The 63,267-nt window shown below is 31.3% G+C and overlaps 3 protein-coding genes across 15 annotated transcripts; 1 reads left to right on the top strand and 2 right to left on the bottom strand.

Moving 5' to 3' along the window:
- Positions 1-7,567: 7,567 nt before the first annotated feature.
- On the bottom strand, positions 7,568-11,500 carry LOC112274707 (putative protein phosphatase 2C 59). 2 transcript variants are annotated; one of them, XM_024504405.3, is made up of 8 exons: positions 11,116-11,500; positions 9,925-10,052; positions 9,589-9,687; positions 9,220-9,378; positions 8,861-8,947; positions 8,478-8,569; positions 8,291-8,365; positions 7,568-8,124 (listed from the first exon to the last, which is right to left on the bottom strand). In XM_024504405.3, the coding sequence occupies exons 1-8, from the start codon at positions 11,175-11,177 to the stop codon at positions 7,993-7,995; spliced, it is 834 nt and encodes a 277-aa protein (XP_024360173.1). In that variant the 5' UTR covers positions 11,178-11,500; the 3' UTR covers positions 7,568-7,992. The 2 variants fall into 2 exon arrangements, with proteins under 2 accessions (XP_024360173.1, XP_024360174.1); XM_024504406.3 differs by having other exon boundaries at positions 11,458-11,500.
- Positions 11,501-22,909: 11,409 nt separating this feature from the next.
- LOC112274706 (stomatal closure-related actin-binding protein 1) lies at positions 22,910-29,449 on the top strand. 11 transcript variants are annotated; one of them, XR_016500010.1, is made up of 13 exons: positions 22,992-23,704; positions 24,066-24,178; positions 24,439-24,938; positions 25,636-25,764; positions 26,000-26,092; positions 26,350-26,490; positions 26,879-27,203; positions 27,497-27,616; positions 27,877-27,935; positions 28,078-28,212; positions 28,394-28,543; positions 28,760-28,852; positions 29,202-29,449. XR_016500010.1 is itself a non-coding variant. In XM_090246151.1 (12 exons), the coding sequence occupies exons 3-12, from the start codon at positions 24,714-24,716 to the stop codon at positions 28,784-28,786; spliced, it is 1,404 nt and encodes a 467-aa protein (XP_090102277.1). In that variant the 5' UTR covers positions 22,910-23,704; positions 24,053-24,178; positions 24,439-24,713; the 3' UTR covers positions 28,787-29,449. The 11 variants fall into 11 exon arrangements, 4 of the variants coding, with proteins under 4 accessions (XP_090102277.1, XP_090102278.1, XP_090102276.1 ...); XR_016500009.1 differs by having other exon boundaries at positions 23,240-23,704; positions 24,053-24,178; XM_090246151.1 differs by having other exon boundaries at positions 22,910-23,704; positions 24,053-24,178; positions 28,760-29,449.
- Positions 29,450-37,973: 8,524 nt separating this feature from the next.
- LOC112274705 (uncharacterized) lies at positions 37,974-43,620 on the bottom strand. 2 transcript variants are annotated; one of them, XM_024504391.3, is made up of 5 exons: positions 43,297-43,620; positions 43,128-43,197; positions 42,152-42,532; positions 39,095-41,385; positions 37,974-38,867 (listed from the first exon to the last, which is right to left on the bottom strand). In XM_024504391.3, exons 3-5 carry the CDS (start codon positions 42,420-42,422, stop codon positions 38,031-38,033), a joined length of 3,399 nt encoding a protein of 1,132 aa, XP_024360159.1. In that variant the 5' UTR covers positions 42,423-42,532; positions 43,128-43,197; positions 43,297-43,620; the 3' UTR covers positions 37,974-38,030. The 2 variants fall into 2 exon arrangements, with proteins under 2 accessions (XP_024360159.1, XP_024360160.1); XM_024504392.3 differs by lacking the exon at positions 43,128-43,197 and adding an exon at positions 42,927-43,097 and having other exon boundaries at positions 43,297-43,574.
- Positions 43,621-63,267: the final 19,647 nt, after the last annotated feature.

Raw genomic sequence — 63,267 nt, 5'->3', positions numbered from 1 at the left:
TTGATAGATAGTCAATGGGGTTACAAACTGTTTTTTAGAGTTCTTCCGGAGGATTGTAGGAACCACCATTGCCAAGAAGTTATTGTGTTGGGGTTGATATTTCCATCTCAAGGCTGTCTAGAAGGTAGAGTGGATATGTGTTGTCATACATCCTACTGCTCTTTTGTGGAGCTGGTCCATAATTTCATTCCACGTATTTTGCTTGATGGATTTTCAAACTTACTCTAGTATTTCTCACTAGATTAAGGGCTACCATTTTTTGTAGTGACTTCCAGACCCAATTTCTGGAGATGTACTGTTGAGACTGGATTTGGAGCTATTAAATGGAATGGAATCTAGGATATGTATCATTTGGTTTGGTTGTTTTCTGGATTTAGTATGGTCATTGGTGGGCTTTCTAGTGTGGCTGCAATTTGTGGTATTGTTATCATATAATTGACACCTATTGCAACAAGTGGTGAATCCACTATACAGAAGCATATGTTCTTATTCATTCTTGTCATAGGTGTCCATTCTTGTGATAATAATTGATTTTGATAATATAGCTATATTTTCCATTATGATTCTAAATCTGCCACTTCATACCTTAGAGAAATGTAGCTCATTATTGTTGATCATAAGGACTTCAAAGACTTGTGTGAAAAGTAGTTGTAGAAATGTTTTTGTTTGGAGGGCTTGCAAGAGTCCTATGACTTACATCCATAGAGTATTCTTGAGTTGTTTGTGCATAGCAAATTTTTTTCAATTTGTAGTATGGCATCCATATATAGAAATATTTTTTTTATTATCTATTTTAAAACTATATGTTACCAAAGTATGTTTCATTCCTTTTATTTGGTTGAATTGAATTTCCACATAATTATTTTTTCTCATGATTAAGCATTAGAACAAATGAAGCAATCTTGCCTTAGCATAGATGATCAATTGCTTAATTTTTAGGCTGTATTTTTTCATAAGGCCCAGCATTATGTATTTTCTTAATTGAGTCATCTATTGTTGATATTTGAGTTATATGTCTATAGATGTTGTGAGGTTAATAGGTATTGTGTTGGTTTTTGCAATTAGTTTTGTAATGGTACTATCTACAAGTTATACAAATTTGGTGGTGGATTCATTGGTATCATTGTGCTAGATGTTATAGTTCTAATATAGTATGTAAAAAAGAAGTGAGAAGGTTTAGAAAGACTGGCTTTGGTACTATGGAAATGTCTTTTTTCTTTATTAATTTGTATGTAAAACTTTTGACTTGCAATTTCATACATGTTTTTGTAATAATTAGAATATATCCTATTGAATTTTATACTATTAAGAAATAATTCTATAACTATGCTATTTATTAAAGTAAGTAAATAAAAATAAAAGTAAAATAATTTATATTATAGAAAATATTATCTTAAATAATTTGCTAATAGTTAAAAGATTGATTCTTAGTATGTAAGAAAGTCAAGAGATAAGATAGATGAATGGACAAAAGATCTTAAAAATATATAGAATATGCTAAAGATATATTCTCATAGTAGATAAGATACCATCAATAGTCTTAGTAGAATATTGGATAGATATATTCATCAAAGGATGGAAATTATCTATGAAAGCAACAACCACCACCTATAAGTAACAGATAATGGAAGTGAGAGTAATCTTATTTCATACTCTCTTTGTATACAATCTTATTGATGCTATGTATTATGACTTCAAAATTTTAATTTTGCAATAGGTTATAGACTCGCTTACCTTTAATTCTAAGTTTTGAAGTTCTTTAAAGTTTTTTTTTTTTGTGAAGAATAGATCTTATGATTATTATTGATATTAAGATTTGATAATATCTAATCTCACTTTTCTATCTAATTATTAATTTATTTTTTTCTTACTTGTTATTTAATGCATTCATGGTCTTGAAAGTTATAAGATACCTTAAAATAATATTTTAAAATACTAATATTATGTTTCTTTATTGAATTACATCATTGATACAGTAACATTATGTTTTTATGTGTTAAATTTCTTAAGAGGTCTTCTTATAGTAATAAAAATTTCTTTATGAAATTACAAGTATTATGTGAGATTAGACGTGATTAAATAGTAAAATCACTAATTTACTCATAAAGAAGGTATTTTAAATTTTTAACATAACAACATCTATATCTTGATTTTGAGAGTTCTATTTTTTCTTTTTTTTATTTTTTTTATACACTTTTTTTTTAGATATGACTTCAAAAGAAAGTAAGAACTTAAAAGTGATTGAGAAATTTAGAGGTGACAATTTCTACCATTGGAAGAAAAAAATAAAGCTTTTGTTAGCTTCATTGGACCTTTGGAATATTGTTGATGAAAGAAAAGATCTTCCAAGTGATAATGTTAATGTCAAGATGAAGAAAGAATACAAATGTCATGAAAAGAAGGCTTTTGGGTTGATTACAACAAATCTTGATGATGCTAATTTTTTACATGTAATTGCTTAGAATGGACTAGCATAAGTATAGAAGACTCGTTACAACATCTATAAGAATAAAAACCTTACCAATATTCTATAGACAAGGAAGAAGTTCTTAATTGTAAAGATGGAAGAATGAGATGACCTCATGGTTTATATCAGTAAGATAAAGTACTTGCAAACTAATTAGAAATTGATGATAAAAATATTGTATTGACATTACTTATGAGTCTTTTGGAATCCTATAACTACCTTATTGTAGTATTTGAGTCTATTAATATGAAAGAACTTATCATGAATTATGTCACGTTAAGACTTATTCATAAAGTGATCAAGGAGAAGAAAAAAAGGTCCTTCAAAGTGAAGATTTGGCTCTATTCATAAGACAAGGAATAGATAGCTATTTTTACCAACATTATAATTTTAAAAATAATATAAAAAATTACTATATTTATCAAAAATTATGTCATTTTATAAAAAATTACTAAAAAATTAAGAAAGGATATAGGAAAAATACAAATAATACTCATGATATTTTTTGTGGAAATAATTATACTTTCATGTTAAGTGAAGGAGCCTCTATGGGTGCCATATTCAAGTAGATTATAAATTCAAATACTACTAAGTATATGACATTATACAAGTATTTATTTATACTTATGAAATAATTTCAACAATAAAAGTTTGGTTGGGACACAATAGCATGGTTCAAGCCATCAGATCTAGCTCTATTGTAGTGGACATTGATATGAAGGACCAAATCAAGAAGATCAAATTGAGAAAAATCTTACATGTAACAAAAATAAAAGAGAACCTCTTTTCAATGAATAAACTTATATGATCTAGTTGTAAGATTCAATTTAACATGAATGGATGTTTTATGAAGATATTGGATAGATAAGATGATGCTAAAGGCTTTAGAGATAGCAACTTCTACTTCTTTAATTATAAGAAGGTCAATGGAATTGAAATACCAAAATTTATTGAATTTCTACAAGATCAAGATAAGTTTGGAATATAACATCAATAACTTCATCATTTGAATGCCAAAAGCATGAAGAAGCTCCAATCTATGGTAAGTAGCTTAGATCTTGGTGAATTTAGCCACAATGCCATGACACTTATTTATAAAGGTAATAGCCAAGACAAACAACAAAAGGCTTCATTTCTCAAATGGAGTTGCAACAAGTACTAGCAAATTATTAGAAATTATCTATTTTGATGTTTGTGGACCAATGAAGATACCATGAATTAGACGAATAAGATTTTTTTTCATATTTATTAATAATTTTTCAAAAAACTTATGGATTTACATCATTAAAGCCAAAAATGAGTATTTTTTAAGGTTTAAGGAGTTTAATGTATTAATAAAGAAGAAATATAAATATAAGATCAAAGTATTTTATTCAAGAAATGGAGATAAGTATATGTCAAAGTATTTTGATAGATTCTTAAAAAAATCAAGGCATTGCAAGACAAACTCTATTCCTTATACCCTACAACAAAATGGAGTGTTGAAAGAACAAATCACACTATTGTGGAAATTGCAAGGAGTATTCTTCATGTATAAAATCTTGGACATGAGTATTGAATATGAATATTGGATAAAAGCCATGATAAATACAATGTATACTACTCATTATTATCATCTTTAACATTTTGAATGTGAAGAGACAAGCTTTAAAAAAAAATCATGCAAGAGATCTTATAAAACATGAAGGTGAATCTCTATTAAGTGACATGAGATATTCTATGAGAGAATCACATTTTTTTTCAAATAAATAGATGACTTTTTCTTCTAATCTCATATTACTTATATTTAGTCTTAGTTGTATCCAACTTATTATTTTTAATTTGATTAAAAGAATGTATATATGAGTTTTTATAATTAATTATTTTTTAATTGATTAATATGAAAAATTCTCATTGACAAGGTCTTTATAGTTAGTAGTCCACTTTTAAAGGCTATCCTTCAAAAGCTTTAAATTAATCTTTTACTTAGTAAAGAAATTTTATTTTAAAGCTTTTATAATTCGATATAATATAAAATAAATTAAATACCATAAAAAAATTAAATTATTATTCTATTAGGAGTCTAAATATATCACCTTATAATTTGATTCTAACAGTTATTAGAAGTATAAAATAATTTATTATTATTTTGTATAAAATAATTAAGGCTTTTTTAACATAATTTTTTAAATTACATAATATCTCCTTAAGATGAATTCAATATCTCCTTAAGATGAATTCAGTAGATAATATCTCCTTAAGATGAATTCAATATAAATTCTAGAAAATAATATTATTTATATTATATAAAAAAAAAATTATTCCACCTTTGAAATGATTTTCTTAAATACAATTTTAACTTAATATGCATTCTTTATTTCAACAAATTGTAAGATTTTAAAAAATTATGGCTTCTCATCTTAATTCGTATATATAAAGAATCTTTCAATTAGCTTTATATTTTTAAAGAAGTTCTAAAAGAAAAAAAAAATGAAGTAAAATATAATCTTTAAGATGAATTAAATATTATTATATTTTAAAAATTATTATAGGTTCAACTTAATATATAATGTATAAATTTTTTTATTTATTATTATTATTATTAATATATCTAGGATATAGATCATAAAGAACCAAAAAATCAATATACTCTTGTGTCATTAGAAAAGAGTAGATAATCACTTAAAGATAATACGACTAAAATGGCTATTGCAAAAGACAAGAAGACTAGAGACTCTTGAAATTAAACTAAAAACAAGAAAGTTGTTGACAAGAGTGAAGAAAGTGTCACTTTTACTTCAATATGTACTACCTAACTTGGAGCTATGTAGCAATGTTCTATTAGACCTCTAACATGTATTCAACTTACAAAACACATGTCTAACTTATTAGACATATATCTTATATGTATGCTTTATGGCTAACTTGTACAATAAGTCATCAATGTGTGCAACATGTGGCCAACTTATTGGCTGAGTTTTCAATCTACTAATCACCTATAAACACTTATAAAGTTACATCATTTTTTATAAAAATTCTAAGAAGATTTTCTATAAGATATTATCAAATTTACTTATTTCTACTTACTTCTATTTAACTCTTTTAATTTAAGTATATTTGTATATTCGTGAAAAATTGGAATTAAGATACTAATTGATATTATATATATATATATATATAGATAGATAATTTCATGGCTTGTTATATTTTATACAATCTCTAACTGCAAGACTTTTAAACAAGTCTTATTTTGACCAGAAAAGAGATATTTGTAAGTCTTTTATTCTAAAGGCTTTTAAAATTAACTTGTAGATATAAAGATCAATTAAGATATGCATTAAATACAAAGTAAAAATATAAATATAAAAATTAATTAAATTTAAGAATTTGGAATTTTTTATATAAAAATCTAAAAAGTAAAATTTTTAAAAAAATGATTAAAACTTATATTGTAGAATCAAATCAGCTATCCATACTATCTATTAAATTTTTTATGTTTAAAAATCAAATCTTAAAATTATATATTTACATACTTTTGATACAAGTCAAATAAAAATTTATTTATTTTAATAAAAAAATTATTTAAATGGTAAATGAAAAAATAGTAAAATATTTTTAATATATGATATAATTTTGATTTTTTATTTTTTAAAAATAAATAATTAAATAATTAAATAGATAATATTTTTTAATTATTTTAATTTTTAATTGAAGAAGTTATTTAAATTAGATAAAAATAAAATATCTTTAAATTGAAATTTTATTGGTGTAATTAGATTAAGAATCTAATTAATTTAAGAGAATTAGATATAAGCCTTGGATTATCTTAACATTAATAATTTTTTATAATTAAAACATCTAATTATAATAATTTGTTATATTATAAGAATATTTTTTTGTTATTTTAGTTGATAGAAGCAAGTAGAAGTTGTAAAATTTATTTTACATAGATTATATCTTCTTCAAGAAATATCAAAGAAGCTTCCTAGATGCAAATTAAATACTAAAATTCTTTTAAACAAACCGCATAGATGTTAGAACTTGTTTTGTTAGCTTCCTCATTATAAAACATTGGAATGGAAGCCACCTCCAATTTAAACACTTGGACCACAAGCCTCATGGATTTTAGAAAGTTTCTACAATGCATTCTTGGTAGCTAGAATATATGGAGGCAAGATTGAAGCTATCCTCAATCTTATCATTATATCTCTTGTAGTTCAGCTCAATTGATAGACATTATTATTTTCGTTTTTTTCTATTTGAAATAAGATTGTTCATTGGTAGATGGAATATTATTCTAAATAATGGTGTGGCACCTTTTAAAAAGTATTATTTGTACTTGCATTTGCATAGTAACACTTTCTTTTTGTTTCTTTATTAATTTATTTAGCACAGAAAACCTAGTAGGCATGAAAATTTTCAACAAGATTCAGAAGTGATCATTTCAAAATGGATAACCTACAACCTAAAATCAACCACCTTATTATTAAGGATCTTTTTGCTACTTATTCAATCAATAAATTTAATGTTTAGTAGATTTAATGATTCATAGGTCGAACATGGAAGTACAAATACATTTTTCGTAGAGTAATGTTGTGTTCAATATTTCAAATTCTGCAAAGGAGACGAACGTAGAAGTTCAAGTTGTTTGGTGCAGTTACAAATGTGCAATTCTACAATTGCACGGAGATCTTTGAACGAACACATAAAATCTATTGCTTGCTTGAAATCAATAAATTTATGTAACGAAAATTAAAAAATTATAAACAGTGGTTTTAACAAAAAAAAAAATAATTCAACTTGGGTGGACTTGAATAAAGAAGTACAAATCTCGTACCAATCAAACTATTATCTTCAAAAAAAGGTTTCTGGTTTCTGATAATAAGCGGAAGGAAAGTTAAGTAAATAGGTGTTCAATAACAAAGAAAAAAAAACTTTTGTTTTCAAGATTTTGTTGAGGAGTTTCAAGTCAAAAACTTTTGTTTTCAAACTTTTGTGTTCAAGCTTTTGTTGAGGAGTTTCAAGTCAAAAGAATATTTCAGTTTCAATGTTGACATTTTAGTAGCAGAATAGGAAGACATAGCATCTGCTAATTCAAAAACCAATTCTGCCAGCATCTGCTCGTCCTTAACTAACAAACCTTATTTGGTTTGTATATATATATATATATATAGAGCGAGAGAGAGAGAGATAAAATACACTAGCCAACCCAGCAGGAAAAACTGTTCAAAACCAGTAAAAAGAAAAGCAACTATGTCAAATGAAGGATCTGAGAGAAGACCTGCAATTGTAATAACCCTAGATTGTTCTAACTGAGCACCTGTACATCATGCATTAACTGTGCTGATTAATTTTAATTGGTGAATTATACCATGCTTCAAGCGTGTAAATTATGCTCCACTTTACCAACCAGAGCATATCTTGGTGCTCTACGCCATCATATTCACAGGCTTGGTTAGAACACTTCAAGTTAGTCTCGCCAGGTCTACTGATGCGAAAAACTACTGAATGGCTCGAAGATTAAGGGCACAAATATGGACACAGTCCTAATGAATGTGGTGGAAACGGATTACGACGCAGGTAATATTATCTGCGCTTCCTTTCTTATAGGCTTCCTCTGTCAAGGTCTTGGCGGCTTCTGCAGGATCTGGAATATTCTGTACCATTGTAACAGCATCCTGTCAACAGCCCCACAGAAGCTCGTAAGTGTAGAGGAAAACCTACTTTTTGATTGCTCAACAGGCAGCAGTTCAGAATCGGACTTCCACAGATACAATCATTTTATCCAATCATTCCATATAAAACACAAATGGTGGCAAAACGATTAAAGATCTTGAAATAAACCTGGTTTGATACAACATCCCATAGACCGTCACTTGCGATCACCAAAAACTCAACATCACTGGTTATGGGCTCTTCCTGCACAGGAAACAAAAAAATCAGAAGCAAAGATATCTTCAGCATACATCCACTAATAACTCTGAAATTCAAGTTAATTATTGTGCTAAGAGGGCAGAAACGATGAGCTAACCTGAATTTCTGGTTCGGCAACAACATATTTTTTCAGCAGCCGATCACCAAATGCCCGAGACACAGCAAGAACGCCACCTACACGCCAAGTACCTGCATAATCGAACTTATCACTAAGACAGTGCTCCTCAAACAGATAGATGAAATAAATAAATAAAATAAAATAAAATAAAACGATAGAGAATGATACTTTAGAAAAGGATTGAGCAGCTCACCAAACAGTATAAAAGAGGCGCGGAATCACTCATTATAATAATTGGAAAAAGAACCTTATAGTTTGACACATCAAACATTTGGAAACCATTCGTAATAAATTGATCACATGACGTTGCGACCTCACGAATAGAACACTTGGTGAGAAAGAATACAACATGAGATGCTCACCAGACCACATGACTACTCCTCCAGCCTTTTCAATGCGTTGTCGTTCATCAGATCGATTTGGTTTGTGGTCAATGGAGAGAGCAATCGCTGAAACCCACGCAATCAGAACTAATAGCGTCATTGCATGAGGGAAGCTACTTCATGTTCAGAGAATACCATATACCATTTATTCATTGACGAACTTCGGAAATTGCAGACTGTAACGAGAAATTCACAATTGAAGACGCCTTTGATCTCGAAAAAAATTCAAGAGCACACACAAAAGAAGTCAATATAATCCAAGATTCAAAATGGCTAACTCCTGGATGGTTTGGTGTTAAAGAATAATAGTTCAAGCTACAGAGACACCATCTTATCACCTCGTCCTGCGATGCAAATAACAGCCCTTGAATCGCCTACATTAGCAACGAGCAAACGATCTCCCACCAAAATAGCCGTGGAGGCAGTTGATCCTGCATCCCGGTGTTGGTTGTTGTCAGCCTTGAGATATTCCTGATCGGTTTTCTTAAACGTCTCAGCTGTCAAAACACTTTCGAATGTGAGCAATTCTTATTCCAGTCTAGCACATAAAGAACGACCAAGTTCCTACAAAATAAGACAACCAGTAGTGACACACAATATAGACCAAGCTTCCAGACAGTCATTTGGTAATAATGCACTAAAACTTCTGTACAAAAATACTGTCAAAAATAATAGCAGTGGCTCTCAAGGTGCTAACCATTACATACCAATTGCGAGGTTGGTGTCAGTTACAAATTGAGGATGCCCTAGCAAATTCTTGAAGAGGTTTTGCTTCACGTATACTGCTGCTCGGGAGCCACCATGTCCTACCAAAATACATTAAAGGAATAGCTATAAACATCAGGGACATCATGTAAATAGAATAGCAGGACAATCGAAGTTCAAACTATAGAACATAGGCTATCGACGGAAGTCCATTATCCATGCAATGAAGTCGCAGAAGCCACACGTACAAGCTCGATATTGTAATCAGTGCACAGTAGCGAAATAGCTCAAGCGTTACACGATGAAATCTAGCTGCTCGACAGCTAAGGGCAACTTACCATCAAAAACGCCGAATAATCCAACCATTACACCTTCAACCTTAGATATTAGAGTATCATGGAAATCTTCCATCGAGGCCCTCTTCCCACGTGAGCTTGAATAGCCATAGCTGAACCTGTTGTTTTCACTGCACAGAATGCATACATTCTACTAAATCCATGTGCCATACAGCACAGTTGTACATTACAATCCTGATACTCTCAACTCATACACACGTTGACACCCAGGTTTAAATTGCAGTTCGTAAAAGTTTGGTACAATTTTGAAGCAAATAAAATCCTGCTGATGATCACTAACGGGTTGTTCAAAATCTCTCCTCGAATACTTGCCTGACGTAATGCAAAACTAATTTCCAACGGATAGTACGGCATCCCTCAGATAATGAGATTTGAACTTCAGTGCATAGTATGCACTTAAAATGTGGTGCAACTAGCATGTCCAAAAGGATAACAAGACACAGTTACAATAGAAACGTTTACAAAAGTTGAACCTCGTGAATAAGTCCACTCATAAATGAGAATGATCAGGCAGAAAACTGAGGTAGAAAGTGGTTGGACACAGTAAACTTGTCACTTCTAAGTCAATAGATAAGCCACAAGTGCAGACTGCAGCTGTATATTATATCAAACGTTCTGTGAAGAACTCGAGTTTCGGCACTGTTAGGTAAATCCTCGATAGCGATAACAGCAATGGCGGCACCGACACCAGTAATCAGCACAGAATCGTGAAATAGCTCAAGCGTTACACGTGGATAAACACTACCTTCTTTCACACCATGACAAAGACACATAACTTTTGCAAAAAACTACGCAGCGTGTAAAGCTAGCAAAGTCCTAGCTCAGTCCGGTGCGACGAGGCAACATTGGCAAGTCCATATACAAATAGATCCCATACCTACCGCAATTTAATCAGAGCACCATCGAGAGTAAACCTGCTGCGGATCAACTTTTCAAAACGGATGCTCATACTCTCATTATGTACTTAAATCCTTAACGAAGTGATTTCCTCAATTTCTATGCTAGACCGTGGTCATTCTAACTGAACATCCTTCGTATTGTAAAGAAGCCAGACCGAAAGACACGGGCACAAACCCGATCAAAATCGCCATCACAAAAATAATAAAAATATGCTGATCTCCGCCAACCAACAGCAAACAAAGTCAATAAAAAAAATCAAATAAAAATACACACCTCACCCCACCTCCCCAGGCGGGCACACTCTCCTCCCGATGCGAAGAGTTGATCACACTCATTGTCTCTCTCGACGATCGCTAGCGCGAACTGCACCACTACTTCGCAACCTCCTGTTTCATGCTAGTCACTAAGCCTTGTTTTTGTTTGCCCTTCCCTTCTCGCCCCTCTTAATCCACTCCTCTTTCGTGCTTAACACTCCTCGCACACTCGCATTCTTGTTCCAGCAACGAGCTCACGCGCGTTGTCAAACTATCGCAGAATCAGCCTGAGCGAGGGAAGGGGATCTGCTAGTTGGAAAGCACATCGAAGGCAGCAAATGAACGCAGAATCAACCCAAACCTGGTGCAAATACGCATAACGAGGAGCCTGGAAGTAGAGCAGGTGAGGGTTTCATATCTCAACCAAGGAGGAGGAGGAACCAGGGAAGAAGCAGCCACGACGATGAAGCCAGGACGGGGACGGCCCGGGCGGGGGGGTGGCTCTCCCGATGAATGCGGACTAGGTCTGACTTCCCTCCTTTCCGCGCTGTTCACGAGGTTCCCAAGCTCCCAATCTTCTATGCAGATTCGAATTAAATGAAAACCATCTTTGAAGGGATTAATACTAGTACATATAATTTGAAGTATCAAATATACAATAGGTTGTATGTAATATTAGAAGTAATACAGTGGATTGTATGAATACAACTCATAATGTGTGATTGTATGTACCAGTTATACTTGTGGTATTTAGCAGAAATTGATGGCATCATTTATGAGGGCACAATGAGCAACTATACCCACAACCACCTTAATGCAAGATTTTCTGTGATAATGTGTTTCAGCATAAAAAAATGAATGCATTATAGTCATCACTATCAATACTGATTCAATAAAAACCAATATCCTGTGAAACGCCATGCATATTTGGTCCACTGCCTCACTTCTTCAATAATAACCAATAAATTCAACAACCGAGTAGAAAATATGAAACAATATATTCTTTTTCAATAGCATATCTTTTTAATATAATATTTACAGTAATTGACAGAAATTTTTCTCTTCGTAGACCTAAAAAATTCAGGAGTCAATAAACCAATTTTTTGTTCTTTTGACTTTGTGTTTTGTCTCACATTTAGCTTTGAAATCTTCTGAATACTTTAATGATGGGTCCACTCTCATCTAGGTGCTTGGCAACAATTCAAATTGCTTTTCTTATGTTGGAGTTTGAGCTTTTAAACTCAATTTATGTCAAGCATGAAAATTTTCTTCTTTATTTATTTATATATGTATAGAGAACTCTATTGCATTTTAATGTTTGTGTTCTTTGTGAACTTTTTTGCATATCCAAATTGAGAAAATTCTCAATAAACTTAGATATTGGCCCAAAGAGTAGCTATTTTGGAATATAATGTTTTCTTCTTACTATTTTTAAATAAATAAAAATGATTAAAGAATGCATTGTAACAGATGCTATTTATTTCATAATCAAGAGCATGTTTCTTGTCATTACTTAGAGAAAAAGCATATATTATATTTCATTAATAATTCAATCATTAGTTTAAAAATATCATTTTACACTCTTTAAACCCATCTTATTGTTTGTAGCTAGTTGATATTATAAATGTCATTGTGTCTTGTTTTTTAATATCAATTGCATATTGTAACAAAAAGCTTTTATAATATTCTTTTAAATATAAAATGATTCATGCATCCATAGGTTGAATTTTGGACATACCATTAAATAAGAAGAGAACTTCAACATTAGTAAGTTGAAGGTATTTAATAATATGAGATAAATTATTTTCTATAATAACTATAAAATATAAAATTTAAATATAGATTTTGAATCTTGATTCTTTTAGCATTTTTAAATGGATAAATGAATAAATGGATAAATTAATCAATCAACTAGATTTTATTATATAATTTATTTATTAAATTATATATTTATCTTTGAATTTATTAAATAAAATATTATAACTTTTTCCATATTATAAATATCAAGGATGGCATATTGATTTATTTTGTACATAGTATTGGATATTATTATAGAAATTATAGCCATACCCATTTACACAACTTCTTCATATATAACAAAGCTTTACAATCCATTATAGAGGTATTATAAAATTAGCCTTAAATTTCTTATAAATATTTAAGCTAATTTTATTAATTCTAATTTTATATTTAAAATTTACTAAAGTCTATATGTAACAATGTAGATAATAATATTGTATAATTAGTCTTGAATCCCTTTAAAAAATTCAAGCTAGTTTTTATAGTGCTAAAGACATATTTGTTTGAAATATTTATTTAACTTCTAAATTTTTTAGCTTTGCTTAAAATATGATTCATTATTATTTATTTATTTATTTTATATTTTTATTATAATATCAAATTGGTTTGAATAATACTAAGGTTTATATGCATTACCATACATTAATACTTATCTTTTAAATTATTTTATAATATTATTTTATATTTATTCTTTCATATAAAGATCATAGCTTTAGTTTTTAAAACTAAAGTCTTGGCTAAGTTAGACTTAGTTTTGTCTGTTTTGCAATTTATTTCAAACTAATATTTGGGATATTTTTGCATTTATTACACATTCTTTCTTTTGCATAATATATATACTGTTGAAAGATAATATTTTATTATTTATTTATTTTCTAGAGATTTTATCCATATATAAATCCTTTACAAATAAGTGTCAAAGACATGAATTTAAATAAAGGTCAAAAGACAATACACTCATATATTATTAAAGAAGGAAAAAAATAAGAAAAAAAATATACATATACAAGATAGAAATTATCTAAAATACAAAGAAGCTAGAGAGTCTTGAATTAAGATTAGAATTTAATTTTTTTTATATATATATATATATATATATAAGACTAAGAATATCCTAAATCTTGTCTTTGTATATACTAGCTATCTAAAAAGCCTTGTAGAAGCTTTCTAAAGACCACAAGCCTTATGGTCTAAGTATCAAGTTGTAGGTTGGTAACTTCCAATGCGGCTTTCTAAAACTAAAAAACTTATGGAATTTTTTTCAATAGTCACATAATATATTTATAGGACTCTAAAAAGCCAATTCACATCTAAAATCTTATTTGAAGTTTCTTAAGAAAGATAACATATGCTTAAAATATTCTATCTATTACTACTTACTTCTATTTAGTTTTATTCAATTAAGTATGCATCCATTACAATAAGATGGTTTGTAACAAAAAACTAGATATCTTTATAAATAAAAAATAAGATATATATGACAAAGACAAAGATGAAGACTAGCAAGAAAATTTGAAATAAAAAAAATCTTTTTATTAAAAACAAATTGTATAAGTTATTACAAAAGTTTATATACAATGATAAAGATACAAGCAAGCATTATGTTTGGTATTAACACACTTCAAGACTACATGTAGAAATTCTTTACCAAAAAAAGAAACAAAAAAATATAAACACAAAAAAATAAAATAGAAACAATTGTTTATAAAGCAATAATTTATGTTTGTTGGCTACTTAAATAATTTACTATTTTATTATTAAATGATTTTTTTTAGTAGATTGATAAAAGTGTGATCTTATAAGAATGAACAAATAATAGACTAAATGATAAAGAATTTATGATTTTATAATTGATCTTATGAAATCTAATATAAAACTAGTCTCCTAAGCATAATAAAATTAACAAAAATAATCCCATATTTTTTGAAAGTTTTGTTTAGCACTCCACATAATAATAAAATTAGGATATTTTTTAATTTTTTAAAAAATTATATAATATATTAGAATTTAATATATATTATAATAACTTAGTAACTATTATAATTAATATTAAATTATAAACATAAGTAGTTATTATTTTTTTTTACTCTTAGCCACAAATGCAATGTAAATTTATAAATATAAATAAATATATTTATAATCCTATTCATTTTTTTATTAAAACAATTATATGCTTTTAAATAATCAAAATAATTTTCTAATATCAAATACCACTCTTTACATAACAAATCACAATAGTTCTTTATAATTAAATAAAATTATTAAATACATTATAAAATTTGTATTAAAAATTAAAAATTATATATTTTGTAATTTTGATGAACAATACTCACTATTTAAATAGGTTTAAAATAATTTTTTTACTCGTGCTATTTAAAATATATAAAAATATGAGTTAAATTATATTTGATTTATTTTGTATATAATTTAAACATAAGAAAATTTAATTAAAATTTTAAAAATGATTAATCATAGAAAGACGATCTTTTAACGAAATTCTGTATTCGATATGTTTAACAAAAAAAATCAATCGTACTATTAAGACAACATGTATATATTACTATACATTATTATGTTATTTTATCATATTAAAATATATTTTATATTTCTTGATAACTATAAATTTTATAAATCATTTGAAATTTTATTATTTCGATAATAGTTGTAGCAAGAAGGTCTAAGAAGAAGAACATATTCATCTACACATATACACACTAACACATATTTATACATGAATATCTAATCATATGTTTAAACAATAAGCATTTCATATATTATTATTTCCTTGATAAATGATGAAAATTTTAGCCATTAAATAATAGATCAAAAAATCAACTAATATTCTTCGATAAACATTTTAGAAATTACAACACTTTTCAAATAATTTTTTTTAAAAATTAATTTATCCTTAACTTAACTAACATAACTTAAAAGATCATGTCTTAAGTTCAAAAAGACCATGCCATGGTTGTTGGGCCATCGTTCAAGTACGATTTTATTTACCTATTTTAATGTTTTAGTGAATTAATTAATATGCTTTTCATAATCAAAAATATTTTTGTAATCGTCAAAATTCCGTCTTGTGAGGCGGGATTTATTAGTCTTGTGCCGTAACGGTGTTCGTGGCAATGAGGCAAGGAGATCAGCGGAGGCGGCGGCAGCAGCAGTGATCTATTATTGGAGCGGCGTCGGATGACGGGTAATTGGCGTGGGAGTCTTTGTGTGATCATCTGCAACAGCCACAACGGGTGGTGCAGCAAGAGTGTCGTGCATTGCATCATGCTCTGAACCATGAAGCAGAACTTTCTTCTTGCCATGCTGCATGTTATTCAAGTATTTCGGATCTTTCTGCGAGGAATGTGAATGGGTTGCGATCCGATTTTTGCCGCACCGAATGAGTTTTCTTTTTTCTTTTTCTTTCATGCCACGGTGGAGAGGATGGTTTCATGGACGTCAGATTTGAAGGTGAAATGTGTCGTCATGTGTTGTCGAGCGTCCAATCAAGCGAGGCGAACGTAACAATTGTCGAAATGTAGTTTACCATCACAGGAAACAGACGGAGCGAAAGCTGTGCGAAATCCGCGAGGTGCTCCCGGACGTAGGAGATCCGGGGGGTGTATGTACGTGAACTTTGATGGACAGAGGGTGAATTAGTTGTTCATGATTGTGTGAGCTGGCCCCCGGGACAATCTGGACTCACCGCTCATCCAACTAGGCGCAGCCGTTAAGCTGATTTCATATGGCATGGTTGTGCTCAAGCACGGCAAGTGACAAGACATCATTTAGATTGACGATGAAACGTTCTCCCTCAACAAAATCCGATTCCATCCACAAAGGTTCAAATGCAGGTTAGTTTCAGTTCTAAGTAGCGCTACATTCCATAAGTACAGAAACTGGGGTGAAAACACCGCCAAATTTACTAATCTTTTTATTCTTGTGCAAATGCTGACGTATTGTGTGGCGTTGTATACAGGAGACGTGCAGTGCAGGAAGAGCTGAAATTCACATACAAATTTTGTAGAGAAGTCATGCTCTGTTCGTGAATAAGTGAACCCTTCTCTAATTGCAGTGAGCATTGATGCTGGTGCCTTCCCAAGTTCCCCCAGAAGGAAGTTTTGCGTGTTAAGTGTTCTTGAGCCTTTTTTCCTGAATGAGGTTGTCTGACCAGTAGTTCGTTGCGTTTGTTAAACTACTTCGAAGCATCTAGATTATTATTATGTTCAGCGAAGTTGGTTGGTTGGGTCTAGCTCTGCCCTGACGCAAGGATACTTCCTTTCGACGAAGTCTCTCCAAGCATTCCTCCGCGTCTCATACAATGAGCACCCTTCATTGATGTTGCTGTTACATGAGGCTCGTCTGACGCTGTCAGGCTCTCTGGTGACCTGGTCATATCCCGGGAAGGCCTGGTGTGACGACTGTTCCGTGGCCTTCCGTTCTGTTTGACAAGCTGCAATATGATCAGTCTGCAGAATTCTATGTGAGTGGCAGGCTTCACGAGGACGACCTAGTTTACATCCTAGTCCAACTGATGACTGCATCTTTTAAGTTATGAGGATGTGACTACGAGTACACAAGCCGACAACAGAATATGTCTACTGTTTATTGTGACATGCAGCTCAGGCACCTGCTTCACTCAGGCCTGGCACCTTCTCCATCCCTCTTCACATAAATCCGGGGAAGGTGTCCGCAAAACACAATGCCCATATCGCACTGCTCCCTTCTCAACAGGTTCTTGGCCAAAACTCAGCAACGTCATTGCAGTTGATGAGCCTCCCATTAGCAAGTTGTCTGAAATGTGCGGGGCAGGCGTTTTGCATCGGGCGGGTAGCCTCGTGTTGGCAACTCGTTTCTGGTATTAGTTTGAATTCGCAGGTCCACCTAATCATGTCTCCTCATAATCCAAGTCTGTACACATTTTGCAAGGGACAACAGTCGGCCTTACTGAAGCGCATGGAAAGGTCTAACGCCCACCGTTACCCAATCGGACCCACATCCTGTCAACTAAAACAGGAACTCACAGCTGATCAAGGCGAAAGCAGATCCAGTAATCCCAGATCGTCGTTCGCATCAAAGCTGTGACGAAGTGAGATGCGCAACCCACTGAAAAGGTAACATAGCATCCATGGACGCATGTTCCAACACACTGCCCGCACATGTAACTCATGTGGAAAGATTGACGACGTCGAATTTCAGGTGTACACATTTATCGAAGAGGACTTTGGCAAGGTGAATTCACCGACACCGTGATTCTTGCCGACACAATGAGATGCAATCTCACTCTTTGTCGTTGTTGTCGTGGGCTGATGATTTCATCCATTTATGAAGCTATTTCTCATACATAAGTGCTTGTTCACATAATTTCTGCGATTTTGGTGTTTGTCTATAATTAATCTAAAATACCTTTGTAATATTTTCTGTAGGTCTTGAAGCTTACTTTGAATACAATAATTTTTAAAACCAAGTTTAATTTGAATTGTAATAAGAAATATATTAAAGTTTTTTTAATTTTAATATAAAATCTTATCATAGTTGTTAGGAGTGATCAGAAAAAACTATTAATATATTACTACGCTCAAAATTTTCATCAATAACAACATGTGCAATTATCACCTTCTTGATTGTTTGGAGATTGATATATCTTACTTTCTAGATGTAAATTTTATTTGAGAAAATCATCCACCTTTCCAGTAAATAATTCAAATTGTAATAAATAATAAGATCAAGTTTCAAAGTACTTTGAATCTTTGATAAATCAAAATAATAGAACTCTAAGATTTTGAATAAATTTATTTTAAGAATGAGATTATCAATTTCTTATAAACAAGTAAAAAATGAGAAGACATTTTCTTTAACATGTAACTTTTTTTTAACAATCACACTTACATATTTGAAATTGTGTAAAAAGTTTTAGATCATCTTCATGTTTCATATATGTAAAATTAGAAAATTATTATTGTTGTTGAATAGTAAATTATCAACTATAATGTTATAAATTTAAAAACTTATATAGTTATTAACGTTATAAAATTTATTTAAAATCTAAAATTTAAATAATTAATAATAATAAATAGGAGTTAATTTTTTAATTAGGATTTAGGGTTATGTATGTAGAATATAGATTAGTATTTGCAGCAAATACTGTTTGAATTTTTTTGTCTTTTATTGATCTAAAGTTATTTTAAGTCTGTATTATTATTTACATAATTAATTAATTATAATTAATTATTTGAAGGATTAATTTAACTAATAACTATAAATAAAATAGAAGTATTTAGAACAAATAGATGTTAACATGAATAGATCATATAAATAATATCTATTTTTTTATTATTAGAAGAATATAAAAAATATTTTAAGAAATTAAAAATTAACAAAAGAATTTGAAAAATAATTTTATTACAACTTCTTGTAAACCACCACTACTTCGATCTTTGATGTTTAATTGCACCACTATTTGCTTTATTCACTCTTTTGTAGAACAAAATATGCATTTTGCCTCCTCGTACCAACCAAAAATTAAATAAGTTTAAAAACTACTAACATGCAATACAACAAGTTAAAAATTAAAAGCTTAGTGTAATTTTTAAATTATGAAATTAATAATAAAAATAAAAAATAAAAAAGAAGGAGTGCTTCATGCCATTACACACAAATGTTTTAATGTAAATTTATCCTATTTTGTTTTAGTGTAAATAAAAGTATTGTTGTGTGTATGTAGAGGTGTGTGACTTTGGGGGGTGTCTACAAGGTAAAAGAGGAAAGTCTTCCTAGCGACTCTCTTTATTTAATAGATGATAAATTGATATTTGGTATTCATTGATCATATTCTTTAGGAAGTAAATATTTTTGAAATTATTAAATAATCAAATTTTATAAGCAAAAAAAAATAAAAATGTAATAATTAATACTTTATTAAATAATCTAATCATATAATTCAAATAAATATTTGAATACTTATTAGGTTTAGTTTATGTTAAATCGCCTGCTTTTATGGAAATTGAACTTGATCTTAAAACTAAATAAATTGTTTAATAAAAAAAAGAAGTTAAAAATCACCATGTGTATGTTTTTATCATTAAATTTAAATTTTTATTATATTAAAATAAACAACATTAAAATTTTAAATATTATAAAATAGAAATATGGTGAATAATATCTTGTAGTGAGTGATTTACGAATAAGTTGCAAATAAGAAGAAGAGAATTCTGAACATATCCAAATAAATATGCAATATTAGTTAATTTTTAAAAGAAAAAAATTATCAACCGTCTTGTATAATTTATAAATTTCTTGTTAAAAATATGTTTGGTTACTTTCAAATACTTATAAAGTCAATTCAACTCAATTGAGTCTTGTATGTTAGAAAATTACTTATTTACATACAATGGATAGTAGTTAGATATATGAAATATAATCTTCTATCTTAGATACTATGATTAATAATTTAGAATTGATGTTATAAAAATTATGTTAGAATATAAAACTAGTTATAATAAGAGGTTCTGTAAAAGATTATAGTTCAATATTAAGAATTGTAGTCTTTTGAAGAAGTGTAATAAGTTTGGTTGGAACCTTAAAGTCCTAAAAAAAAAACTAAAAATTCAAAGATAATAAAAATAAGATAAAATAGCAATAAAAATAGAAAACAAGTTTTACTAAATCTATGCATGTTTTCAATCAAAATTTAGTTGGTTTATTTGATACCAAATTTATTTTAAGTAATTAATAAAAAAAAATTATTAAAATATCAAAACCAACTTAAGAAATTACAATTCTGAAAAGAAATATATTGTAACAAAAAAAACTTTCTGACCTAATTCAAAGAATATTCCTTTATTTTACCTTTCTTTATTGCTTGTTATATGATTGGCTCTTTCCAAATCTATTTTGTGTAACAAATTGATTTCATTTATTGGATTCATAAACCTATTTTTTACAAAGAAATAAAAATCAATTTTTAAAATTATTTTTTGAACCAATACTGTTCCATGTAAATTAACAAAATATATATTTATTTTTGTGAAAAAAAAAATCAAACTTGTGGGAGAGAATTTTTAAAAATATATATTTGCAAAGGTTTTATTAATACATTCTGAGAAGTCGTTTTCCTAGTTTTTATTTAATTTTATGAAAATATCAGAAATTAGTCTGAATGAATGTTAAATTCTTTTTCAAAGGTTTAAATATTGATTCCTTTTTATATAGTAAAAAAATTACTTGATTAGAATAATGGTCATTACTTAATTTTATCTTTGTACAATGTTTTGAATTTTTTTTTTTTATAAAATAAATATTTAGATGCTTGAGTCGAATAAATGAAAAATGTTGCTTAAATGACCACCAAATTTCTTTCTATGATAGGTCAAACATAAGTTTTTGTTCCAAATAATGAAAATATGGTTTTATAACATTTTAAAAAACAAATCTCAGTTTGGTTTTATATTTTATTAAGAAGCAACTAAAAATTATACTTATGTTTGACCTATCATACAAAGAAATTTGGTCATTGTGCCATCAAAAACATTTAAAAGAAAAACTCTTTGTTATTTAACACATACAAATTATAATTCTCCAGTATCTTTAGAAATCGGTACATGAGATACTAAGAATGTATAATGGTAGACTAGAGACAAATTTGATCATTATAAAATTTTAATATTAGATCTAATTCTTCTCTAATTTTACACTAAAAAAACAGAGTGATGAGCTCACATTTATTAAGACTATTACAAATAGTATAATCAATGCATGGCCAATTTGGATAAATGATATAAGGATAAATGAGGCTCATCCATCCATCCTACACAGTCGTATCAAAACCGCAGTGTTACAAAAATACTTAAAAAATTGTTTACATAATACAAAAAATATATTCATCAAATTTTGAATTCAGCCTACAACATTGTTGCAATCATTTTTTTTAAATACTTTGATATTTGAATAAAAATATATTATTTTAGTACATGAAATACATATCAACTGTGCAAAAATGAAAAACTATCAATTTTTTTTATTGATAATATAAAAATTACTACTTTTGGGGATTAATACATCTACAGAGAAAGAAATCATCCTTTTAATTCAGTAAGTTGAAAGAATTAGTTAAATATGTATTTTTTCAATTATTATTTTCTTTTGTAACAAGTTCTGTACCATGTTTAAAATCATTTTGCAACGAATTATTCAAATTTTCTTGTGTTTTTAGTTGTGCAAAATCCTTACTCACATGTTTTTTTTTGCTTTAACTGATAAAACCTCAAGTCAACTTTTAAATTTTGTTTCTCATGAAATAAAGTTGCATTTCAACATTCATAAATTCTATTTTTAAAAAAACATTAAATGCCAACAAAGACACACCAATCAAAATGTTGATTTTGAAAAGGAATAGTACAAGTGACGTGCAGAAGAACCACATTCAAAATCCAACGGAGCAACTTTGATGTCCTTTTTAAGAAAGATTCAAAAACAACAAAACCCACATTAAATACCGCAACGCCTCAAATAATACCCACCCTAACAATAGGTCAATCCGCTTTTCAAGGTTCTCTTTATTATATTTCTATGTTAGTTTCTAAAATCAATTGAAAAGTTAATATTCCCTTATTGCGAGCAACCATCCAAAATGGATAGTGCCTTTTCTTTTTGTGTTTTGTGTTTTGTGTTTTTTTTTGGGGGGGGGGGGGATTTTCCATTGAATTCAAAAGTCAGAGGTGGGTGGGGTGGGAGGGAGGGACGGAGGGACGGAGGAAGCATATGTCACATTATTATTATTATTATTATTATTATCCTAACTTAGCAATTCTATTCTATTTCATTCTATTCTATTTCCAACCTCTATTTGAATTCAGTGTGCGCTGCCTGCACTCCTTATTTCTCACGGTCTCGCGGATAACACCATTCAATGCAATGCAGTGTGCAACACTCACTCAATCACTCACTCACTTACCGTGACAATCCAACCAAAACTTAAGCCAAGCTGAGCTAAGCTAAGAAACAGACAGACAGACAAAGAGAGAGAGAGAGAGAGAGAGAGAGAGATAGACAGACACGATCGAGTCTACGAAGGTGCTTGCAGCTGAAGCAATTGACGTCAATCGCAGTGGATGGGGCGGTCTGGGGCTGGGTCGTTGTCGATGACGACGCATGAAGCGGAATGAGAGAGCAACGAGCCAAGCCCTCCTACATTGACATGGTATCGCTAGACGCGGAAAGTTATGCAATCCATCGAGCCCACAAACTGCGCTGACGGAGTCGCTGGACCACCTCCAGTCCGGTGACGACGGTGCCTTTTGAACAGTTCAAGCTGTTGCTGCCCACCCAGCCTGAGTGAGACCCGCCAAATCTCATGCCAAGTCCCCGTGACGGGGATTCGTGTGAGAGCCACAGCCATCGACCATAGCCATCGGCGCTGGGTACATATTGCAGCACCTCATCCAGCGAACTGTGCGCACACCGCTCCTTCGTGTCCTTGAGCCTTCCAATTCTCCCTCTCACATTGCCAAAGCCATTTCATTTCCCCATCTGAGGGCTCATTGTGGGTGTGGGTTTGCTGGGAACCCAGAGGGTTGCTTCGAGTGGCGGAGCATCTGGGCCTCGCAGTTTCTTCTCTGATGGTTGACTAGGATTCCTGGAGTGCATTTGATGATGCAAGGTGCAGCTGACTTATTGTAGTTTTCGGTTGTTTCGTTCCGTCGTATTGGTTCTTGATTTTCGGAGCGGTGGCTGGAGGTTTTGGAATATAAGCGCAACGAGATGGTCTCGCATTCGTGACTGCCTATTTCTCCGAGGGGTTTGTCGCACGCCGGCCGGTAATCTCAATGCCCAATCGCTCACAACCCATCTAGTTGGAATTCTTCTTCTGCATTGCTGCTTTGTTACCATTGCCCGGCGCGAGGCGAGAGAAAGAGGTAGTAGTAGTAGTCGTCGTAAGAGGAGGCATTGGTGGAGATGGGATTGGGCATCGGATCTTGTGGTGGGTCAAGCCATTGTATGACGTTCTCTCATTTTGTCGACTCCTGAATGACTGGCCGGAGCTGAGACTTAGTCACACAAACGAGGGGCCACCACTTGCAGATTCTCTTACCCCTGAGCAGAGCAAGTTCTAGATTCTCTTACTTGGCAGATGCGGGTAGCCTATATCTAAATAGCAACTTCAGGCTTGTTTTGCAGAAGCACATCATCCTCGGGAAAAAAGAAAAAGAAGACAAAAACAGTCGCACTGAATTGTACAGCAGTGACCTTGGAAGGACGTTCTCTGTTGCCGTGAAGCGATCTGTGTGGAGGTAGCTGTAAGCTTTTGGAGAAGAATTCATCTTTTGTTTGAAAACGGGACAAGATCAGGCGTAATTGCAATTCGAGGTTGTTAAGAGCAGTGTGCTTGGTGGTTAGGCGGGAACGAAACTTCCTAGGGCAAGGAGGATTTTCCTCAGGGGGTTGCGCTCCCGATTGGGTGAAGGATCACTGGAAGGACAGAAATTTTTGTTCTAGATTTGTTTTTCCGTTTCTGAGGGACTATCTAATTACGGCTACCGTGGATTGACAGCCAGCGTGGAGGACAGGCGCGACCAATTTCGGCTTACAGAGGCAGATTAGGGTGATGCACCGACGATGCAAGATACTAGTAAAGACAGGTTTGAATCACAGTTGCACGTAGGAATGGAGATGCCGTTGCTGGAGAAGTGCGTCGTGTTTCATCGGGGGTGATGTTCATTTAGATCACGAAAAGAATCATGGTTATGGAAGGGCAGGTTTGAAATTCCGAGTTGTGGGGCGAGGTGAAAAGGTGGTAGGCTAGGTCTCGAAATAATCCAAGCTACGATGGAGCTTCAAAAATTGGCCAGCATCGCGGGAGTCACGGCGGAAGTGAGCTACGACCGGACTGACGAGGGGAAGGAAGGGCTCGCGGCAGCCAGGGAGATGGTGGGCAAAGAATCGTCGGACTTGTGGGGAAGGGTGAAGAGGATGTCGGTGCGGGATTTGGCGAGCAAGTTTGAGTCACGACAAGCCGCCGCACACGCAGCTGCTGCCAGGCTTGCCGAAGAGGTAATTGCAGCAAGCATTGGTGATGCCGCCTTTCCTCATCAAAGCTGTCGAAGGTCACTTGCATTGTGTCTCGAGGTCAAAGAACCGTCGATGTCTGATGTTTCATAAAGGTTTGGAAAAAGCGTCCCGTCAACGTAGGATATGCGTATTTACGAGCCACCCGGCACTGGTAATGTGCCATGAAGTCTGCGCTGATTGTAAAGAAAGTATTTTAGGGATTCCCTTCTTTCCAAGATGCCACCAATGGATAGTACGTGGAGCTGCAAAGGTTCTCTCCTTGGAATTAGTGGCCATGGACGGCCTGGTGTTTGGTTGGAGAAACCTCAGAGCTGCAAGTTCTGAATGGGTTTAAGAAATTCTAGGGCCATGGAGAAAAGGCTGGTCGGTTTTCCACAGCCTACAGTGTGACCATTCCAACACGCATCATAGTACAGAATTGGGATGTGCAAAAGTGAGAACGATTCAGATACACTTTGCTTTGGATGTTTTCATCATGTTTGGATCTTCTTGGAATAACTAGGTCGAATACCGAGTGGGTTGTATTAGCGACTTTGAAGCTCACTGAGGATGACTTGTGTTCTGAGTATAAATGCGCACACAACGTTGTGACGAGTTGTGCACTATATTTGGCCGTGCGAGCTCTTTTCTGCGTCCTCTCCCGTGGTGAATGTCTGATCCTGGACGTGGTTGTGCCCAGCAAAAAGCAAAAGAAGTGGCTCTCCTTGACAAACCAGCGCTTCTGAAAAAGTTGCGTGGGTTGCTTGGAGACCTTTTGGGCCGTGTTGCGGGGCGGAGCAAAGATGATGTCACTGAAGCTCTCATCACAGTATGTTCCTTGCTTACTTAATTATGGCTGTCCTCTTTACGTAACTGGAAGATGGTGCTCAAAGTAGACATGCGATGATCATAGCCGTTCCAAATCATGCTACGAATTGGATTTGAGGTGTGCTGACAATAGCGTTGAGTTGTGGTACTGTTCAGAGAGACACATGAGGGAAGTCAAGGTGTTCCCTCGTGTACAAAATCGTTGAATGATTTTTGAGTTGATAATTTTGTCACAGGTAGACGCAGTGGAAGCTCAATGGACACAACAGGAGACTGAGGCTGTGCAGGAAAGAGAAGAGTCGAGGAAGCTCGCTGCTCTTTTCCAGAAGGTTGCGGCAACCTATCGTAATTCTGTAGCTTCTATGAGTAATTTCCCTTGTATTCAGTACATGTAAATCCTGTTTCACAACTTCTTCAGCATGTGAGGATCCCTCTAGAATCCGGGCGCCAATCTTTGAAGCGGACAATCCAATGGGCCGTGTGTCGGTGACCACACTAGTAATAGAAGCAGCATCCATACTTACCTTTACCAGTTGCTTCAGTTGCGGGAGATTGCATGCTAACGATGACATGCACCATTTTTCAGGCCTCGGAGGATGCTAAGAGTATCATAGAGAAGGAACGGCAAGAAGCCCAAGCTGAGATCGAGGCTGCACGGGTCACTGCGCTTCGTTGTCAACAAACGTTGGAAGAGCAGGCTCACACTTTGAGTCAATCCGAGCAAGAGGTAAACGGCAAAGAGATTTAGGTCACTCTGGTTTCATGCTTGAAGTTCCGTGCAGCGTGTAAAAAAGAACATACGCAGTACAATCTGCGGGGACGCAGTCGTGAAACGCATGAAAACAACAGTTGGGTTTCCTCTGTCCATGGCTAGAGTCCGAGAAAACTTGCAGAATGAACATGTTCCAGCGCACAACGCTGCAAAATGTCGAACATCAGACATTTGGAAAATAGAACTGCTCGTCTTGCCTGCTCAATGCACTGCTGATTTTGAGGATTGCATCGCATTTCCTGGATTTATCCTGAAGAAGGTGCTTGTGTGGAAAGTACGCGAGGGCAACGTTGCCAACAGTCATCCTGGGCTGGTTACTAATGCCAAGTCGTGGTGAGTGCAGGAGCTGGCGGAGCTACGACAGGAAATTAAAGAAGCCCGCAGAATAACGATGCTGCACGCGCCTAGTAAGGTTATGGACATGGAGTATGAGATTGCAGGTCTACGACAGCAGCTCACTGAGAAGACTCTTGAGGTGGTTGCTATTCGCAGAAAGATGGATGTTTTGGTATCGAATCCAGAAGTTCCAGCACACTTTGAACTTCAGGGCGAAGAGCGGCTTGGGTCCTCCCTGGTCACCGTCCCTGCTGATTCACATTCCCCAGAGCTGGGAAAATGCATATTCCAGTGGCATCGTATGCATGGAGCCAAGGCTGAAGCCATCGTAGGTACAGTAAGCAACCGATGCTGATGTGGAGTTCTTGTGCTGTGTTGAGCATGTTGCTGTGTCATGGAATGATCCTCTGCTGTTGTCACTGAAGGTAAGTACTTTGTACGGTCATGTTCCAGCTGTAGGGGTTACAGAGCCGGTATTCATTTCGTAGTTTACCAAGCAAAGGATTATGGTTTAGAATCCAACGCTATTGTGCTGTTTTTTGTATGAGGATTACCATATGTATCGTTAACCTTGTTTGACTGCCATCTCTTTTGTCTCGCTAAAGCTGATTATGCGTACGCGCAGGTGCTACGAGGCCTCAATATGCCCCCGAGCCTCTGGATGTTGGTAAAGTGCTCAAAGTTGACATTGACCTTCCGGATGGTAGTCGAGAGTCGCTTGCAACTTTGGGCCCTATAGATGGAGGTGAGCGATTCTCAGCACTCTAGTACCAATTCACCTTGTCTATCAGTTACTGGTCCCCAATTTCCGACCAATCCGGGATCAGTTATGACCCAAGTCCACAGCATGCATGCGACTGCAGAACAAAAAACCAGCTTATTGGTATTGTGATCCGATTCATGATGTGGTAGCCTTGTTGGTGTGTTATGTATGTATGTATATATATATATATATATATATATATTTGTGCATATTTTGTTGACATTCGTCGTGGGTTGTGGCAGCTGCTGGACTAAGTCAATACGTGGAAGCATTGATCCGGAAAGGAGGAGCTGAGTTCAATGTACGCCATTCGTATACACTTGACTGAATTCGCTGGTATTGTAGTGGACGAGCTGCGTTCTGGGGTCCTATTTAGTACCACTGTAAAGATGACCTGAACGTACCCAGGGACCTATCTGATGAAAGGACGTTGTACATGCCAGGTTAGAATCTTCCAAGAGAATGGCGAACACGTTGTGAAGGCCACATTTCAAATGTTGGCTATTGACAAGTTGCGTATGAAGCTTTACAAAGGCCGCCATAACCGAGCAAAAGAAGAATACTCTTCATCCATGCAGGTGTGCATCCGCTCGATTGTGCAGTTTTGGTGGAGGGAGTGATAGAAGTTTGTTCCAACGGTTGCTGTAGGGCTGAGTGTGCATGGGGTTTTTGTGTGATTTAGTGAAAGACTCGGAAGAATGCAGTCAAGCGTGTCTTGTACAATTGACGAGTGTATTGTGTGATTCCATGGACAAGCAGTTGTGTGGTGCTCGAGGCGGGGGTGATGCAGCTGCGCGGAGCTTGTATTGGGTGGTGAATAAGAGTCTTACCTTCATGCTGGTGTTGGACTCGGAGCGGGAGCGCAACGCAGCGATCATGTTGGCGAGAAGATACGCATATGACTGCAATGTATGTGAACTAGAATTTGGCCCCTGCACCTGAGTTGTTTCTCCTACATGGCATCCTTGATGTGATGCTTGCTTGAAAATAATTGACCTGCGACGTTGTGTTCTTAACCATGGTGATATCAGGGAGCAGAGAATTCAGGCCTCGGGAAGTTCTAATTGCAGTTCAAAGTTTCACGGTATTCCTCAAAAAGATCTGACGCTGTTCCTATTTTGTCAGATCATACTTGGAGGCCCTGTTGACTAATACCTCCACTGCAAGCTCGATCTAGAGGCAATAAAGCACGATAGATCTGTACAAATCTGGATTAGGGTAAGTTCGAACGACTTTTGCAACATTCTTTCCGTGAACTGCTGTGGAGATTCACAGCTAGTTTGTGATGGTCAATACCTTAGCACCCTAGATACGCAACGTGGGTTCTGTGTCAAGTCATCCCACCTTCGCGACCTCTGCAGTTGGGTTGGAGGACCTGATTAGGGGACCTTGAAACCCGACAGATCTTATAAGAACCAGCGCTTGTATCGTAGACCCTTTGGCTTTGCTCAAGGTTGGCTGGAGTGAAGCATTAGATATTTCATTTCATTTCATCATATCGCTGTTTGATGAAGCTCACAAATGCCACCACACTGAGGTCGGATGGGAGGAGTTTGGAGGAATGCAGGAGTGTGTTGGAGACGATAAGATTTTCTGGCGGCGTTGCCTCAAGCAGGGCAAGATCAGCACTGTATTGTAATCCTCATGGGACTTTGCTGTCCGTCATGTTGCTCAGGCAGTGTCGGTCGAGGGAGTGTGTGCTTCATTTAATGAGGTTGTAGTCTTCCCAGAAACAGTATTTATAAAAACTAATTGTATAAGAAAATTATTACATTATTAAGTAATTTATTTTGATTACCAAAAGAATTTTTGAAAGACGGAGGTTGTTTGTGCACACTGACAAAGTTTATTGACTTCTACAAAATAATTTGATTAGCACAAGAGTCGATTGTCTTACATTTTCTATGAGCATGATTTTAATATATAAATTTTAATGATGTTAAAATGCAGATTATGAGAAACTGTCATGTGTATTAAAATAATTGAAGTAATTTTTTTATTAAATAAATACGACTATTGAAGCTAAGAATTGTATGGTAATTAAATATTTATGTTAGAGTTGGTAGAACTTTTACAATGATAAAATAAATTAATTAAAAGATAAATTTCATGAACCTTCGTATGTTTTACAGATATTATGTCCATGTTGTAATTTTGACTTAGACAATTTTGTCTACTGTGCTAAGTTCTATAATCTTATTATTTCAGTTAATTGGATATGAATAATAAATATCACATTGTTTGGTTGTAGCAATATCAAAATTAAACTTTAGTAACATCTTTGATAACTATCACTATCTAATATAATTCAATGGTACAAGTTAGAGAACTTATCACATCAATGTAAATTGTACAATTATACAAATTCTAAAGAATTATTTCTTTAAAAAAATATTTATTTTGGGATTTAATTTAATTTATTTTATAACCTCAAGTTAAGATTCTTGTGAAAAAAATTAGTAGTAAATTATTGGTTCATAAATATCTTTATTCTTATACTTTATTATTTTATTATTTAATCTTAACTGCACAATTTATTTATTTTTATAACATTATTGTTACAGCTTTGTTGTTAAAAGTTATTTTAAATAAAAATAATTACTATTTTAAGCTATATAAGACATAAAGATCACCATGGAAATAAAAATTAATTAAATAATATATATATGTGTATATATATCTATATATATATATATATACACACACATATATATTTATATATATATAGATAGATAGAGTTTATATTATAAGTTTTTATTAATAATACAAATTAAAATACAAATATAATAAATACTTGTATTAATTCTATTATTAGATGTAGATAGAAGTAATTAGGAACATATTAGGTAGGTAACATCTTTTTAAAGAAACATTGTGGAAGTTTCTCTGATATGAATTAGATCTTTAAATTCTTTTAGTTATATTACATGTCTAATGAAACTTATTTCAAAAGCTTTTTCTTTTAAAAAGCCTTGGTAAAAGCTACCTACAATTTAGATGCTTAGACCACAAGCTTAACATCGGGAATGGGAGCAATGGTTGGGAACATAGGAATGGTTGGCAACAAAGATGGAGACTACAAGGATGCAATGATGGTTAAGATAGAGTATGTTGCTTTAGTAAAAATTTGTACTGCTTTATTATTTTTCTAAATATAAATCATTTTATTTTTATATTTTTACATAAATAAAAGATTGATTTTAAAATTAAAATAGACTAACTTGAATTTATTGTAATAGATACTTTGAATTTAAGAATTTTTAGATTAAAAATTTAACTTTTATTTTAAATTTTTTTGACAACTAATTATTAAATCCAGATATTTATATCAAAAAATATGTTAAATATGTTAAATATGGTCTTTATAATTTTTAAAATATTCTTATAATTATAGTGATATATTATTTATTTATTTATTTTAAATAATTTATAAATATAAATATAATAAATACTAGTGTGAGAATTTATTTGTTATGAAATTTATCAAGCAATGCAAAGGTTTTTACAATTGTCATTATATATGTAATAAATTTTCATATTATATAAGTAAAAATAAAAATAAAAAAGACAAAAAAATGGAAGTACATAAAAATATGCTTAGTATGTAATTTTGTTGTAAAAAGCTTCAAGAAAGTTTTTAACATGCAAATTCGATATTTAGACTTTTATAGCTATTTCAACTTGTGTTATAAGTTTCTTCTTATTTTTGAAGAGTTTTTTTTGGAAATAATCTAGAACTTGATACTTAAGCTACAAGCTTTGTAATTCATAGGAAGCTTCCATAAGACCTTCTTTGTCACTAGTATACATAGAAACAAGACTTAGGCCATCTTTAGTCTTATTAATATCTTTTTTGTGTTGTAGTCTTAGTTTAAGATTCTTTAGATTCTTTATAATTAGCAATAGTCATTCTAGTTTTTTTATGTATCATATCTATATCTTATTTGTCCACACACTCTCTTTCAATTATATAAGAGCATTTTCTTTCAAAAATTCTATCATGATTCATGATTTTAATTATATGACAAGACTACTTACTTATTATAGTTATTTTATTTAAGATGTAAGAATATTATTTTATTTTTTAAAAAATACTAATATATTTTTATATCTTTTTTTAGAAAGTTTTATTTGATATTACAAATTGTAAATTATCATCTTTTAATTTGACTTATATGCTTATTAATATAGTCTATTGCTAAGATAAAAGAAGAAAAACAAAAAAAGTAGAAACTTCATATGTTAGCAATCTCAATTATAGAAGTATTACTACTACTTATATAAAAGAAATCAATACTAAAGTCAAATTTTTATACTAAGAAATTGTGCAATTGAGAGAAGCAAATACAAGTATGCATACTTTACAAGTGAGCCTTAAAGATCTGACACCACAAGTATGAATAAACCAAAGATCTATATGCTAAAGAAGTTTGATAGAATAAGATCAAAATTTTGGAAATATCTATAAGAAGTTAAGCTCTTCTTACATTTGCATCCTTCTTGATATATTAATAGAACTATGTAAGTAGAATTTATAGAAATATTTATTTAAAATGGTTCTATTTTAATTTGAACTTCTAATAAAAAAATAAAATTGATTCAAAAAAAAGTTTGAAAATAGATTTTTAAGAAAATACAAATTATAATAGATTAGAAAATCCCTAGAATTGTACTTGGTATCTTAGGCTTTTAAAAATTTATAGATTAAAATTATAAAGAACTTTTCTCAAGTTATTTCTTTAGTTATACAATTAACTTTCAAAATTAAATTAAAATACAATAAAGATGCAAAAAAAATTTAGTGCTTTAAAAGAAATTTTGAATTTCATTCCTAGTTTATATCATTTAAACTTTTTATGGCTATTTTCATATAAATAGATGGATAATTTTTTTTATTAGATATAATTATACTACAAAAAGATATAAAAAATATAATTTATTGTAATACTTTTTATACAAAAAAAAAATCTAAAAAATTGTCATTAAATATAAAACGTACAAAAAAGATTTTTTAAAATTTTTTATTGTAGATTTATTATGATAATGGTATCACTACCTAAAAGACACTCCTGATTAAATCATAATTTATATTTGTGACAAGAATCTTGATTATTTTATATCAATATGTAACTTAAATTAATGCAAAGCTCATTAGAGTATGTTTTTGTTACAGTTTGTATTGAATAGTGCATATTATATTAAAAAATAATAAGACTTATTAAATTGCTTATCTATACATTCTTATCTTATATCAAAAGAAAGAGATGTTGCATATAATTGAAAGAAAAGCTATTCTTTTGAATTTGGAGCAACTATATTTTACAGCCATTTTTATTGATAATTTAGTTGATACTAATTTTCTATTAAATTTTATTTAAATATATTATCAAAGGAAATATTAGATTAATATAAAAAATTATAAATAATTTATAAATTGATTAGAATTTACTTGCAATTTGTTTAGGATTTGATTAGATTTATTTAGGAATTTATAGGATTTTATAGGAAATATCTAAGGTTTTTTATTTTTATTTATTTTTTTATTTTTAGGATACATTTAATATTTCTTAAAATTTATTTGAAAATTTATTTGGATATTATGAATATTTTTTTTAAATTATTTATAATTCATTAGATTTGTGATTTAGAATTGATAAATTAAAAATTGATTCAATTTAGTATTTCTAAAAAAATCAAATCATTAAAATATATATTTTTAATTATCTCATTTTTTTGGATTATGAGAACTTTAAGATTTAGAGAAATTCCTTCTACAATCAAATATCCAATGTATATTTTAACTAGAATTTAAATATATCAACATATAAATAAAATATTAGAGCAATATTTGTAGTGAACCATCAATTATCACTAAGACAATTAAATAATTTTCTTGCCATTAGAAAATAATTTCAAACAATAATATAGTATATTATTTTATTTTAATTTTTAATTTAATTTTACTTTATTTTAATTTTATTTTGGATATTTTCTGCAATTAATTTTTTTGGATCTTTCAAAATATATTAAAAATATATCAATATAAGATTTGGCATAGAGATTAATAATGCTTCATGAAATAATCAAGATACAAATAAAAATATCCAATAATATAAAATAATAATAATAATAATAATAATAATAATGGTAATATTTTTATAAAAAGAAATCTCTGTATAAAATTGATAATAAGATATAATTATTCTATTGTAATATCAAGACCAATTAATTTTTTGATAAAATGAATTATCAAGATCTTAATATTATTTTTCTTTAAAAAAAAATCTATTAAAAATTTAAAATAAAATCAATGGAATTGCTTAATAATTGCAACAATTACAGTCAACAAAGATCCATCTTCTATATTAAGTTTGATTTATTGAGACTTATACTATAACTAATCTATAATATAGAAAATAATTTCTTCTATCTTATATTAGAATATATATATATATATATATATATATATATATCAATTAATAATTTAAATTGAAAGAAGTCTTGAATTTAAGGTGGCATCAAAATAAATTAAAATAACTTGCACATTGGCAAAAATATAATACTAATAGACACATGTAGGAGCCATCTAAGAATCTTGAAAATACATCAAAACTTATTGTTTCTTCTTGTGAACAACCTTTATCAAAATTTAGAATCAATCATTGAAAAAAAGTTAATGTAAATTAAAGAAAAAAAATAATAATAAAAAAAAAATTCAAAGATCAATTTGAAGACTTTCTTTGCAACATAAAGAAGCATCAACTACCAAATTTATCTCAAGAGTTGTTATTTACAAAATTATTAGATGAAGCACTTAGATAGTCTTAACTTAAATAAAATTAGAATTATAACAAAGATCCTTAAAAGGGACATGTTCTTCTTTAAATAGTTAAAAATATTTATATTTTGTAGTACTACAATCATAAAAAAAGACTATTAATGCATAGTAATACTATTGAAGGTGGTTACTGCATTTCAAGGTTTGTAAAAATGATTGTTTGAAGATAGTTATAAAGTTCTAAAAATTTATCAAATAACAAAGACATCTTCTTACTATGGTATGGAACATTATGGATAGTTGAGAGAATCTATCATTGTACAACACATAAATCTAAGTTTATTGCTAATATCATTTAATGGATTTTAGATTTCATCAATTTATAAAGCAACTTATAGAAGTTGTTACTTACAAGATGAAATAATCTAACATATATTTATTTTACTGAAGTATAAAGAAATAAATAGAATAAAATAAAAGTAGATATGTTAGGTAGATAATATCTTCTTTATGAAGGTTTAAAAAAATAAATTAGACATAGATTAGATATTTAGACTTTTATAGATATATCTTATGGTTATTTAAACTTATCATACTATTATAGACATGTATATTGACTCTAGTAATTAGTAAGATAAGAGGGATTAGGTAAAAATAAATAAAACTTAGTAAATTTAATAATATCTTGTAGAGAAGCTTTTTAGAAGTTGTATAGATGTAAATTTGACTTTACAAGTATTTGTAGGTGATTGATTGGTTAGAAACTTGGCCAACAAGTTAGCTACATATTACATATGTTGATTACTTATTTCAAAAATTGGCCACATGTTGCATATATTGTCTACTTATAATACAATTTGGTCATGTGGCAAACATAGTGGAAACTTGCATTGCAAGTTAGATATGTATCTTATAAATTGAATATATGTCAAATGACCTATAGAACATTGCTATGTAGCTCATTAGTTAGATAGTATATATAGAGGGAAGAGTAAGCCTTTTTTCACTCTTATCAATATTTTTCTTTTTGTTCTTTTTTGCTTTAAGAATTTCTAAACTTTTTGTCTTTCGTAGTAGCTATTCTAATTTTTTTTTAAATATAACTCCTTTTTACTACTTTTTTGTCATCTCTCTTTGATATACGCCTTATTACATTTATTCAAATTTTTAAAATTTTTGTCCTTGAGACTTACAATTTTTCTACTTTGAGAAAGTTATGTTAAAGGTAATAAAAAAACACTTCAGCCACGAGCCTTGTAGTCTTTAGAAAGCTTCTTCAAGAACTTCTTGATAGCAAGTATGTATTATGGCAAGATTGAAGCCACGTTTACTCTCATCAACACATTTGTTATGTTGCAATTTTAATTCAAGGCTCTCTAGATTCTTTATAACTAGTAATAGCCATATTAACTTCTTTCTATCTTCTATGTGATTTTTATTTGCCTATTTAACTTCTTTTTGTGACATAAAAGTATATCATCCTCTCAAAGTTTTATTATTATTCATGTTCTTTATAGAAGATCTAATTTTTTAATTTTAAAAGAACATTTTTGTATTAATCATAAGTTACATTTTATTTTTTTGGTGTAAGATAAAAATAATTAAACAAATTATCAAATAAATTTTAATAAATACAATTATATTCCTTATATTGTAGTTGTACTATTTGTATAGACAATGTTAAATATAATGATTAAAAAATGCACAAATTAACATAATATATATATATATATATATATATTATAAGATCCAAATCTTGTAGATTATACAAATTGCATCAAGTTTATCATATACACATTAAAATAACCTACTTATAAACTAAAAAATCTATTATCAAATAGAATTAACTAATCTAAGATTAGAAAATAAGATCTTTAATTTTTAATTTAATATAAAAATTATTTTATAAATATTTTTTTAATGTAGAATTTAATAAATGTGTACTTTAATTCTATGATAAAAAACCACATATTAAAAATCTGTATACCTTGTTATTGATATTATAAATTAATACTGTAAATTAATATTTTTTTATTTAAATGTAATTATTTTATTTCTAAGTAATTATCATGACAATATTGTATACATGGTTTTATTTCTAAAACATGCTATTTGAAAAAAAAAACGCATCTATTCATATGATATCAAAATTTCATTTTTATCGAAGTTCTTACACTAAATAGACTTATGTTGATTTTAATCCCTAACCATATATAAATACTTATGGTTACAACTTTATAAAATCCAAAAGTTTGTTATAGCAAGTTCTCTTTCTCCCATGTTGTTTAATTCTCCATGTAGACAACTTATCATGGATTTGGACATGCCTAGCAATAATATCTTGAACTTAAAGAGAAGATACTCACAAGTAAAGGACAAAGTGGAAACATCCTTGACCACCAGTCACTATAATAATTGACACGAATTCAACATATGAATGAAATACGGATTTCTCTCAAAATAAACAATGATTAAGGTTTGACAAAACTGATAGCTGATAAAATAGCTGTGACGACTCCGGTTCTTATACCTCACTACTGGCTGCAATTCCATCATGTTTTACATGACCCATCGCTTCTCCCGCACTGCATTTATTTCGAAATCTGAACCGCCGTCCGTAGTGGGTGTCCGTAGCTGTGGTCTTTTGTTCAAGTAGATATTGTTGCATAAAAAGATTTGGAAGAGGTGATTTGTCTCCGAGCTTCATAAACCACCATACGTTGTCGTCTGTATGCTGAAATAGCAGCGTGGCAGCAAATTCTGGTGGCAGAAATGGGTAGTCAGGGAATTTCGAGGACTAAATCCAAGTAATTGGTTCGCCGACGCACAACAGAATCTCCAGAGGTAACGAGTACCATAGGTATCCATTTTTGCTACAAACAGAAGAAAGCGCATTCGTTAATTGCATGTCATTATCACATACAATCAGAACGGTGGGGGCCAAAATTGAAGGTAAGGTATTCATTCCTTGGTGCAGACTTAAGGAGGGAGACTGGACAACTCGGACGCTTCAAATTCACGAATTCAGAGCAAGTCCTCTTCAGATCCTTGCCAGATTTTGACGGCAGTGCAAACTAGGAGCCCTACGCAAAGCCCTCGGCAACTAACGCTGGCCTGAAATGGCAAATCCAGACACTTATCTAGCCACGTTTTTATTTGCATGGTCGTCATATTCTTCGAGAAGCGAAAGAAAATCTCCGTTCATTTTGGAGGCTTTTCTCTCAGAAGTCCTCCAAGATTAAGACCAATTTAGTTAAATCGTGACTTCATTAAACAAGGGAGTTGTTACTGCAACAGTAGTCTGAGCAAGAGGCTGGAGATGTGAAATTTAAATGTAAGCAGGGCTACAGCTGCATGAGACCATTGATGGAGTCTGGTCACTACTCCCAAGTTGCATGGCTAGGTTCAACATCGTAAGGCAACTCTATTTCTTGAATTTATCAAGAAAAATTTACACCAACCTCATGATTTAACGATACTAGTTTGTCATTGCTGTTGATGACAATGATTCGATTCTCTACGTAACGAAGAAATTTGAGCAGAGTAGGCACAGATAGAAGATTAAGGAGAATTGTGCAAAGTTTACTTGGTACAAGAGGCCTCACATCGAGACTTATATTACACAGGTGAGGCATGTGACGTCGGGCCAGATGACGAAGTTATCGTTTCTGGACCAACACGACAGCCCTCTAGCATAAAAATCACCTCAGACATCGAAGGTCTGTCAACTGGATCCGGCGCGGTGCACAAGAGGGCAACTTTGACCGCCAAAAGAAATTCTTCCCACTCAGAAGATTCGGGGTCCAACTCCAACAGACTAGGATCAAATAGCTCCGTGATTTGCCCTGTTTGCAGCATCCGTTTCACCCACTTCACAATATCTTCGTCCTCGGTTGTAAACATGGCTGGTCTCCGTCCAGTCAAAAGCTCAAGCAAAACTATACCAAAGCTGTAGACATCTGCTCCTCTTGTAAGCTGTCGAGAGACGCCAGTACTTTCTGGCGATACATATCCAAATGACCCTACAGGAGTCGAGGAAGATGAGGGATCCGTGGGCATTGTAGCGAATCGCTCTAAACCGAAGTCAGAAAGGTGAGCTTCGAAATCGGCGTCAAATTGAACGTTGTTTGGCTTGACATCTCCGTGAATGATAGGGGGCTCACACTGTGTATGAAGAAAGGACAGTCCGCGTGCAACTCCGAGAGCAATTAGATGTCTCATTGGCCAATTCAAAACGTGACCGTCTTGTTGCGAAGCTTCTTGAAGTAAAGAAGCAAGATTTCCATTCGGCATGTAGTCATAAATCAAGAGGCGCACATCCCCGTGAACGTAGTAACCTCTCAAAACTGTCAAGTTCTGATGCCTTATTCTTCCCAACATCTCCGCTTCTGCTTTGAAGAGGTTTTCTTCCACCTGGCCATCGGGTAGCCTTCGGACTGATAGGACCGTCCCATCCTGATACTCAGAAAAATAACAGTGTTTTAAAAATGCAATGAGAAACATCAAAATAATTGGATACCCTAATTGGTAAAATTATGAGTGTCTACTTTTATAAGTAGCTAATCATGAACCGGATATTTATGCAACATAGTAGAGTGTACAGTTGAGAGCTTGGGAAACTTTCAAAATCTAAATGAGAAAATAACTCAAAAATTGAATTGGACAAAAATTTCGAAGGTTACCTTCAAAATCGCCTTGAAAACTATGCCATGTCGCGTCCTACTGAGGACGTGATCCTCATCAAACTGCCCAGTGGCTTCTTGAATATGTGCAAATGTGAGTGGCTCACTGAACATAACAACCTGTGCATCTGCAGGCGGTGGTGCTAAAGACAAAGCTTTTCGATTATATAAACGAAAGCACGCGATACCAAGGCAACATATTAGAGACATAAGGATGATGGTAAGGACACCTGCACCGACAGAAAGTCCAACAATTTCTTTTCGGTTCCAACGTGTTCTCTCTCGAACTTTATTTGGCCCGCTTTGCAGAGGTGCAGATTGCTGAGGCGAGCTGGCTGGCGATCCATTGAAACAACTTGTCTCGTCGCAGAGGGAAGGATTTCCACTGAAAGATGTTGAGTTGAACTTCAAAAGAGCTTGTGGAACAGGTCCCTGAAGGTTATTGTTGGAAAGATCTAGAGCTACGAGGTCAATTAGACTGCCCAGTGACACAGGAATGTTCCCACTCAGATTATTTTTGGAGAGATTCAAGTTCCGCAGTACTGTTAGATTACCGAAAGAAGACGGGATAGGACCTTGCAGACTGTTATTCTGCAACCATAGGATGCGGAGCTGCTGCAGTTGAGCAATCTCTGGCGGAATGTCTCCGCTTAATTTGTTTCCCTGAAGATCCAAGACATTTAAACTTTTGCACTTCCCAAGTTTTGAAGAGATGCCGCCAGATAGTTGGTTGATCCCTAAGTAAAGTTCTTGAAGATTCGATAGCTCGTTTAGCTCTTTGGGAACTGAACCAGTCAGCTGGTTGTTGCTCAATGCTAATACCGTCAAACTGGGGTCTCTCCCGAGAGCCGGAGGTATGTTTCCATATATGTTGTTGTTTGAAAGATCCAGAATAGTTAACCGTGGATGGGCACCGAGGTCGGGAGGAATACTTCCATTGAGCTTATTTCCACTCACCGAGAATACTTCCAAATCTGAGGAGGCAGGGAAGCCGTCTGGAATAGGACCAGTGAGAGAGTTGTTGTCAGCAGAGAAGATCCGCAATCTGGAGAGTGCAACGTATGCGAACGGTATGCGCCCCCAAAAATTTTGTCCACTCACATCCAGCTGCACAAGATCCACGCAATTTCCCAGCTTTGGAGGAAGTAACCCTGACAAATTATTCCCACTAACGTCAAGAACCTGTAAGTGCATAAGGGAACCCAATGAAGATGGAATGTTACCCGAGAGAGCATTTTCCTCCAAATTGAGAATTCTCAGTGGGAAGCACAACGATAAGGAAGAAGGAATTGGCCCCGTCAGTTGGTTGAAGGAGAGAGACAGATGGGTCAGCATGTGCAGAAAACCTAGCTCCGCAGGAATGGAGCCTGAAAGATTGTTCGCGTCCAAGGATAAGTATTCCAACTTGAATGCCTGACCTAGAGATGGAGGTAGAGTACCTGAGAGGTTATTATTGTTGAAAGAAAGGGATTGAAGTTCAGTAAGTTGGCCCAAAGAGAATGGGATTGAGGAGGTAAGACGGTTGTCATTCAATGACAATACTCTCAGATTGCTAAGTCGACCAAGCTCTAGAGGTATACTACCGGTGAGAAGATTCTGTGACAGGTTTAAGGTCCTCAACTGGACAAGGTTTCCCAATATCTCTGGTATGGGCCCCGACAAAGCGTTGGCGCTCAACGACAACTCCCTCAGCCATGTGACATTCCCAAGCTGTTCCGGAATTGAGCCGTTAAGATTATTTTCCTCCAACCATAATTCCTGCAGGTTGAAGAGATTTCCGAAAAGCTCTGGAATAACTCCACTAAATCGGTTTCTTCCAAGATTAATAACTTGCAGCTTTGTGCAGTTGCTCAGTTGCCAAGGAATTTCTCCCCATAGAGAATTTCCCCTCAAGTTCAAGCTCAAAAGATCCGGCAAAGTCCCCAGTTGAACTGGAAGGTTTCCACTCAAGAGATTACCTTGCAGGCTAAGAACTGTAAGCTTCTGGCAATTTGCCAAGTCAACAGGAATTGCACCTGAGAGAGTGTTATCCGCCACATCGAGAAAGCGCAGGTTTATAAGCTTGCCGATATCAGGAGGTATAGGCCCTGTTAGTTTGTTTTGTTCCAAATTCAAAATCTCGAGCGCCTGCAAACCTGCAAGGTCTGTAGGTATAATGCCAGATAATTCATTCTGAAACAATTGCAGATCGCTGAGGATCGAGCAATTGCCGAGTGAAGCTGGAATGGATCCCGTCAACAAATTGGAATGAAGATTTAGTTTGCGAAGCTGTCCCAGATTGCCCACCGCAGCTGGCAGACAATGTCAGTGTTAGCCAACCAGAGCACTAAACTAACACTTCTGAAAAATTGTTCGTGAATTGTTTGTCAATTATTGAAAATTTATGATGATAGATTCAAATGATCTGCTCAGGAACAAACTTCCTCCAAAGTAGCCTCATCTTACTTAAAATTTACGCACACGCATATTTGGAGTGTGACCGAAGAGATTAATTTCAAAGTAACTAGCAAATGCCCAGAAGGTATGATTGCATGAAGTTCGAGCCCTTCCACAGTGCTTCAGTGTTACTCTAAAAACGTTTCTAAGCGCCCGGATACACAGCAGACAAAGGAAAATATCAGAAGACTTAAAGTTCTCCAGTGTTGCTAATCCTAACATTCCAAAAGGCATGACAGTCAAACACGAAGTTTCTGAAAGTTGAAATTCAATTATTTGCTAGTGGGCTCTTGATTTCAGAAAATAGATCCAGAGGTTTCCTAACCAGGACTATATCTATGATTTATGAAGCATTGTGCCCTCTCTGCACAGATGAGAGACTAATTGCCCTCATTGCTTCTAAGTTGCTTCATCATTCATTCTTGGAGTCTAATGAGTGGAGTAAAAACGTCGATAATCACGAATGGTGTGCTTGATCTTTTTAAACTAGTGAATTACATTCTTCCTCGCGGTTTAACGAAGTCAGTTAAACTACGCACATGACCTAACCGTAGGCAAGCATTGGCGGTGCCAGAGGTCACAGGACAAAGAGTAAGAATGAAGGAAGAGGTGCCTGCGCACCTGATATGTGGCCTTGTAGCCTGGCCCCAGGCAAACTTAACTCCGAAACACGCCCATCCTTACAGATCACTCCCCGCCAGGCACAAATGATGGCGCTTTTTTCAAATGTCCACTCTCTTAGAATACTTTGAGTGTCAATAAAAGCCTCCCGAATCTTTAGCAAAGCGTACAAGTCTGTTTCTAAGCTCTGCGACTGTCCATCGGCGTGGATAATCAGGCTTCCAAGTAGAAAAAGTGCAAGGCCGAAGGCCGAGGACCAAGGTCTCCCCATAACCGATATTTCAGCTCGTAATTGATCACGTAGGCATCTTCTACTCCGTGAAGCTGTCAGCCGCTTCAGAGTCACTCCCGGCAACCGGACATCATTTTTTCCATAAGGACCTGCACACAAATAAACACCAAAGATGACCAAAGTAATAATTTCATCAATGTCGAATGGCAGCTAGCTGGCAGCCGAACAGTGTCCTTCTGACCACTCTACTACTATCTTGCATTCTGGTGAGTTAAATTCTGAGGTTCTAACTTCAAATCGCATCATCATCTCCGTCCTCGAAAGTTGTGAGCTATCAAGAGAAATCATTGCTCAGTAAAACAAGTTTCAGAGGCAGCAGTAAGCAAGAAATCAACATGACAACGTCTCTAACCTAAATACGCCTTGACGAAGGAGGAACTCGAGGGGACCGACTCATCAGAAAATGTTCGGAAGGGAACCGCGACCAACAGCTCAAAGAGTAGACAAATAACAAATGAGATATACACGATTTTCAAACCTTACTTGATTCAGTCAGCTCTAACTACAGCTGTCTGCTGAGAACTGCTTCTGAGCAGATCTGCACAACTCATTTTCCAAAAACCCGTTCCATACACACCGGCCTTGAAGTCCACTGCTTAGCATCCAACGCGACATTCCCTCTCACAATGCCACTCCTTACAGCCTCCCTTCTGCCTGCAAAACAATGAAAGCTTAAAAACTCACCAAAATTGCCCGAAAGTTCAAAATCCACGAGAGCTCCCTTGCGCAGTATCCAACAGCTTCTCTCTGTTACCTACTCCACAGTACCTTACAAATCAGCACCGCATAAAAAAAAATCGGAAATGCCGAAATGCAAGAGCACGTGCACCGGTTCGAGTCGAGGAGAACACACCCGCTAAATGCCACCTCCCATAAATGCTTCTAGGTAGCACAACACACTAAATCCAAGGCTCCGAAGCTTTCTGAGATTTCAAACAGACGAAATACTCTGCTTCAGTTGCACTCCTCCAACGCCAACGTCCGCAGCTGCACCATGACCAAGAGCGTGTACGAAAGGAACGTATACGCAGGACTGAATCACTCAGTCACGCAAGCAAACGGTCGTGGCAATCGAGCACGGTTGGGGGTCCAGTTACAATGAGGGCGCCCGTGCTCGATTACCGATGGCGGGGCGACAGAATGCGAAGTGCAATAGCGGCACAGCAGCTGCCACCATCAGAGTAAGGAATACAGCAGCAGGCAGGTAGGCTGGTTCATCTCAGGTGAGTCTTCCCCCGCCCTTCCAACACTCCGACTCTCAGTATCGAGCACAAATCAGCATCGCTGGTCAGCAGTCATTATGCCCCCCCCTGACCCAGGGTCTCTCAGCCTTGGGGCGACTCTGCCGATTTCACACTCACTTGTCGGTACTTGATTTGTTCTCTCTTGGCCTGCGCTTGGATGGATAAATGGATGGATGTCCTCATCCTTCCTAACCAGCACATGTAATCTTATCCATCTATCCATCCATCCATCAATCGTTGCACCCTTCATTTAAAACATGTTAGTTTTGGTAGTATCAATCCTTTTTTTATTCTTTTATGTATTTCTGATGATTTGAATTGAAGAATGTTTCAAAAACATATTACTGAAAAAGTCGTTTTACTTAAAGACTATGAATAAGGTTGTGAATGATTCGAGAATTCAAAACCTCAAAAAATATTTAAAGATCCTGTTCTGATCAACTCTTGGATTTCGTCATTTATTTGAACTTCAAAATGGCTTAAGACTCTGCAATTGAAAGGTTTCTGCTTCATGCAGGTTTTACATTTCTGGTATTTTATAAAGATTGGATTGTATTCATTATTGCTCTGAGATGTAAACTTTATCACTCCTAGTGGAAGGTCATGATAATAAAAAAATAAAAAAAAGAAAAATAAAAATGAAGACTGAGAATAAATGATACTCATTGCAGAGATCATCAGGCATAAAGTTCATAAACTTGTACATATGTACGTACGTACGTATACAGATCTAGCTTTTGAGAAAAAATCACTTTCTGAAAACTCTTGTGTGTAAGTATAATACATATATATATATATATATATATATAAGTAATAAGTACTGCGTTAAATCCATACATGCAGCTTAAAATATTTGTTCCACAACCAGTCTTTTGCATTTTTAAAAATTATTACAATGGTGTAGAATTTATAAATACCATTCAGAATGTCCTTTTCATTTTCTTGTCATTACTCTATCTTTATCTTTTATTTTTTAAATTATGTAATTATTACATATGTATATATATATATATATATATATATGTGTGTGTGTGTGTGCAAACAAAATTCATTTGGTGATACAAATATGTAATGTAATACTAACAATAATAATAGCTGTTCTATTGTGGATTAAATGATGTTTTTTTAATAGAACAGTTATTATTATTGTTAGTATTACATTACATATTTTAATATTAATATTGTTAGTATTACATTACATATGTTGACATTTACAAAAGGAAATTGTATGTAATGTGGCGTAATATATATAATCTAAAGTGAAGGTGGGACAGCAATGATACTATAAGAAAACCAGGTGAATTTTCAGACATGATATTGTCTAATAAAACTCATTTTGTCTGATGGGATAAGTCATTGTTTATTCCAATTTTTATTTTATTTTTTGAAGTATAGTGGAATAATTACAGTAGAAAAGAAGCCACTACTATGTTTAAATTTCTGGTGCAATTTATATCAATTCACCTAATTATCAGAATGAAATTCAATAAAATGAATTACAAAATCTAGGATATAATCTTGGAATGAATGGAGGTTTGTCAATGTTGAGTCAATAGTATTAAGTGAATGCTTGTAGTGTCATGATACGTAAAACATAGTGAGTTTAATTGCATTAAAGTTACTGAGCCATACACATTCACTTGATTTGTGCATGGATGGATGAGGACAAGGATGAAGGAGAAGGGATGGATGAGCTGCAGGGAGTGGGAGGAGTAACTGAGCTAATGCTTGCTGCCCTCCCTCTCCCCTTCCTCACTCCTGCAGGGCACTTCTCACCTGATATCAACACTCTATCTCTCGAGCATTCACGAAGTTGGGTCAGATTTCTCGCGCTCTGCTTCAGTTGCGGCATTCTGCCAGCCGAATGCGCTGCATCATTGTCCCTAGGATTCCATTATTGCCCTGCATTTGCACTACTTACTGCTACTTATGATGCACTTTGCTGCACCACCCACAGCATTGGTTAGAAAAACTACATGAGGGTTATCCCCTCCCCTCTTTGATGGTGGGTACTGATCGCTGGGGAGCCAGTCGTTGTCGTCGTCCGTAGTCTGGTCAAACCAACCCTGAGCATCTTCAGCGATGCTACTGATTCGGTCCTAACTCTACTTCACCCCAATGCACAACCCTCAGAACCAGCCCATTTTACCCTGCCCGGCATGCTGAGAATCGGTTGGAGCACACTGACCTTTTGCAAAGAGTATCCACAGAGGCACAGACATGCTCCGAATGTGGGCCCAGCCCTACCAGCCTACCTGCGTGCTTTTTTTTTTCCATCAGCGCTTATGGAACGAAATATTTCCCCATCTCCAGTAGCTGCAGCTGTCCAGCCTGGGATCAGTAAGCGTGTATGCCGGTGTCTCCATGCTCTTGTACCCACCCAGCCAACGGGAGGAAACGCCTGCGAGCAGTGGAAGCGTCAAACCATGGGGGGGAGGTGGCGCAGCTGCCCCTGATATGCCTTAGCTGGCATGGACGTCAGTTTGTGCTTGTCAAGGCAGGGCAGGGCAGGGCAGGCCGCGTACTTGGGAGTAAAGGTCCCTCGCCCCCGTCCCCATGGTGTCGCTGTGGGCTCTACGCAGGCGCCGCAGACCCAACTCCCACAGACCTGGTGCAGGCAGAAAGAGAGAGAGAGAGAGAGAGGTGCAAACAGTTGTCACACTTGCAAACTCAGCGTGTCCCGTTGCTGCTGCTGCTTCTTCTTCTTCTTCATCATCATCCATCCCCCCCTCCTCTTTAGAGTCGTTTCTCCCCCCCCCCCCACTTTTGTGCACTCTTCCAATGCTCCACAGCTTGATAATTGTTTTCTTTCATTCTGAAACTCGCCAATTTTACCACCCCAATCTTCATCATCTTTCTCTGTCTTCTTACTATTTGCTGTTTGACCGTTTTGTCTATTTATTGAGTCAATAGTTGTTGACAAATATACACATGCATAAATATATAAAATATAAATAATTATTTCCAAAAAATTATTATTTATTTAAAGAATTTATATTATTTATATAATAATATTTTTTTAGTTAACTTAGAATGAATTTTTGTTCTAAATAAAAAATTATATATATATATATATATATATATATTTACACTATTTACATGCATATAGATATATCAATATTTTTTTACATAAATTTTTTAATTTATATAAAGCATCATCAATATTTATTTTTTATTTGATAAAATAATATTAGAATTCAAATATTTTAATACAAATTTTAAATTTAAAGGCATTAGAATATTTATTTTTAATTATTTTTTTAAAAAAAGTTCTTATAGATTTTAAGTCATAAATAATCAATTTGCTATAGATATACATATCAATACTAATAATTGCTAAGATAAGAGAAGTAAGGTAAAAGTAAGTAAAAGTATGTAAATTTGATAATATCTTATAATAAAACTTCTTAGAAGCTTTGTAGATGCAAATTTTATTTTGAAAATGTGTGTAGATAATCAACTAGTTGAAAACTTAAGCAATAAGTTCACCTCATGTTGTACATGTTGACTTCTTGTTTTACAAGTTGGCCACATGCCATACATATTTGCTACTTATGATTTTGATTAATCACATGGCACATATGTAAAAAAATTATTTTGTAAATTAGACACATTGTAGTAGAGCATGGATAGGATATTTGTATTATTTATACATAGAAATATGTAGTTGGAGTCATTTTTGGGAAGTTTTTAGAATTAAGATTAGGGTGGTGGTTCTTGTGGGATCCACCATAGAATCTTTTAGAAAGGCTTAGGAAAGTTATCATCATAGGACCTACCTCTAGAGTCTTCTAGAAAGGTAGTTATTTTGGTGCGGCTGATGATTAGAGATATTCTAAAAAGTTCCAGGGATAATTAAATAAAGAATAAATAGAATTGGTTAGGGCCATTTAGACATTCGGTTAGATGTGGCTTTAGATTCTTTATCTTAGTAAAGTTTGGTTGTTTTTTCTTCTTTTGTTTTGTTTAGTTTTGTTTGATTCTATTTTCTTTTAATCAATCTTGTCTTTTCGGTTCCATTTCATTTAGGTACTTTCAATTTTGTTTTTGTGTGCTTAGTCTTACATTGTGTTGAGAACTTTGTTGTTATGGATTTAGTAAGGTTTTAGACCTTAGAGGATCCGGTCCTGTTTTATTGGTATCAAAGCGAGTGTTAGTCTATTTTTTGATAGTGTGTTGATATCCATCATTTGGTTGGAAGTTAATTATTGTAATCACATTGGATACTATTTTTGGGCTACAATAAGCTACCTTAAGAAGTCAATTGGAAGAGAAGAAGACATTACAATAATAAACTTTATTAAGAAAATTGTAATATAGAAGATATGGCAGAGCAATCCTAGATTGAAACTCAGATATAATACCTTTTAGGATAGATAATTACTCTGCAAGGGCAAATAGAAGCTTCTAAGATAAGAGAGTTGACATTTGTTAGGTTGAAATTGAACAAGCCAGATATATTTTCAGAGATGTCAAGGCAAGAAGATATATGCCAATGGCTTTTTAATATACAATAGTACTTCCAATTATCTAGAACAAATATCAGCAAAGGGATTATATATGTTTCTAGTTATTTGAGAGATGCAGCAGCCATTGGGTGGCAACATCAAGTTCAAAGGTATGGAGCTCAAGGCGAATTTTGTGACTAAGAGGAGTTTGAGACCAAGCTTAGGAGTCAATTTTGGCCCATCAATGTAAGAAAGTTAGTTCACAATCAATTGACTAATCTTATACAATTTAGATTAGTGCAAGATTATACCTCTTAATTTAAGTTCTTATATCTCTAAATTGGCATGATCTCAAAAGCAGAGATGATGGATCAATTTGTACAAGGGTTGAAATCTATGGTCTAGGGAGAGATGGAATTAAGAGATCTACAAATATTTGAAGAGGCAATTAAGATTACAAAAAAGGTTGGTGCTATAGATTTTAGAAATTATAGAGTACAACCCATAGAGTAGAATTCTATGCCACTAGCCAACTCTATGGAACAACAACCAACACTGATGTAGATTGATGCTCTATAAAGACTATTGACACCACAGAGACAATAAATATTGATACAAAAGAAATTATACTTTTATTATTAGGAGCCAGATTATTAGATTAAAGACTATCTCAAATATCAAAGTTCAAGCACCAATAAATCATAGTGGGCTTACAATCTCAAGGGCCACCAAATTGATGAAGAAGTAGAGCAGAAAAATGGAGCTCACCAATAAAGGCACTAAGGGCTAGTGTTGGGAATAGTTGTTGTTTCTCAGAGATATATGACATAGCCTTGAACAACTATCAGAAGGATTTACTAGTGCATCAAATCAGTTGACTAAGAAGATAGACATGTTGAGTGCTTGTGAATTGAGACTTTACAAAAAATTACATCTTGATTGTAATTGCCAATCAATTTGTGATTAAAACAAAGGTGATTAAAGGAGAAAGTATATACCTAGCAGATGACTAAGAGAACATGTTGAGTGAGACAAGTGAAGAAGAAATACTAAAGATAAATGACACCTATGCCTTCAGTGAGAAGTTTAGAATAACAAAGCTTAGATATGATGTTTGGTATGCCATGGCTAGAAATGAGGAATAAATATGTAAATTAATTAGAAAAGATAATTTCTTTTAAGGATGGAAGATGCATGATGACTCTTTGTGCCCTTGTATTGAGTGGGATAGTAAAATGATGTGTGGCTAAGAGCTTACTCATACAAATAATTTTTATGAAGAAACAACTACAGTATAAGCAATTGTTATATGGCATGGTTTCGAATCTTATTTCAGTACTAGGAAAGACAACCAAAAGAGTAGATAGGATAGAGCAACTCATACATGAATATTAAGATGTCTTTCCAACCAACTTACTTAGTAGCATGCCACCTGATTGAGGTGTTCATTTCTAAATAGAATTAGTACCAAAAACCAAATTGTCAAGTTTGCCAATTTATTGCTTTGTACCAAATGAACTTAAAGAATTACAAAAGTCATTAGACAAATTCTTGGAGAAGGGCCTCATTCAAAAAAAATAAATCACCACAGGAAACACTTATATTCAAAAAAGATGGTGGATTTTGATTTTGCATCAATTATTGGAGCTCAAATAAGTAGACAATCAAGAATGCATATCTACTTCTACATGTGGATGACCTTCTTGAATAACTTTAAGGTACAACTATCTTTAGGAAATTGGACCTTTAGAGTGGTTATTGATAGATTCTTATTGCCAAAAAAGATATAAAAAAGATGACATTCTATATGTACTATGGACATTTTGAGTGGCTTTTATTACCTTTTGGTCTTATCAATGCTTTAGTCTCTTTTAAAGTTCACATAAAGAGATTAATTTAGGACCTTTTGGATAAGCATATGGTCATTTTTATTGATGATATCTTGATCTATAATAAAATTCCTAAGGAGTATGAACAACATCTACGAGAAGTGCTACTCTAACTACGTGGTAGTTGCTTCTATTACAAGCAATCAAATTGTGAACTTTGGAAGTCAAAGGTCAACTTCTTAGAGCATGTAGTATCCTCTAAAGGTATGCACATGGAGCAAGAGAAGGTAAAAGGAATGGAAGATTGGCCAACTCCCAAAAATGTTTCTAAAATCCATTCATTCTTGGATCTTATTAGATATTATTGTTATTTTCTTTGACGATTTGTATACATTATTGTTTTATTGACAAGCTTATTGGAAAAGGGTGCATCATTTGAATGGTAATTTGAACAAAAAAGGGCCTTTGAAGAGTTGAAGGAGGCATCGATTACTACTCTAATATTACAACTGTATAATTTTGACTTACTATATATACTTAACATTGATACTTCTGACTTAGCAATTCACATGATTTTTCAACAAGAATTTTTAGTAGGGCCTTCAATTTGTGGCATATGAATTGCATAAGCTCAAAAAGACAGAGCACAATTATTTTGCATAAGATCAAGAGTAACTAGTAATTGTACATGCCACAAAGATGTGGCAACACTATTTTTTAGAGAAGCCAATGACTATTCAAACTGACCATAGATCCTTGCTATATGATTTGTATCTGAAAAATAAGAAATCAAGACATCATTGTTGGAAAGAACAGCTGCAATTCTTTGATATTTAGCTTGAGTACAAACAAGGGCAACAACATACCATGCTGGATACCTTATCATGCAAACTTGATTTAAAATGTAAATAAAAAATAAGGCAAAATTTTCTACCATTAATAGTGTTATTTCATACTTAGTACGAGGAGCAAAATGGAAGGAAGCTATCGTCATGATGCTTATTTCAAGATAGTTATTGATTAACTAAAGATGGATGATGTATGATATCAAGATTATCATATCAATGATGGCTTATTTTATTTCAAGAAGTGGATTTATATACCTAATGATGCTATACTTTGAACGTGCATAGTTCAAGAGGGACACAACATCCTAATATCTAGATATCTATGGCACAAAAAGACTATAGAACGGATCTCAAGGACATGATTTTGGATAGGTTTAGATCATAATGTTTGAGCTTTTGTGTATTCTTATGAATCATGCCAGCATAACAAAGCATGCAATACAACATCTTCTAGGCTATTATACCTAATTTTACTACCTATAGTACATTGAGAGTAAATAACTATGAATTTCATTACATATTTGTCATAAATGCCTCATAATTATACTGTAATTGCTATCTGTGTGGATCGACTTTCAAAACAACTTCACTTGGCTGAATTACACTTTGATATTGATGCCTCAACACTTGTACAAGTCTTCATAGACACTGTCTTTTGTCACCATGGATTACCTTGTGTCATCATTTTAGATTGAGATTCATGCTTTATAGGAAATTTTTAACAAACCTTGTTTAAACTTTTGGACATATGACTTGTCATGTCTATGGCCTTTTATCTTTAGATAAATATATAAATAAAGTATGTAAATTGGATCTTAGAGAATATGCTACAAGTATTCATAGTGATTTACCACAATGACTAGGGTGAATATTTGACGCCCTTAGAATTTGCATACAATGATAGTATTCAAGCAAGTACTAGTTATTCACCATTCTTCTTAATACCGATCAACATCTAATTGTACTAGCAACTCTTTATTGTCCCATTAATATCAACAATCCGATAATAGAGGAGTTTATATAATGGCTTATAACAACCTTGTAAGAGATACAACATCATCTCTTTATTGCACAACATTCATAAAAGCAGTATGCAGATAACCAAATGCAATACAAGACCTTCTAGGAGGCTAACCAAGTATTATTCTCCAATACTAATCTTCCACTTGCTACATCAATCTAAATTTGTGAGCTAGTACCTAGATGGCTTAGATCTTTTTGCATTTTTGTAGTAATTTTTGATGTTGCATATTGCTTCAAACTTCCACCACATATTTGGATCTATTCGACCTTCCATATTTCAAAACTCAAGGAGTTTCATATTCAACCAAGGCACTTTTTGAGTTGACATCAACCACCATCACCACCAACGATTGTGATTGATGATTGAAAAGAGTATAAAATAGATAGTATTTTGGAGCATCGAGACCTTTGCCATGGCAATGGACTTCCGCAACTTCAGTACAAAGTTCTCAAAAAAGATTATCCTATCCATGGTGCAATGTAGGAGCATGCATATAACTTCACTCATTATTAAGAAACCATTTGGAAATACCATTAAAAGAAAAATAAGGACATTCTACATTAGTAGAGGAGGATTAGATATAACAAGATATAGGTAGGATATTTATATTATTTGCACATAGAAATATGTAATTGAAGTTGTTTTTGGATTTTTTTTAGAATTAAGATTAAGGTGGTCGTTCATGTAGGATCTACCATAAAATCTTCTAGAAAGACTTAGAATAGTTATTATGGTAGGATCCATGTTTAGAGTCTTCTAAAAAGGTGGTTATCTTGATGGAATCTATCATTAGAGATATTTTAGAAAGTTCCAAGGATAGTTGAACAAAGTATAAATAGGATTGGCTAGAGCGATTTGTGCATTCAATTAAGTATGGCTTTAAATATATATTTTTAAAATAAAGTTTGGTTGATTTTTTTTTATTCTATTTGATTCTATTATCTTTTATTCAATCTTGCCTTTCATGTTCTATTCCATTTAATTACTTTTTGTTTTGTTTTGGTATGTTTGATCTTTTGTTGTATTGAGATCTTTATTGGGACAAAATTAATAAGGTTTTATACCTTAGAGAATCTGCTCTTGTTTCACACATATTATGTAAGTTTGACATATATCAAATGACATATATAACATTGTTACATAGCTTCATAATTAATATACATGGACATAAGAATAAAACCTTTGTCATTCTTATCAACACCTTTTTTGTTCTTGGCCCTGTTTTAAGAGTCTTTAATCTTCTTATCTTCAGCAATAGCCATTTTAGTTTTAGTTTTAGTTTTAATTTTATAAATATCTTTGAATATATATATATATATGTATATATATATATATATATATATATATATATATATATATATATATATATATATATATATATATATATATTTTAGTGATACAAGAATATATTAATTCTTTGATTATTTTGTGATTTATGTCTTTAATAGATTGATAAGAACATATTTTCAATATCAAAGATTTATCTTTTTTTGATTAAATATGGATTATTATTATTTCTTAATAAGACAAAAATATTAGAAATTATAGATTATTCACTTTTAAATTGATATTATTAATAGATTTTTTAAATTTTTTTTATTCTTGAATTATATCTTTTATATATTTTAAGTAATACTAAATATTTTTTGTTATATTATTCTAGCACCACTTTTTAAAATGAAAGGTGCAATAGTAAAAAATGTAAGAACAAATGACAAAGTTAATGCTTGCAATGAATCAACTCAATTCACCACCACAACAAACAATATAATGGATTAGAAGTAAAGATATAGAAATGATAAAGATGCTTCAACATCTACACTAAATTATATTACTTTTTTTATAGTAGAATATTGTTCAAGCATTACTAAAAATATTATAGAACTAAAAATTAACTTATTTAAAAAGTTTGATAGTATTAGATCAAAGATTTGAGGATTTATCAATTAAGTATAATTAATCATTATGCTTTAGTTTCAAAGTTTTCTAATTCCATAATCTTATATTAATTTTATTAAAAAATTATTTCTAGGTTTAGATTTATTATGATTTTATCTTTTCAAAATGATGTGATTTAAAATTAGATAATTCAAAGGTATTTTTAACAAATTTTGATCTACGTATATAGATAATATGGTACAATTCACATTGAAATTAATATAATTTTTATTTTGAATTAATGTAATCATTTAGTATATGTTTTGTAATTCTTATAATATTTTAATTAATATCAATTGTGATGATGTAGCATTCTTTTTTAGATTTTAATATAAAATTAAAAAATTAATGTTAAACTTACGTAATCCTTAAAGATTGAGTCAAATAATTAATTTTGTTGTGAAGTGTAACAATGGACTTTAAAATTTTTATTTTAAGTGCCTCATAAGTGTGCCTCAACATCTTTACAATTCAATGGCAACATCAATGTTATTTCAATACATACATTTGAAAGTGGAATATATTCAGATTGATAGGATATTTTTAAAACTTTTCATGGAGGAATAAAAGTCTCTACATTGTCAAGAAAGATTATGCTTATATTCTAAAGAACCTAAGTACACTATTCAATATTTTTTTAGAAATCAATACAACCACAATATAACAATATAGAGAGAATGGATATCAAAGAAGACAATGTGTTAGAAAACATGTTTGTCTAGTTACAATAGGAAGTGTCAAATTAGATTCTTATGCAATATCTAGTGAAGATCCTATTTTCTTCTCAATTTTTTTATCATTTTTTTAAAAATAGATATTTTTTTGGTACTTAAAAAGATAATTTTTTTATTAGATTTATTAATATTAATTATTTTTTTAGATAAATACTTTATTAAAAATATTAAATATCCATAATAAAGAAAATTAAGTTTGTACATATAAAAATCATAAATAGTTACCTTTGTTCTTTTGAAAATATTATCTATGGAACTATTCTTATAGATGTAGGAACAAATGGTCATAATAGTATATTAATATTTCATATTATTAGATCTTTTCAATCAAAATATTTAAAATTTATTATTGCTAAAAAAATAATATCTTTAAATAGATTAGATTTTTTATTATCTTAAATTTATTTTATAGCATAATAAAATCTTTTTTTAACCAAGTAAAAAGTCATAAGTCTAATATAATCAAATCTTTATTTATAGGTGCAAGAAGTTTCATGTATGCTACAAAAAAATGATTACTTTTTGTTATTTATGCCACATCCATCTTTAATGATAGAAAAACTTCAAAGGATATTTCAAGCTAGTATTAAGATTATCAAGATATTTTTTAGAAGAAAAATGCAAATATTCTTCTAAAACATTGTCTTTTTTATTACTCAATTGATCTTCAATAAGGAATTTAAGTACTATTTGGACCAATATTTAACTTATTGCAAAACAAGTTGGACTCACTTAAAAAATATATTGATAAGAATTTTGCCAAAAACTTCATATGCCATTAAAATCTCTATCATGAAATCTAGTTTTATTTGTAAAGAAAAAAGATGGATAATTATGGATGTGTATGGATTATTGATGATTCAATAAGATTACTATCAAGAAATATACTCTCTATCTTTAATAATTTGACTTTTTAATTAATTGAATTAAATAAAGATCAATACAATGAAAGATCTACAAAGAAGAGACAACTTTGTATACATTAAAAAAAAGATGAAAGATTTTTTTTTTTATAAACTAAATATAAATATTTTGAATATAACATTAAGTCTTTTGAGTTACAAATATACTATTTTATTGTAATATAATTATGTGATAAAAGAATAAATCATGATTTCTATTATCCAAGAGTCTAATTAAAAGATATAGTAGCAAAACAAAGGTAATAGATGGAGAGGTAATAAGGCATTTAATATTAATGCAGCCTTTTGTAAAAAAAAAAATTAAGTTACTTTGTATAACTATAAATAAGAAAAAAAGTAGATTAATAGAATAAAGGATATAAGCATCTTTGAAAAAAAATTAAAAAAATAAATAACAAAAATATATTAAGAAACTTAAAATTGATACTTAAAAAAGACCAATTATAAATCAACATTGAAACCACATTGAAAGGCACAAAACCTTATATGTGGAGCAATTTTAAGCTCTTTTTGTTCATTAAAGAATAATATTCGAAAAGAAACTTTAGAAGATTTGTTCAAAAGTTGATTTGAAGTGATTTAAATTAATTTTAAATTATTGAGAATGTTTTATAGTTAAAGATTTTTTTAGTAATTTTGTTTTTTTAGAATTAAAAATAAATTTATATATTTAAAAAATTTATAAGTATTATGGTGATTAAATAGATAAAATTATGCAAGGTTATAAATTGACTTATTTAAAATATATTTTGAAATTTTTTGATTAATCAAAATGATTAGATTAAAGAACATTAAAATTTAGTTGGATTAGGATCTTAAATATTTTATTTTTATGGTTAGTGAGAATTTTTGTAATCTTGAAAAATTTGTAAGATGGATTGAAACTAATTTTTGTATACAAGTACTAAACTAAATTTATAAGAGTTTTATTAATTTTGAGAATAAATAAATGATTCAATAAATAATTTTAAATTCTAGAAGATTAATATTAAGATTAAAAAATGAAGAAAATTGATATCTAAAAAAAATAAGAATATTTTTTTTGCAATCAATAAATTTAATTTTTACCAAAAGTTTTGTATCTTTTTTTAATGTGAATATTGCAATGTATGTAAAGTTTTAAGTCAGATCAATAACTTATTCAATAATTGTTGAGGTTTTAAGTCTTTCCTAGAAATTGATTAGAGTTGATTAGAATTTGATAAAGATTTAAGGATTTTATTAGAATTTAATTAAAAATATTTAAAATTTATTCAAGATTTTTAAAATTTTATTTAGAATTTAATTATTATTTATAGAATTTAATTAGAATATTTTAAAAGAAAATTTTGAAAATTCTTCATTATTTCTTAAAGATTTTTTTTGATACTTTTTAAAGCTATTTATAATTTTTGAAGGATTTTTGTAAAGTTCTTTATGATTTCTTTAAATATTCTTTAAGATATTTTTATGATTCTTTTAGAATTTCTTTAAGAATTTATTTTGATTAAATTTAATTTTAATTAAGATTTTAAAGATTTAATTAGAATTTTTTTAGGATTTTATTAGGTTTTTTAAGGTCTTTATTTGTTATAATTTTTAGTTTATCTTTCACAATTAATTACTTGGTACATTCTTAGATAAGAAAATACATTATACAATAATACTAACTACTTTTTAATATCTAATGAATGATATTATTTTGAGAGTTTTTAAGTGGTTTTTGATTGTATGCAAAGATGAAAAAGTATGTATTTTATACAACTCAAATTATTTTTTTAGGACATATCATCACAAATTATGGTCTTATGATAGATCTTAAGAAAGTTAAAAATATCATGCACATGAAGATTTTAAAAATAAGAAAAGATGTCTAATACTTTTTAGAATTTATCCACTAATATTAAATTTTTATCATTTTTTTTTTAAAGTTGTAGCTTTCTTTGCAGTTTGACTTATATAAACAAACTCGAGTGGAATAAAGAAATTGAAGCAAAAATTAAAGCTTAAAAAATGACTTTTACTAAAATACTAATTTTATATTGTAATAAATTTTTTAAGATATTTATTTTTAGAAATAGACATATTAATTTTTTTCTTTAGGTATAGTATTGTCATAAATGAGAGAAAATGACAAACTTTGCATTGTAGCTTTTTTTTCAAGAAAAGTTTTAGCAATAGAGATTATTTATCAAATCCACAATTAAAAACTTCTTGCTATTGTGGATTCATTTCAAGAATACTTCTATTATTTGAAAGACACTTCTATTTCAATGATTATTTATATAATTTACAAGAACTTCAAGTATTTTATGTCAACATACATTTTGAATTATTACTAAGCTCATTAAACTATGACCTCATTAAGATTTATAATTAAAACCACATGTTGGCTAAGAAAATAACAAAATTTATTAGATGTATTTTTTAAATGTTCTTTTTTTATATCAAAAGAAAGAAATATATGTCTTGATTAACAACAAATAATTTTTTTTGAAGCTAAAGAAATTTCATCTTTAAGGAATGAAATCAATATTGATTATTTATTCAATACTTTTAAATTAATTTTAATAAAATCTATTCACAAATATTCTTGAGCATGATTTTAAAAAAAATTCTCATAAATCTTATTATTCTTTTAAGTATAAATTAAAGGACAATCTCTTTTATTTTGAAGGACACTTCTATGTTCCAAAAAATAAGCATGGTTAGGTGGTCTTCAAACTTGTCACAATTTTCTAACTACAAGAGATTTTAGATAAAATCTTGGAGTTAATTTCAAATGATTTTTGGTGACCTCAAATATGAAAAGTAATTAAAGACTTTGTACAATCCTAAGCTATTTGTTCAAGATCGAAATCTCCTTGTCATCAATCTTGTAGACTTTTTCAATTACTACTTATATGAGAATAACCATAATTATCTATTTCTATGAATTTCATCTCAGATATTTTAATGCCAAGTTTTTATAACATTATTTTAGTGGCAATAGATTATTTTACAAAGATGATACATTTTATACTATGTTTATAAGGTATTACAAGTAAAGAATTAACTAGACTCTTTTTTGATAATATTTATTATTATTATGAATTTTTAAAGAATATTTTTTTAATTAAAATAATTCAATTTTTTTTTTTGGTTTTGAATAAATTATTTTTAAGATATTAGAAGTGGACATAAAATTATCTTTGGCCTTCCATCTTTAAACTCATAGATAAACAAAATGGATGAATGAAGTACTGAAGCAATATTTGAGATATATTATTAATTATTATCAAAATAATTAAACAAATTTTTTGCTATCAATACGATTTTTTTTATAACAACATGGTACATTTTTCTTCTTAATAATCAACTTCTTATAATAAATATCATTCTCATATATAATTTGATAATTTTATATTCTCAAAAGTTAATAATTATTCGATAGGAAATTTTAAAAATTGTTTATCAAAGATATATGTATTAATAAAGGCACAACTAAATAACGCTCAAGATTGAAAAATATCAATACAAATTTTCATTACAAGGATCAACCTTACTTCCATATTGATAAAAATGTATGATTATTCTGTCATAATATCAAGACTTTTTGTTCTTGTGATAATTTGGATTATTATAAATTAAGACCATTTTCTACTTGTGAATAAATCAATCCAGTTGCTTATGCATAATAGCTATTATAGTCTATAAAGATCCATTTTGTATTATATGTATCTCTTCTTGAGTTATGTAAAATAGTAGGTATATTGAAGAAAAAAAATGCTACTTCTTCTTTTAAAAGTATATAAGAAACAAGAATTTGAGATAAAAGAGATTTTAGATTCAAGTTGGTGTCAAAATAGGTTAGAACATTTTATATATAGGTATAAATATAATAATAGTCAATGTGCACAAAAGCCATTTAAAAATCTTGTAAATAAAATAAAAAAGATTGATGCTTATTATTAGCAATATCCATCAAATTAAGACAAAAAATCAAAAAAGTTTTTAGTTTAAAACAAAAAAAGTTTCATAAAGATTTTATTTTATAATTTATTCTTATTTCGATTTTTTAATATTTATAATGCTAAATTTTTTTTAAAAAAAACAACAACCAACTAAATTAATTCAAGAACTATTATTTGCGAAGTTATTAGATAAGTTATTAAAATCGTCACAACCTTAAAAATAGCATAATAGAGATGAAGTTCCTCAAGAGCAACATATTCTTTATTTTATAGATGGTTACTTATAATGCATTTAATATTATGATCTTGGTAGAGTCTCTTAAAGTTTGGTGATATTATTAGTGGTAGAAACTATTCCTAATGATATTTTACATATTTTATTTGAAAAAAGTTATAATGGCCTCAGTACTAATTAAATAAGAAGATTGTCTTTTTCTTTTAATATAAAATAATATTAATATTTTGAGGACAAATCAACTATCTTTGAAGGAAATAAAGAGTAGAATATGCAATAGATACAATTTGCCACATCTTTGGCTTTCTCAACATATAATCATTGTTCTTTATAGAATTCTTTTCTAAACAAGAAATAATATTAGAAACATATGTATTAATAGTAATAATTAATAAGATAAGATGAATTAGATCAAAGTAAAAGTAATTAAATTTGTTAATATTATATAGTATAACTTTTTGAAAGCTTCATAGATATGGATTGGACTTTACATGTATTTATAAGTGAATGATTGGTTGAAAACTTGGCCAATAAATTTACTATGTGCCTTATAAGTTAGTCATATATTTTTTAAGTTGTACATGTATTGAATGACCTATAAAACACCATTTCATAGCTTCTTAGTTAGATAGTGTATATGGAGGCAAAAGTGAGGCCTTTATTCACTCTTATCAATGTTTTTTTTGTCTTTTCCTTGTTTCAAAAATCTCTAGTCTTATTCTCTTTGAAAATAGTTATTATAGTTTTAATATTTTAACCATTTTAGAATAAATATCTATTATTTATTAGTAATACAAGAATGTATTGATTCTTTGGTTGTTTTGTAAATCATATCTTTGATAAAACTTCAAACTAAAAATTTACAATTATAAATATATAATATTATTGTTTATCCAAATTATAAGTTTAGACAAATCCAAAGATTTTTAAAGTATCTATTAAATATAATGATTTATAGTCTAAGGATATTAAAATATAGCTATAATAAAATAACTTGGAAAAAACTTAAGTATAGAAATGAACTATTTAGACATTTTGGCCTAAAATAATATAATGTATAATTATGATAGATAATATTTTTTATAAATTTATATATAAAATACTAAATTTAAATTTCTAAAAAATAAATCATAAGGAAAAAATTATTTTTTATAATTTTTTGTATTTTTTTTATTATATATAATGATTAAAAAACTATTTTTTATTTTATTAAAAATAAATTAACCTCTAAAAATAAACTTTATTATTAAAATATTAAAAATAAAAAATAAATATATATTTTAAAATATTTATTTGCATAAAATTTAATGATTATTTTTATGAATTTCTTCTATTATTTTTTTTAATTGAATTTTAATCCTCCTCTCTTATAAGATTTTGATCTTATATTTGTTGCATATTGCTCATATATACCTCTAAGATTAGCATTAATGATTTAGAAAAATCCTCTATGGGACCTATATGTTGCGTCTTCTCAAGTTGAACATATCTATAATAATAGGCAATATTAGAAAGCAACTTATAGATTTTGGATTGAAGGATGTGGAATCTAATCTACCTAGTTCTTTTGCCAACTCCAAATTTGACACTTCCACATTAATAAATAAAAAATTATTTAGTGATGAAATTCATAGCCAATTCCAAGTCCCTTGCAATGTCGTGAATGAAGAAGGTATATAAGACTTCACCAATTAAGATTATCGTTTTACTTATTCTACAATTCCTTTCAGAATAAACTTGTGTAGGAGAATTCGAACACAGGGAAAGACTAAGTGCATGAGTTTTATTTGTTAGGGTCACACAATTAACCGTATTCCGAACCACTAAAACACCAAGAAATATTATAATGCTTTCTCCCAATAATAATACTCCTTCATCAATTGATAACAACAGTGTCCAACCCTGCACTCACAAAAAACCACTCAAAATACATAATTTCCATCCAACACAAGAAATAACAAACTTTACTTCAATCAATCTCAATTCACATAATTTTTTTAATTACCAACTTCCTTTGTCCAAAATACACAAAACTCTCAATAAACAACAATCATAATCTTCCAATAACTCTTCATATAATTTAATCACTCAGTACTCCAATTACATAATTGATAACTCATAAATCAATCCCTGATTTATTCCACAGACTCACTTCTCAGTATTCAAAAACTATCTATTACTCTTCAACAATAAAGAAAAACAAAGAGACAAAGAGGTAGCACCAAGCTTAACCCCGGTTCATGACTATCACAGTCTGGCACTCAAACTAACTTCTACAACTCCTATATACTTACTCCCTATTTCCAGATTCTAACCGTAATCTTGTAATTAACCACTTTTAATAATTAAGTTAACCATCTGTCCTCCTGAACTGACTATTCTATGGACTATTAGTCTATTTTATCAATATCTTATAAAAACAAACTAATATCTATTCTACACCAACTAATTCCATACTATTGGCTTTATTCTCTGCAAAATTCTCAATTACATCATTTTTACCTTATACAACTTCTTTTATAGATTGCATATAAGTTTGGCTTAGATCCATATGATTGTCTATTATCATTTTGTCAAGCAAAAGTATACCAGTAGAAGTAAAATCTTTAATGATGTTATTTATTATCAAAGCACATTTCAAGCTTAGATACATCTAATGTCTAAGAGTTTGTTTTTAAACAAGCTTTTTGAAATTTCTAAAAACTAAATAATTTTGATATTTTTTGAAATATGACTTGAAGGATCTGAATACATATGTATCTAGAGGTTGCATGGTATGTATTTGAATACATATGTATCTATTTCACACATGCAATGTGTGAAATAATAGGATTAGAATGTCTAGTCCTTCGTTATGTACTAGTCTTGCTTCTTCAATAGTAACATGGCTTGTATGCCTATGCAGAAAACAAATAACTTATCATCTAAGCTTTGAATTGCATTGCCATGGTTGTATTTGGTTCATAATGCTCTATATAATTTTATTTAAAATATTTATTTCTAAAAATATATAAAGACAATATGCCAACCTTTACTATATTGATATAGATCAATATTTATAGTCATACTTTTTAATCTTATATAATAAAATGTACCCGATAAGCACATCTTCAAGCTATGATAAATGCACCATCATTTCTCCTTGTTTAGACACTAAATTCATTACAATTCCACATCCTTTCTAGAGGATATCCATGCAATATATACAACCCACTTAAATTACTATAGAAGCTTTGCAGATTTTCTTTGCAAAGTGCTTTTCTTCTAGAAGATGCAAGAGCTTGTGCTACATTCACCATGAACTTTGGATGACATTTTTTAAACCACTTTAACTACTTGTTACTAGGAATTTTATTCTTGAATGGAGTGCTTTGAGTCCTATTTATTTCAAAAACCTTTATTTTTAAAACTATAGGTAAGAAATCTAGGTCCATGTTATATATAGCTAAAATTTACTTTACAAGCTTGTTTTCTTCTTTTATAGTTAGAACTTCTTTAACTCTCCTTTTTTTAAGAGATTGCATTTCATAACACCACTCCTTGAAAGTTATATATGAAATATATGGTTTATTATTACTTTTATGATGCTTCCATACTCTTTATAGTCTACTAATGTTACTTTCATTTGCTAATCACTCCATAAAGAATTTTTTCTTATATTGACAATAT

This window comes from Physcomitrium patens, chromosome 22 (genome assembly GCF_059467195.1).
Source record: "Physcomitrium patens ecotype Gransden chromosome 22, ASM5946719v1, whole genome shotgun sequence".
NCBI lineage: Eukaryota > Viridiplantae > Streptophyta > Bryopsida > Funariales > Funariaceae > Physcomitrium > Physcomitrium patens.
Note: the sequence above shows the minus strand (reverse complement) of the source record. Positions and strands in the feature narration are given on the sequence as shown.

Coding starts and splice junctions, on each gene's coding strand:
- LOC112274707 (XM_024504405.3), bottom strand. CDS start 11,177: ATGAGTGTGATCAACTCTTCGCATCGGGAGGAGAGTGTGCCCGCCTGG. Junction 8,570..8,860: donor AGGAGTAGTCATGTGGTCTG/GTGAGCATCTCA, acceptor TCGATTATGCAG/GTACTTGGCGTGTAGGTGGC. Junction 8,125..8,290: donor GGGATGTTGTATCAAACCAG/GTTTATTTCAAG, acceptor GGCTGTTGACAG/GATGCTGTTACAATGGTACA.
- LOC112274705 (XM_024504391.3), bottom strand. CDS start 42,422: ATGGGGAGACCTTGGTCCTCGGCCTTCGGCCTTGCACTTTTTCTACTT. Junction 41,386..42,151: donor GCTACAAGGCCACATATCAG/GTGCGCAGGCAC, acceptor ATTGTCTGCCAG/CTGCGGTGGGCAATCTGGGA. Junction 38,868..39,094: donor TTTTCAAGGCGATTTTGAAG/GTAACCTTCGAA, acceptor TCTGAGTATCAG/GATGGGACGGTCCTATCAGT.
- LOC112274706 (XM_090246151.1), top strand. CDS start 24,714: ATGGAGCTTCAAAAATTGGCCAGCATCGCGGGAGTCACGGCGGAAGTG. Junction 27,204..27,496: donor CAAGGCTGAAGCCATCGTAG/GTACAGTAAGCA, acceptor GCGTACGCGCAG/GTGCTACGAGGCCTCAATAT. Junction 28,213..28,393: donor AATACTCTTCATCCATGCAG/GTGTGCATCCGC, acceptor ATGGACAAGCAG/TTGTGTGGTGCTCGAGGCGG.